The 72089-nt window shown below is 32.9% G+C and overlaps 2 protein-coding genes across 3 annotated transcripts; both read left to right on the top strand.

Moving 5' to 3' along the window:
- Positions 1-17732: 17732 nt before the first annotated feature.
- On the top strand, positions 17733-54107 carry LOC128234418 (hemicentin-2-like). Its single transcript, XM_052948652.1, has 11 exons — positions 17733-17871; positions 24269-24616; positions 32210-32476; positions 39422-39688; positions 40364-40648; positions 44791-45057; positions 47873-48139; positions 50504-50779; positions 51350-51622; positions 52762-53067; positions 53740-54107. Exons 1-11 carry the CDS (start codon positions 17826-17828, stop codon positions 54105-54107), a joined length of 2970 nt encoding a protein of 989 aa, XP_052804612.1. The 5' UTR covers positions 17733-17825.
- A 577-nt stretch (positions 54108-54684) lies between these two features.
- On the top strand, positions 54685-66554 carry LOC128235054 (uncharacterized). Of its 2 annotated transcripts, none has more exons than XM_052949757.1 (7): positions 54685-55002; positions 56953-57072; positions 57287-57317; positions 57805-57848; positions 59306-59479; positions 61274-61356; positions 64143-66554. In XM_052949757.1, the coding sequence occupies exons 1-7, from the start codon at positions 54792-54794 to the stop codon at positions 64143-64145; spliced, it is 666 nt and encodes a 221-aa protein (XP_052805717.1). In that variant the 5' UTR covers positions 54685-54791; the 3' UTR covers positions 64146-66554. The 2 variants fall into 2 exon arrangements, with proteins under 2 accessions (XP_052805717.1, XP_052805718.1); XM_052949758.1 differs by lacking the exon at positions 54685-55002 and adding an exon at positions 55199-55293.
- Positions 66555-72089: the final 5535 nt, after the last annotated feature.

Below are 72089 nucleotides of genomic sequence, written 5' to 3'. Positions count from 1 at the left end.
TGACTCACAATTCGTTAACGTCATGTAGGCTTATTTTAATACTACCACTTTGTTAAATGCATTAATGTTATTTTTATTATTTTTCAATCTACAAAGGTCAAATATTTCAAGAGAATGGGTGATAATTACACCCCATCAAGTGAGTTTTAGTATAGAAATACTTCATTCATCAAATCGAAAAGAATGTCTCACAAATATTCAGCAGCAATTCACAGAGTGGTTCTTTATGTATTGCTGCATACAGGTAAATTAGAAGTGCTGCATAACATTGCTTTATTTCAATATATTTACTAGTGGGCTCCACATTCTGTAATTGTGCCTTCACATGGACATAAAAAGACGAATAAACCACCAGATCAGCAGAATCAACAAAAGATGCATTATAAACAATATTCTAATAAAAACAGCTCGCCCAAATCTACCGTGCATACAGTATTGATATGCCCCAGCATATGTACGGTTGTGTTAGAAAAATATGCACGTGCCTTAATTCTATGTATAATATGTATTATTGTTGTTATCGGTCAATGGCAAATCACACAAGAAACTAGCAACGCCCCGACATTCCAGGCGCGCCAGCCTTGTTTGAATTTTGCCACCGCCGAATGAGCAATCATTCCACAGGGATAAAAGTTATTACAAATGCTACACAAAGCTATCTACATTTATTTTATTCAGATTTCATTGCTCACAAACCTGATAAACTTGGGTAAAGACACAGAAAATCAGACGTGAATATCCTCGTGTTCATGTAGAGAAGATTGTTTATTTACTTTTTCAATAGTTCACGATCTATGACGACGCCATCTTGGATTGGCTGTCAGCCAATATTTTTGGGTCATTTGACCCAAATATATGGGTCGTTTTCGGTCGGGTCATTTTCGGTCGGGTCATATGACCATGATTTTCGGTCATTTGACCATGTGTGTATATAAGGCGGGGTTTTCCAGAATCGGGAGGAGACGTAACTTGGACATAGCTTGAAGCACACTGGAAATAGAAAACGATAACAAATGAAACGATTTTTATTATTTGTCTCCTTGATAAAATCCAAAAAGAATTATATAGGAAATTCGCGGAAAATTAATGTTTAAAGGACTTATAAAATTCAACACGATGATATAGCGTTTTCCTGTGTCTACCCAGCGATTGCATACTGTACCTTTTCTTCTTTTGATGTTTAAATGATGATTTATTCCGCTGGTGTACTGTTTTCCAACGTTTATTAAACTTGTAAACATCGATTTGAGTTGTCTTCCCGGTGAACTAGTTTTTGACACGCAATGGTTAGACTACATACAATTTAACTGCCATTGAGAGGTTTCGCTACCAGTACCTGAGGGGCAGTCACGAGGGGAACACTTCAAATACTTGGTCACCCTAAAAGGGACAGTTGATAGCGTAGACGGACCACGGGGCTAGGTCGTAACAGTATTAAAGAAAAAAAGAAGAAATAGATAATTTGCAGGCTCTATGAGATCATGTCAGGAACCGAAAATTTCAGATATACAGACAGTTCACAAAGTTCGGCTCCTTTATTAGAATTAATGGAGTTATGTAAAACTCAGTCTTTTACGCCCAATTCTGTGTTTGTAAGAGAAGTGACTAGATCGCCTGAATTCCATGTTTTCATGGATTAGCAATTACATGATGTGAAACGATTTTGCACAAATCCAAAAACATGTTGTGTCTTGTAGATGCAACTTTCAACAGTGGCCAATATTACCTAACACTTATAACATACAGGAATTTTATGTAATCAACAAAATCTGGATGTCACCCTGTATTTCTTGGTCAAGCTATATTGCACCAAAAAAGATTGTTTTGAAAGCTATTTCCACTTCCATCTGGAATGATAAAATATTGTCCAAATTTAAGACATTAGATTGTGTATGGAAGCGATGGGGAGAAAAATATAACCGACTCATTCGATACCTGATTTTGCTCTGCAAAACACTAACTCTGTGATGTTCATATGCCAGACTTTATCATATCTAAACTGTCTGATTTGAACAGATATATACAGAATCATCAAAGAGTTATAATGCAGACATATTTGGAAAGCAAATAGGTGAAGTAAAACATACAGGTTTAGTAGACAGTTTGGATGCAGAAAACTTCAGCAACAAGTTGGAAATGTTAAAGCCACAGGTGCAACAGGCATCCAAATGGTGAGGATTTCTATTCATAGTTTATCACCTATAAAATGATCTGATAAAACAATCAAAAACCGCAGAGATAAGGCCAATGGTTGGACTTGGGTTTTCCCCCAAGTATATACAATCAAATTGCGAATGAATGTATGAACTATGTTATCTAAAGGAATTTAAAATGGGAAAGACTGAATCCGATTGAGGTAGTCGCACATTTATACCATACAGTAAATAGTCAACTTGATAAAGCCAGATTGGCGATTTTTGGTAGAGGGTAACTTCAGATCAATGACAAATATAAGGAATATAAGGTGAATGAATTGAATTCTTTTTACAGCTACATCTAATATTGATGACTGTGTTACAAATAAGGAAAGTAATAATGATCAAAGCTAAGTTGTGGGTGCAAGAAAGAAAATTAAGCAAACGGTTATACAGTGCCACCAGCAGATCTAATAGTTGTTACAAAAGGAGCAAAATAATTTCTACAAAATAGAGTTAAACAGTCATAGCCATCAAGTATATATTTTCATTCCCATAAAACGTGTGTTAATGAGTAAGACATATGCTTTCTGTCTTGTCTGGTGAAAATATCAATGATGTTAAATTTCATCTTACTATGTTTACAACAAGTGAAAAATGCACTGTTTATAGTAATTACGTTCTTCTTAAAACCGTTTTACATAATTATTATTTCATTAACTTTGAGAAGTAGACGTAAATTATAAAGTTTGTTATGATCAATTGAACATGTTAGGTTAACTTATGTTGACCCTAGAATTGACCCCTACCACTGCTTACAAGTCCGTGCAATCACTGACTAATAATTACACCCGCTGTCGCAATGCATTATTAAGGACCTCCAAGATGTTTTTGCGGCTGTTTTGATGTAGTTGTTGCATTAAAATGTTGTTGTGTTTTTAATATATTTTTATTATTTGCTTTGTAATTAAATACACTATAATTAAAGAGTAAAAGACTTCTAGCTACCGTTACAGTTACTTTTCCAACCACCACAAATATAATTTAAAGAAATAGATAACATGATAAGCTATTGCAAGTGAAAAATGATATAACAACAAAACAATTACGCCTCAACTGTCATATTTACCAAAAAAGCAATGACTTAATTTTGACAGTGGATTGCAAAAACCCCAAAATTTATATTTTCATCTATATGTCTGCCTGTCTGTCCGCCGAAATCGGTGAGCTATTGGGATCACTGAATATAAATCTACAAATTACTCCTGATTAATACTTTTTAACCTTTATAATTAGACAACAGTCGTTTTTAAAGGAGAATGTCATTGACTAAGCTTGATTGTTATCTCTACCTGCTTCCTTATCAAAGCTACCACCTGCTCACAAGCGAGGTTCTAGCTGTAAGGATAATCAAGGCCATCGAGAGCATTACTTTTATAAATTCAACTGTTTTAATCGTTTGCAGTTGAACATCCATATCAGATCAAGCACACCCGAGTTATGGCCTTTAACTTATTTTGGATCGATAAAAATAGAATTCCGCTTTTACCAGTGCTAGGGGCCATGACAGGTGTTGCACATTTCATTACCTTTCATGAATTCTACTATTTTCAACCTTCCAGCCTGTGTCTAAGGTATCTGTTTTAGCCTTTGTTTAAAAACCTTCATAATGTATAAGTTAACTTATATGAAAATCATGTTTTGAAATGAACTATTCATGAAGTTTTGAATTTCTGGATGTTCAACTAAATGAACCATAACATGGAATTTCTACATCTAAATTAAAGACAAAACATGAAAACCATCACTAATATAATACATACATACATATATATATATATATATATATATATATATATATATATATATATATATATATATATATATATATATATATATATATATATATATATATTACCATCTCAATTGTTAACCATTTTGCTGTTTTTGTCTTTTATTTTTTATTTCAGAAAATCGAAGCAGTTGGTAAGTTTAAAAAAAAATATTATGCACTGAATCTTTAACCAGTTACAACGATACTGTTGATACGTGTGTTGTGCATGACATATTGTCAAAGTAACATATTTTGTCCAACTGTATAAGCCAAAGTAATTATGCATGGTCAAATATCGCGAACTGATTGATTGCTTGGAGAATGTTCAAGTTTGCATTAATGTCCATAATGACACTATATCTGTATCAGATAAATAATAATAAGTATGATAAGTTTTTCAGAAACAAAGAGATAAAGTGTACAGAAAATGTTTAAGCATTTTAAGTATACTCCTAATATGAGAGTATGTCTATATGAATTGTATTACTCATTTACTGCCATTTAGCTTATACATTACCATTCACGAATCTCAAGCACTATATGAGTAAAATATAGAACATGTTAACTTTTCCTTCAGTCCGGAAAATACGCACTTGTACATGCCGTTCGATGAATCAAGTTCAAAGTCCGATGTATACTACCAGAATGTTAAGAAAGGTACAAGCATTGTTAACACATGCGCAAACATTTTTTTCTATCAACATCATTCTATTGAACATGTAAGTTAATGTTACATAGGCTGGCCTTATGGTTTCAGAATGGTGAAAGAGCTTAAATTGATAATACTATGTTTTCATACAAATACACAATGAGTTTGTCACACTCGCTTCTAATGGAAACATAAACGTATCAACTAAACGCCGTTTTCCTTTTGTTTGAAGAAGATCCCGTTTACAACAACACAGTCCTGAAGAACTCAGCGCAGACAGAGCTTTAAGTGAATTATCGAAACGCCATACAGGATAATCTCACATGTGGCGCCATTTGATATAAATAGACTAATTTCACTCTGTTATTATTGCCATTTAAATGCTTAGTCACCATCAAAATGAGATTGCAATTATATACTTACAGCAAGCAACAACATACGCATGAACACTTTTGTAAAAGTTATTTATTTAAGTGAATAAGTGATAAGGGATAATTTCAAGGCTGATGTTTATAAAATGTTAATGGCAATTCCTCCTTTATTAATATCAAGTGATCGATCACATGCTGTTGATTTGCTTTTGTTTCATAGTATTATCCTTGTAACTTTTACACTATATCTCTTTATTTCACAATTATTGTAAATCTGTATTTTAACTCTGTATGTTTTTACGATGCACAATGTAGTTTAAAAAAAATCAGGTTCTGAAAGTACTTAGATCAATACATTCAGTAATTTAACCATGACACACACGCTGTGTCTACAGCTCAATATGGACAATATGGACGATTGATGTGTGTTGGTTTCTATGTAACTGAACTTGACCTAGTGCGAAATTTACTAAGGGTCGGTATAGTCCTAGTCTATGGTTAAAGTACTGTCGTATAAACGACATTTTCATCTTAGGTCACTCCATTGTAGCTTTTCTAGAGCACAGTAATGCGAGTATTTCACTTTCGTACCCATGCTACAAAACTTCCGCAAGCGAAACAACCTTTGGACCGTTTTTGTATTGATATTGCCATAGTGATATATATAAACCGTCATTTGAACTGAAACATAATTAGGTAGTTTGTATATAACGCAAAAAAAAGGTTTTGCCATCGTCAAGTTAGACGATTCGTGCGTGTTTGTATCAACGCTATAAAACATTCGAGTTTGAAATATACTCGTTACCATTTATTTTACTGTCGAGTGTCAAAGTATGTTTGATTTAACACTTGTTTTACCTGGTTCGCTCATGGCGCAGTTCCTACTGTCACTATTAGAATGCCTTTAATTACAAACCTTTTATTTCATGATTTCCGGTGGTTTATTAAAATGTAACGATGTATTACATTCCGTTTAACTCGATTTTCAAAATGCAATTGCAAAATTTATATTATTTTAGCCCGTTTCATTGAACAATACAAACATAAACGCTTATCCTGGTGTGATGACAATATACATGTAATGCATTTTCACATTTTCGATATGACTATATTTAGCTATTTTTTGCACGAATTTTCCAATTAAATATCAATTTATTTATTGAGTTTGCTTAGTGTAAATGTCGCAGTATTTTTCATCTCGTAAACACTAGAAATTAATATTACAATCGTTACAAAGCCAATTCCGTTACAATAGGCCGCAACAAAGAAGGCAATAGCAGGATCAGTTTTGTAAATAAACACAACTACTTAAGACATCAGATGATCATTTTTGATAACCATATTTATATGCGCTGTTGATCGTGTGAACTATTTATAGGAATAACAGGCATATGCACCAATATGTAAATCTTGTTTTATTTATTTTTTTGAAAAAAAACAAACTGCAAAGATGTTAGTATATTAGACTATCTTATACAGAAATATCCATAGTTCACACGTTTTTATAGTTAATGTTAACATGTAATTATGCTATTATTGTATTGGGACCGTATTCGTTTTGAAAATACAATAGACAAAAGCGAACAAGACAAACAGACCATGAGCCAAGTAAGAAAGAACTATGTGCCGGTATGAAATAAAACACATAATGGACAAACGGGACAATGCACGCAAATGTTATTATGAAGTTGTTATGTAGGGGGAATTATGTGTACGTTGGTTTTACGACGTTTCTCGCTAATCGATTGGCGTCGGCCCATGTGAGAGTTCAAGTCTTGTTCAGGTTATAGGGTATAGTGATCATATAATATATTTCTTTTACATTATGATGGGCTGAAGTCTGCAATTAAATTTTATGTATCGATTTCAATTTTGTGTTAAATGATACTAACCTTTCTGTGTTTGTAACACACAAATAAATTGTTTTATTTAATATCTAATTTTGGAATAGGTTTTTTTTTTAAATATTGATTAACAATAGCGATATACCTACAAGTCAACTTAAATTGTAACTGTTGTTTGAAAATGTGAATGTACGATACAAAGTTTGATACAGTTCCGTATTTTAATTTACAAGAGCCTCTAATATGCAGAGGCTACAAACAAGAATAGTCCAACGAATATTTCCAACAGAATCTCTGTTATATAAAATGAAAATGACTCCTTTCATATATAGAATGAACATTGTTGTAAGTGAATTGCGTGCATTTGGTTAATGTTGTAATGAAAGAAACATTTTTTGGTTTAGGGTAGGTGTAATATATTACAACGTATAATACAAATATAAATGTTGATTTCAAATTTGTCAAAAAAAATATGTTTGGTTTATATGGGTCTGTAAACATTATTTTCCTGTTCGATGCACTTTTTCAAGAGTTCTAGAATATATATTATCCTTTGAAACAGTACTTGGTTTCAATACAGCTTTAATCTTGCATGGGGAATTTATTTTAACACAAAACTTTCATATACAATATAATTTATAATTGGACAATTGTAAGACCTTTTTCATTCATTACTACATTTTGATTTTATTGAATTAAAAAAAAGTGTGTATAAAGTACATGTGATATAGATGTATGTTATATTTTTATTTTCATGTTTCATTTCTTTTTTCTGTTTTATTTTTACATTCACAGATATTGTTTCAACATTACTCATATTATTAAACTGAAATATTTTCAGGCGTTTCTTCTGTTGTTTTACCCTTTATCATTCATGTGTTTTAATAAAGAAACAATTTGTTTCAATATGTTCATAGTTATAAGTACTGACCATAGCATGATTATTTTTTTTATGTTTTTGTATAACTTGGAAGTATGTTTTTGAAACGATAAATGAACTTTCTATGAAACAAAAACTGTCTTTGCAATGGAACACAGATCTGCCACAACAGCTTGTGATATCTGCCTTAGGTGTTGTCCCTGGTCGAACAACTTAAATTTTTCGCAGATATGTAATATAAGTCAGACAACTATTCTATAAATATCATCAAGATTATTGTTGTTGACATGATAAAAGGTAAGTTATGTTGTTGTTTTTTCGGAATGGTTTATGTCATATAAACTATTAAAATTAAAAGCCTAGCGGCTTTAAGCGCTTTGTTTGAGCAAGGATCTATTGAGGTATAATGTGAAAGTAGGGAGGGGGGAGCTAAGGGATAAAGATGTGGGTCAAGAAAACGAAGGAACTGAGCAAAAAATGATATGCCAAGATATCAATATGATTTAAAAAAAAATATTTTTCCTATTTGATGATACTCAAAAACACTTCGTTTTGTAGCTGGTACTAATAACAACAGAAGAACATATACATGTATAAATGTATGAAAAATACCGGGAAACAGCTCATTATTGAATAGCTCATTTACAGTAATATTCACAATAATCTTGTTGCGCTCTGATCTCTGCCTTTCTACTTAAACAATAGCAGCATCGAGTAATAAAGCTGCAAATTAGTTTCGGCCTAAAATAATTGAGCTCAGCCCTTCCAAACTTAAGGCTGCATTGGGCTACGTTTAGCTTTTTGACAAATAGTTTGCTGGAGTGCAGGACAAGTCTTAATACACAAGCTGTACACTTTCATCCTTATTATGAAGGTTCAATCATTTATAGTGACGAAGTTGATACTTATACTCGAAAATGATACCAATGTAGAAGGTATGCTCTTGTAAATTCATCATTTATTCGTCAAGCCTGTCTAGCGTAGGCAGGTCCTGTTACCCAATGTAATTGGCCATCCTTATAAATAGCTTGTCATCATCCTCATGTATATGGCCAGCCATTTTTATTTGAAAATAAACCCCCAGGTACATACTATATAACCACGTAAAACTGATGATCAAAAACTCATATTACAATTATTGAAAAATGTAAACAAAAGACTAAACTGTGAGATTCAGTTCTTGACTTGCTCGCTGATGTAAAATAACTTATTAAACCAACATCAGAAAAAACGGAATATTCCTTCTTTCTGACATCATTTTCTGTATAGAATGCCATTCCCTTTGCGTTTAGTTATTAGATCATTTAATATTTAAGTGTAAAACATTCAGAATATCCGACATCGCCAAACAATAAGGCATCCAAACCTGACCATACATTATATGCTTTACACACCTATACAAAGGACAATGAGAGTATTGTCTTCTTCATTTCCCGAGTTGCCTATCCGGAGATCAGAATCTTAAGGAAATGGCGATTGTTTCCCTGTATAATTGTTTACATTTGCATATATTCCTATGCGCTACATTGTAAACAGGACATTTCATGTGTATACTTATTTATAACTATAACACGAGCTCCAGGCTGACCAAACAGGGACCTTTATCCGTCAATTCCTTTGATCTTATTTGAAATGAGGTATTTAGTATTTATCCTTCCTTGAGAACATAACACCATTACCATTAAGAAACGCTGCAATGCGACGAAACCAGGTTTTCAATTATTGACACAAGAACTTCAGCCTGTGTCTGTTTTTTTTTCTGGTTTTAGTAACAGTAACCTTGACCCTAGGGAACCCAAACGCAATCCCATGAAATGTGTTCATAAACTCTTCCTTTATACCAGTTGAGTCAAGATATGTGAACCCAATTAAAGTTATTAAGTTTCAACCTTTTTTTCTATTTTTAGTAACAGTGAACTTGACCTTGACTCTAGGAACCCCAAATTCAATCCCATGAAACGTATCCATAAAATCTTTCAATAGACTAAGTTAAGTCACGATATGTCAACCCTTACTGAAATTATTCAGTTTCATAACAACATAACCAGGTTTCACTATGTAAGGAAAAAACATAACGAAATGAAGACGTATATTTATTTTACTAGATCAAAATATATAGATGAAATATTCTAACTTGAAGGCTACCAGACATTGTTTTTATCTTTTGTTCTAAAAACGGATAACACTTTTGACATAAATGATCGGAACAGTATAAACATTACACACATATAACTATATTTGTTTTACCAGATTTAATTTAGCGGATTCTTGAATATGGGAACTATTTGAGATCTGTGTACGTCAAATGGCAATGTTTCAGGTCTTAAAATGCAAAATTTTGGGAGAACAAGGTTGTATATTAACACATTTAAACTCGTCAAATCATCTCTTATCAGCAGTGTTTAATTCTGTTCAACGCCCGAATGATTTCAATTATCTCACGACGTAATGTTTAGTAAAAACTATGCCGAAAATATAATACTCAAATTTTGCTTACATTATCTCCATGTTGGGCAAAGGATGGACTGGCTATACTGATACTAAATCTATTTAGCCATTTCAAATTTTAAGTCACTTTAATGGGATAACCACTTGATGATGTCAAGGAAAAAACAAGGTTATAGTTTTAAAAGTAATCTTACATGCCCGTTTTAATAACAAAACAAAAACGGAACGTCTGATTTGGTCGTCTGAGTGGGCGGCGGCGGCTGTACGCATTGTAACTCTTGAAAACTAAGACAGAAAGTTTATAGATGTTGTATCACGACCTAGTTCGGTAACCAGCCATGTCGCAATATCCATTCAAAGTTATGGTTACAGATTGGCTTTAATGATACAAACGTTATTTTGTCCGCGTTTTAACACGAAATAATTTTGGCCGATCAACAACAAACTTCACATCTAGGGGATTAAGACAAATTTAGTTGTTGAAACAGCATTTAAGGGATATTGTTCATTCCCTTTGATAGGAGAAGTTCTCTATATCAAAACTCTTCTGATTTCTGTTCATCCGGACGAAACTATTCCCCTGGTGGCGGTCTCTCAAATGATAACATATCGCCTTTCATTAATCAGCCTTTACAGCCATCGCTCTATCCGTGTGGCGAAACATTGATAGGTGCGTCACGTTAACGTTGGACTGACGATTATATAAAAATAAATGTTTTATTTCAGATAATTATTATGTCATTTCGTGATATTGTGCCATTTATCTTGACATAAGTTGACTTCATATTAACATCTTTTGACAAAATGGTTTCTTTGTCAAATATTTACAATCGCTCCAGACTTTCTTAACGATGAACATTAATTCATATTGTATAACACGTACGACCACTGATGACATGTGTAAGGCGGAGTTATCGAAACCTCGTTGTTGACTTGAAAACACAAAAATACGACGCTACGAATTGCATATTTGTCTTAAAATAGTAACACACATGCTGTCGGCTTGTTTACATTTACTCTTTGATGTTTGATGAATATATTTTAATAAATATGCATTTTGATTTCGTTTTTAAATGTTCAGTTATGTATATCATACATTTACATAACATACTTTTAAAATAATAACGGAGAGAAATAATAAATTTCGTCTGCATTTGACAGCCAAAACAGACATGACGGACATCGCTCCAAATTATGTCGAGTTTTTAATAAATTTGGAATTGGATTCCTTGTCAGATTCAAACAATGACTTTTGAGCGGACATAGATTAAGGAACATTTTTCGGCAATACTTTTGTAACAAATGAAACCAACTGCTTGGAACATGCACCTCCTTAAAAGCGATTCGAAGCAGTTGAAGAGGATAAAATACAGCAGATTGAAGGCCAGCATCAGTCTTATTCCACCAAAAGGAATACAAAATGGGGCACAAACATATTTCAAGGTGAATATCTTCCGATTACTTATAACAATACTACAAACATTTAAATTCATTTCTAACCTTTATCTGTAGAATACCCATGCACCACTTTCACAGTTCAATTTTTATACTCCAATCAAAACTATGAGTAGGAACATTTAACCACATATTGATGCATAGGACAAATATTAAATATTCAGAATCCATTCAGAGAAAAATAACATATCAAACATTTAAAAGTTAACGAATTTTTATAAACTAATTAATTTTGTAACAATACAATTCTTGCTACCATACAATTGGCCAAAAAATGTCCTAGGCTTTTAAAAATGAAGAAATTGAAATGAGACATAATTAAATTTTTCAATCAATCCCCATGTTTTCTAGATATTGCATAAGAATCTCATAAAAAAAGTTTGTGTATCAGTTAATTATAAGCAATATGTTATTAAAAAGCGATAATGGTAAGCAGATACCGTTATGAAATGATGCGATGTCATACACAGCTGTCATACAAAATGCATATTTTTTTTAGAATGGCACTCTGAAGTCTATGCTACTGAGTTAGATTTCAAGAACGTCCCGATTGAAGACCTCGATCAAAAGCTCCACAATTGTCATTGCGAACAGACACCGAAGCAGACTAAAAACGTAAACAGTTACTCCCAGTTCACCAATCGAAGAAATATCATCGCAACTTACTCAACATCCGATGCGACATGAATAGACCCATAAAGGATATCGGGCGAAGCATTGAACTTGTTTAGAGATGTTCAATTTATCAAGAGCAATCGAACATTAGATGGAAACTAAAGAAGGAAGATCAAGACCCACTAAACACGAGAACATTCTGACCTCATGAGATCTGAAAAGCATTTCATGGTATCTCAAAGGGAACGAGTCTTCCCCGATTGTCCTTCGAGAATGTGCTTGGTATGTACTGGCCATAGACTTCAAAACCGGTTGGGTGGAATTTCATTACCAGCTCATGAAGTACAGCATCGAGTTTTTACATGACGTTGAATGAGAATATTGTGTCCTAGAAGATAATTTACGCCACAGGCTGGGCACTTTGTTCAGTTAAGGTAATGCAAGCTTAAGGAACGTATGACGGCTTCATGAAAAGCATTTGCAAGGCCGCTCAATTTGATCAGTAATACACAGCACATTGTTTGCGTGTTACAGCCATTTTAACAATGAATGACGCTGGTTTAGAGGCACGACACATTATGTTTATTAGTGGACATCAAAATGAAACCTCCTTTAAGTCTTTTAATTGTGGCTTCAGCACTAACAAAAATAATTGTATGAGCAAAATGCTTTCTGCTTTAACTGAGAGAAATTCAACAGACCACCCGTCAGGCTCATCGACTGCTCTGAAACCATATCACCCAACATAAAGCATTCAAGAGAGCAAAATACTTGCTAATTTCGCACAAATGCTTATATAGACCAATGGACAAAATATAAACCTACCAGACTTATTCAGAGCAGCGATATTTCAAAACTTCAAAATAAACATTTCAAAAATTGATGAGATTATGCGAAAAGTTTCTTTAATGGACTGACAAGTTTTGGTTAAAAAGGTGTACAATTGTTTGTTATTGACATAATTGTGTATAAGTAAGTGTTAAAAAATTCCGATTCCTCAAAATCTGATTTTTTGAGGTATTTTGACATAGCCTGTAAAGTTTATATATCTTTTCATGATGATCAAACATTATTTCATCTGAAAGTTTATGATGTAAGACATTTCCTAAATGATTTTTACTATTATTCATTTAAAATGTTTAATAAAGGCTAAAACAGAGTCACGCACAATTTCTTGGTTTCTGGAAAATGGAAATAATTCAATAATTTGGCCAGCTGAATGATCAAATTTACATTAGTCGTCTGTAAAATTAATTTACCTTACAATCTCCAAATATACTTACAGATATAATAGCACAGTTCACGCAAAATAATCCAAAGAAAAGAAACGAATTCACCATGGCGCAGAGTTATAAAATATGAGGACGATTTACGCATCATGGGCGATAACGGCTATTTAAAAAAGCGAACGCACTGTGAACTTGTAACTTCCCTTCGCTTGATGGTAACTTGAACTGCGTTACATTTTGTAGAAAAAACTACTGCGTTCATACAGCATAAACGGAAGACAACACGTGATTAATCCTTAAATAAAAAATGCCCAAATATGGCTGATAACGTTTAAACCAGCAACTTGTATTATTTAGGACGGCTGTCTGATTGGAAAACCAAAAATTGTGTTAACCATTAAATTGTGAGCGTTTTTAGTTTTGAAAATGATTTGAAATGCATTTTATGTGAAGTTATAAACGTAATTAAGAAAAGTGGTGCTTATCAGGAGACTGTATACAATTTAAAAATTTGTGTTGTGCTTTAAAGACATTCAATTGAAAAATATATTTAAAAAAATATCGCCTTTAACAAACCTTGAGTAAAATAAATCAGAGTTGGTGTATCATAAAATGATATTACCGTGTGTGTGTGTGTGTATCATATTGAGCGTGTGACACTATATCCGACACCAACAAAAACACCAAAAAAAAATCACCAAAGCATGATCAAACTTCCTTTTGTCGTGATCGACATCGCCGTCAGTTGGAACGAAGATTACATTTTGATTGATAATATCATTAGTGACTTTAGAATAAAATTGTCATGGTGTTACAATGGTTTATCGGACATTATTTGACAAATCTATGTGTACCGATTTGAATTCGACCGACGCCAACAAAGAGCAAACCTGATCAGGTGACACGTGTGATAATTGTGTAGATACTACTTTTTAAAGTAAAACTTAGAACTGATCAGATGAAACGCTTATTGTGGTTATGCAACAGTATGGCTGAACTAGAGATTGCAACTGACAAGATGGATGTGGTTGATGCAGGCCATCATCAGAGATTGTGTCTAAAATGTTGGATGGATAACAACACCTGTCAACCAACAGAATGCCTGATTTAAAGATTAAAAGTAAAATAAGTAAAAGTTTTGTGCAGGACTTTCCCTCCTGCAAAGCATCAACCTGTCTGTTTGATATATCGTAGCTTAGATGATCGACGGAGATGGTGCAGAAGGGTCTCCCCTTCTGCTAAATCACTTCTTAGATTGTGAGAGATTGTGACAAAATATGTACAGGCAGGGCGACAAGATGACTGGGTGGGATATTGAAATTAAAATATGAAAGGGGTTTAGCCTTTTGAAGCAACGCCATGGCTGGGTTAGAGATAGTAACTTAAATGATGGATGTGGAGAATGCGGAATGGGTGTCCCCTTCTGACAAACAATACATTAGCAAGTTGAGAGATTGTGACTAAAACGATTGATGTTGAGTATGCGGAAGTGTTGTCCCTTTCTGGAATATTTTGACTAATATGGCATCTCTTACATGTGTTCTATTTTTAATTCAAATTTCACTGCTGAGTGAGAGATTATATTCTGATTCTGAAGGAGATGGTTGAACATTTCAGTGCATAAAATTAAACTAGCACGCAAGCCCCGTATAGGCCTACTCAGTGTCAGTATCTTGCTTAAATTTGTGCCATACAATTTTGGTCGAAAGCCCCTTCTTCCAGTTGCAATCCAATAAATTGAAGTTCCCCATTACAGTAACGTCAACCCCTAACATAGGATCTAAATATATACACTTACGCCAAAGCACTGTTGAATAATAATATCGTTCAAATTATAATTCATAAATTAAAATTGGCTTATTTTGATGTTTAACAGGCAGAAAGGTTCTAGCAATTAAACCATTTGTATAGTTCCGGATCATTGTTTGTTACTTACAAAGAAAATGCAAATATTACACTTACGCTTTAAATGTGTTCTTTATCAAACATAATAAAAATAATGGTTTGTACCAGGGGTCCAGTACGAAATAACTAAGATTGTGTACCTTGTTCATTAACTCAGACAGAAAATAATTGTAAACCTTAAAGTGACACTCTTATTCAAAATCAATACATACATATGTATAACAAACATAAATTTGTACTGATAAACCTTAAACTACTAACTAAATAATGCCTTTAGGGAAAATATTAACTACTGATAACAAGATTGTATCCGTAAATTTAATAGCAGAAAGCGCAAATATATTAAATGATTGTTGAATGCTTAAAGATTTACTGTAGTTTTACTATATTCTCATAGGATAAAAATACTGTATTAAATGCTCATTTTTTAAATTAAACGCGATATCCTTTATAAGAACCATTTATTCATCCTTTTAGGAATATTTAAACAATATTATTAATTGTGGTAAATCTTATTTGGAATAAGAATGCATCTTCAATGAAGAGCTAATAATTAAAAAATAAGTTCGTAATAAATGGTATAACAATAGATTTTTTGATGAAGCTATAAGGTGTATTCGCATTCATAGGCTTGAGCTAAACCTTAGTTACTATAGGAGATAGATTAATTGAGATACTTTATTTTACCAAGTAAAGTTTAGTATATTAACTTCCCGATGTAAAATGCAAAATTTAATGTTGATAGATCATAAACTTGCTTTCAGATATATTAGTAAGTGCATGTTTGAGATCGGTGAAGAGGCTTTTCAGTAAATTTCCTGTTTATAAGAGCATCCTTAATTTTTAATATGCTATCGTTTGTAAAATCCAAATTCAAGGATGCAAATTAATTAAATAATCAAGTACCATATCATTAGCTGATATGTTTCGTCATATAATTATATAGTAGCTAAATGCTTCAGAAAGAGCTTTAGTTTGCAAAATATCAAATATCAATTTTAAATATCTGAAAGGAATACTAAAAGTCTGTAGTATACGTCAAGTATGTTTATTAATTAAAATTATGAATCAAAATCGGCATCCGACATTATGATATGTTAAGATGGTGTTATGGTTATAAACCTTTTTGATGCTTGGTTGCATGCATGTTAAACGTCGGCCTACGTGATAACGAGTAGTAACGTACATACGAGTAATTACGTATGCGATAACATGTCAACTTCAGCCAACGTTCAAACAAGTTATAACGTATGCAAGAATATGACAACGCCAGCCTACGTACACACGAGTATTTACATATGCAAGAAAATGTCAACGGCAGCCGAGTAAAAACGAGTAATAATATATACAAGGACATGTCAACGTAAGCTAACGAGTCATTACTTGAGACCCAAGGGTGAAAATGAGTGTCATGTGTCTAAATCAAGTTCCCACCTCAATAAACAGGTAATTGTCTGTATGTTTCTGAACTTTATTAGGTGTGTCGAAATGTTTACAGTATCGTTGATTTTAAGTGTTCGACGCATTGGCTGTCAACGGATAAAGCTGTAATAAGTACGGTGGAAGTTCTCCATAATTAAATTTATTTACTAGGATGAATATGTGTTTGCATTCTTCTTCTATCAGGACAGCCAACCAAACATATGTAATCAACTTTTCAATCGGTGCAAAACGAGTTAGACCCGTCGCTATTTCTGTTGCCTCATTTTGAAGTTTTTAGAATGTTTCATTTTCATATTCATTATAATTAACCCATACTACTGAATAATATTCAAGGTTTAGCCTTAGCAAAAAAGTTTATTTTGAGCATATCAGTGAAGTTTGATAAAAAAAAAGCTTGCATTGAACCAAGAACTAATTTCTCAGAGTAATAGCCATGGAAGCATGCAGGGCAACGCTCTAGGGTAACAAACAAGGTAATGCTCCTGGGGTAATGCTCCTTTCAACTTGATGGGCAACGAGCAAAACAAACAAACAGCTGTTCGGAGCTGTAAGCTTTCCCACTGATAGTTAAATCATACACGCAAGCGGATTCAGAGAGTTCCCATCCAGCACTTTCCCTTTAAAAGTTCTCTTTGTTATTATTGTCACTATAAAAAAGGAAACTGTATCATTTTCTACCGCTGTATGTACATGTACGTATCATGATTCCCGTGATGTTTTCCGCTTGATGCAAGATTATGCATGTTAAGTTATTTGTCAATGCTTAGTTTTACATATAAATATCATTAATACGGATTTCTAAATCGTTACTCTTGTGGTGGTTCTGTATATACAGGATGCACATGTTAACATTAAGTAATCTTTGTTTAAGGCAGGCACTTAATCTTATGCAATAAGTGCAGGCGACGATCATAATCGCTAGCTTTCTATTGTTGAGGACTAGTTATCGAGAAGTACTTTCGATTTATAAACAAATGTATTACTAAACTTCCTGAGTGTTAGTTTTTCCATATAACTATGTGGCTGTTGGATGTATTAAGTTTCCTTCTGGCAGTATGTTATGGTAAGTAAACTGTTACATGTTTTGTCATCTGCGCATAAATGTAATGACGAATAGTTTATGCATTTAAATGTTAACCTTAAGAAAATGATTGTGCTCTGAATTGTTGAAAGTCAAGGTCAAAATGTATTGTCCTAATAAGACCATTTTTATTGGTTAATATTTCTTTTTTACCCATTTTCTCATGGTCCGGTATGGCATAACTGGGCTACAATTCAATATGTATGCAGACATATTAAACGTCCATGTATATACATTAACTGACAAATGATATGTTTGTACGCCAGATATTTCCTTGGGTAAATTTGCTTACGGAGACGAATTCATGATACCCATGATGACAATTTGCACCCTTGATTAGTTTTTACCTAAGAAAAATATTTTTCTTATAAAAGGCCAATTGTTTCTGGTGAAGAAATACATGAAGCATTATTATAAAGCTTGACAGGATATAGAAGTATCTAAAATGTCAAATGTTAAATGTGCCCAACATTGGTGCAATAGCTCTTTCTTGTTGTATATTACAATTTGAAATTAGTTCGAGTCTCAACAGCAATTTTTACATCCTATACCATTATATAAAATGTTTAAGTATAGGCTAATTGATATAAAAGTGGTGTGTACTCTGCAAAATGGAAGTTTTTGACATGAACGATAACGTTTAGGAAAACGTAAAAACAAAATAGGAATCAGGTAAGTTTTTAAATTAAAACGTTAAATGTTCCAGCTCTTTTGAAATACCTTTTATCTTGTTTTATAATGACATATATATAAGTATGAGTCTCAACAGATATTATATGTTTAAAAGTAAAAGTGAAAATAGGTACTTTTATAGACGTCAAAGTGTTGTTTAAATCAGGTCCTTTGTTTAATTTAGTTTTTCATTTGGATTTTCGACAAGAGCTTGCACCTATTAAATAATTGGCTTTTGCTAAAATCATACCGCAATATCCCTGGCTTAAAAAGAGTTGTTAGTTTTATTTGAAAAGGAACATACATGGGGGAAAACTTTACATAAACGATTAGTCATAAATAATCATATATTAAACATCCTGATAAACTATCTACTTGCTTTTACACTGCCAAGACGCTATTTTACTCGCTGTTTAACCTTTACGCAGATTTTAAATTGTATTTGTTGGTTACGGATGTGTAACATTTAAAGCTTAATAAAAGTAAGGTTATGTTATATAAAAACGACTTTAGTGTTTGAGATTAAAATTTTTATTGACCCAGCTTTTTGTAGTCTACTGATTCATATGAGTAAATCAATAACGGCCAAGTTCTGCATTACCTAAACGATAACAACATATTTGAAAAATACTGCCTTCACATTCGATAAAAATAAAGATTTGAACACTATGAATGAACATATTTCTTAAAGAGGGTACGTCTTGTTTGAACAAATGAGTGATCGAAAAATGGTTTGTTAAAATAAGGACGAAGCATAAATTTCTCACTAACTAATAGATAGACATTTAATCGATTCAGACTTAAGGTTGAACACTCTCCAATTAATTTCCCTATACATTCAAGTCAAACAGACAACAATTCAGATCGAAAAAAAAAAACATTTCTAGAGTTTAACGTATATGACAATCATACATTCTTTAAAATTCAGTTCAAATCAAATTGATTTAAACAAAGAGAAAAGTTTTTCGCGTTGCTTCTACGAACATTCATTCACAGTTTTGCACTGTTTGTTCTCTCAAGGAATTCATGTTGCCTCAGGCCGACAGATAGCAAGTTTAAGTTCTATCAATTTAGTTTTCAATCTCAGATATTTATGAAATGTTAGGTATTGTACTAAATTGAAAGAAAATTAACTACAGATTATTAGACATAAACAAAATATCAATCTGAAGTAGCATTCTGAATATAAAGAGGGCATCCGTTACCGCATCCTGACCGCATCTAGTAATTTGGGATTAAATACCTTTACCCAGATATACCTTGTTTTGAATCACGGTAAGTTTTTGTATAATTTAGTGTTATAAGACAACAACACTCATATATATATACATCCTTGATATAATGTGTTAGTGTATTGAGAGTGTACAGGCAATTCACACATTTGAGAACAAAACAAACCAATGTTTAACGATTGAAGGAAGTTTTAAAATCATCAGCGTCAGATGTCGTTTTTAGGGTTTTGATGTTTCAATGTCGGTAAACCTACTCAAACGACCAACAAACATCACCTTTTCCAACAAAATTCGACGATAGAAGGTAGTGTTATCATCAGCGTCATATTGTGTTGTGCACGTCCTTACCATTTCGTTACGTGCAACACAATGTCTGCATGATTTTCGCAAAAGTCCAGATACGACCTTTCACAATTTTAAACAGTTAAATATGATATTGAAGATGAAATGTGACTCTAATCATTAAGGTGTTTAATTGGTCTTGACATCTCAATTATTTAACATTCGCGGTTATTAAAAAATGTGGCGTTGAATGACAAATTAAAAGGCGGAGTCGGATATGGATGGTATATGTGAGTTTGTATGAACCTACAACTATATTACTATCTTCTACCATTTACGAGATATGGTTCACATAATTTGCGTGGATCGATTAAAAACGTAGTTTAAATTACGTTAACATGTTTAGGCCTAGTGCTTTTGTTTTACTTCAAATTATTTTAACTTGAAAGTCATTCATTGTTATATTGCAACTATTAAATTGTATCAAGTTCATTTCTACTGATTTCAATTAGTTACCTACTTTTTGTTTCAAGATTACCCATATTAAAAACAAACCACGATTTCATTACTTTATTCACCCAGATTTGCGGTAATCGATTGTTAAAAGTGCCTTAATTGCGTAAACAGTTTTTTCAGGTATACCTGTTGACTTATTTTTTGGAACCAAGATGACCAATATTCCACCTTAAATGAAAACTCAGCAGTATAATAATTCGTTTTAGCTTTTGCAAAGATCGAATGGTAAAAGTAGCATCTTTTGTTTTGACAAGTTGTTTTATGATAATGTAACCTAGTGTTTAATCCAGGACATGACATATTTTCGATTTTTTAAATATTGTACCAAGAGTAATATTCTAAAGTTTCATAAGGATCCAAAGTGCACCTTACAGATTTCATCTAACTAAGATGTATGCACAGGAATTTGGGGTGAGAACATATTTTCAAAAACAAAACTATTAACCTATTTTTGTACCCGAGGTGCACTATTTTCGAAACTGATGTGCATTTTATTAAAACACGCACTCTGAATTTCGCTAGGATCTGATTAGAAAAAAAACACATGTTGAATATTTTAAACTGTAATTACACGTACGTAGAATTGATTTATACTTGGCCATGATGCCTATAATTAAGTTTTACATTAGATGAAAATAACATTATTGCTTTAACAAATTTTTCCTCCTAATGTCGTTGTTTTCTACAATTTGATTTAACCCTCATTTAGAAAATAGTTATGTGAAAGCTGTATTTTTTACGTAAACAAGGTGTATTCAATATTTGACATAACGACCTATATATTTATATTAGATTACATATATTGGAACGTAATCGAGAACTTACTATGGGAAGGACTTATGAAAACAATTTTACACATTTCGGCTAAACAAGAAGCATCTTATGTGTAAACATTTTTTTCTGTCTAAGATTGCACTGAGTGATTTCTTTTTGCCGAAATGTGAATATAAAGCTTATTTAAGACAATTTGGTTGATGAAGTGTTCGAAGTCAAACATATTAAGGTTAATTAAACACTGTAAATCAAATATCTAATTTGCCATTAGCGAGCACTGTATACACTCGGTATATAGTATGTTTTTACAAATTAGCACGTATGCTGTCATCAATATGACGGTTTCTGGGTTATCAAAACAAACTACAAATACTTGCGGCCTTAATATGAGTCTTTCCAGGTTTTTTAGCGCCTGAAAATAACAAATATATCAATGCCTATTGAGAACGATTGCCAAGGTAATGTGTTAACCAATATAGGCCTAAATAAATAGCTTGCGATTTCAATGCAAAACATAATGGGTGGATTTGTCGAAATATTATTATTTTATTATTTGTTTGGTCTGAATCCTGGCAATCCTCGGTTAACGACCCAAGTAATACCACAAACTACCAGTGGATTGCCCTTTATCAATTGCCTAACAAATCTGATGGTTTATATCTATCATCGGTCAATGAAGGAGTGACTAAGTCAAGACAAAAGCCGTGCAGCTCTGAGAATATGAGGGAGTTGCTACGTTCATGATTATGTGTTTTCAAATTAACATTTTCTGGGCATGACCTTGATTTACACAGACAATTTATCAAAGTAATTGGTCTTTATTGCGTTTCCTATCTTAATTACGAGAATAACATAGGCAAGTTTCCAAATACATGCATCAGTGTGTCCATACCAAATGATTTGTGACGTCACATTTTGGATATCGCGTAGAGTAAAAAGGTCATCCGAATCGTACAGGAAAAAATCCAAGCTGATCCGACACCCATTGACTAGCACATTGCATCAATTAGCATGATGGAATCATATGTGAGTATTTCGTAGAATACAGAGGGTCATTTGATGTCATATATCGAACACTAATGACATATCACCGTTTGTACTAATTAGTTGTGCAAAGGTAACACTTGCTTCTCACTGTGCGTGTGCCATGGGAGTTTTAATTGCCATATACAATATATAGGTTCGTCTATTAATGGTATTTCATTTTGATATAAGTCACAAGGTCCCATAAGTTTTCGCGTCAACTTATAAGTCAATGTCTGGTGCTACGAACGAACGGTGAAAGTCTGTTTATTAATAAATTACATATTGATGTTCGACATTGATTTTCCAGTAAAAATATTTACTTTACGTTATAGCCCAACACGTTTTGCTTTTCGCGAAAGCAAGGAACAACAATTACATATTTCTGTATTCACTGACCTACACTGCTAACTATTTTAACACCGTTAATAAAAAAGATATCTGGAACGTCCAAGTGGTGTGTAAACACTATTAAATGTAATTGTATTTTTTTGTAATTGTTTTTTAACTGAAATGTGGTATGCCTTGTTCAACTTTAATACAATAAATCTGAATATTTGGCCACTTATTTGTAAAAACAAAACACTCTATGCAATCAACAAACTAAAAAACAAGACCCCAGTGTAATGAATACCTCCCCACCCAAGCACCACGACTGACACCTAACCCCTCCCCCAGCGCTATGTTTTGTTATTTTTTTTACAAATGCCACATTAATAGCGATTTATTTTTACTCGACGCTTAATTATATATAAGACCTGTTACCTTACTCTTAAGTGAAACACGGATTGCTTTTTGAAGTATAATTATCAAAATGATACTTGTACCATTTGTGCCAGTTGCTTCGTTTTCCTGTGTTAAAAAGCATACAGTTCTCGTCTTGTTAATTTTTAATAACATTTCGTTATACCATTTTTCGGATTCGAAATGATGTTTTGTAGAAAATGATAAGAGTAGAACAATTATGAACTTGACACACAAATTCATGTAAAAGATTCGCTTTCTCATTATCAGTGAGCCCTTCAGTATCATAATGCATTATAAAAAGAAGGTATTTGATTAAGTTTATCAAAAATGTATTTAACAAGCTTTTGAAAAAATCCAGTTCCATTTTGAATGGGATGTGTTATTATCATAAACAGAAAAGTCGACGTTACTATTAAATAGCACATTGTTTTCATGTTGTTACCACTGCCCAACATGCATTTGTCTCTTTGTCGCAAAGTAAGTCTGATTTTGGAATAATACCACAGTTTATAGTAGGGTCTTACTGGTACATAATTACAAGACGCAATTGGGGACACCATATAATTAGTTCATATTTGGTCACATGATCTTATAACATAAGGATGCTTCGGATTCGGATGGCCATTCAAAGGCAAATGTTCACTTAAATAAAACAAAAACATATTCTAGATCTGTGTATGTTTGCACAGTACTGATATATATCTTAAACATGACCAACTCAAATACAAGTTGCCATTGTATGCTCAGGACCGGAAAATGTTAGAGAGTCAGAAAGAGCGGTTCCACGTCATAATTGATTGTGCAAACAACCTGTATTTGCATCCGGTTGCTAACACTATATATACTGATGAATACAGTGTACCATTAGAAAGAACGCAAGTTTCACAAAGCTTGAGTCCATTTTTGATAAGGTTACACGCTACCATATACATCATCATTTTAATCATCATTATCATCATCATCATCATCCTCTTCATTATATCGATTGACATATTCTTCGTAGTTATATTGGATTTAAGCCTGCTTATTACAATCATATTGTCAAACCAACTGATAACCAGAACGACCATTGTAATACAACCTTTTAAACCAGATGATGAACTCTTGATTGATAATAAGTCCTTACATTTCAGCGTCGGCGCATACCAAGCCTGTTATTACACCGTCCGGTGTGGTTTCAGTTGTACAAGGGAGTAACCTGACTCTTACATGTTCCTATGAAAGCAACGTGACAACTATTAATTACCAGTGGTGTAAGAGTCAAGCAACTGAATACTCTTGTTATAGTGCGATTGGCCAGGACGGGTGTGTCAACTTTTATGCATCAACAATAATTTATGGAATTCAATGTCAGGGTAACAATGTGTTAAATCTGACTATATACAACGTTCAGAATGCTGATGACCGGGTATATTGGAAGTGTAATCAGATATTGGGCAATGAATCAACGAAGAGCGAGCCTATACAGCTAGAAGTACAAGGTACAATATTTTATTTCACTCAATAGTTGATGCTTTTAGTAATTTACACCAACACAAAACATTGTTTCTTATATATTAAATGAATTCGGACTGTAGGATCCGTCCTTTGAACACATATTTGAAAGCATTGAATTACATATTGCATGCACAAATAAAACATGTAACAATTTACATACATCCACTATTTTCGTCTCTGTATCCATGATCATCGTGCCTGCTCATAAGAAAATGTAACCATTTTATTGTTCGGTTTCCAGAAACTATGTCAAGTTGAGGCAAGAAAAATAAAACAATGAATATTGTATTATATATGTGGATATGCTATAAATTTCAATCCAGTTTTTAGGCCAATCAAATCCAATGTAACAGCATCATTTACGACGACTGTCAAACGATTTGTTTACTTTCCCGAACATATTTTGTTTTGAATAGTACGTTTAAGTCTGTCTTTGGAAGGTTCCAGGTTTTCTTTTGCTTATCAACTGTAAGTCATATTTTTCAACAGCGAAGTGTTCTTGTAGGTTCCTTCCATCTGTCCGAAAATACTAACCTGATCCTGACCTTTTGCATCAATCCATTCTATGAATGCATTGTTTACACGGTGATGACGGCGATGATATCACTTTTTGTGCGATTTGTGCACTTTGGCGACCAGTAAGACGATGGTTGAATTTATCGAATTATATTCACCTGTAGTTAAGTCGTAAGAGTATGAGGTTTCTTATGTTTTGAGCAGATATATATAGACTCGAATCCCGGTCACATCTGATATGATTGACGCACAACATCTACAGAAATAATTAAAATGTTGTGTAGACTTTTACATAGTACTTGATGTTCAGTTGAAGTATGTTTATTATAAAACTTATGAAAATATCAATCATGCACGGCAGACATCGCAGACTTTTATTTCTGATAGAAATCTTACTGATTGTTTTAGAGCACTGAATGGAGATATAAAACAGTTTACATTGAGACGACCTAGTCCTTTACAGGAAGCTAGACTGGATTATGTTATTATCTCTGATACACTATTGCCAAATATTAGAAATTGTAATATAAATGTTAGATATAGATCTGATCATTATATTGTTAGCATTGATTTAACACTGGAAGATGTTAAGCACGATAAAGGCCTCTGAACATTTAATAATTCTCTTTTATGTGATATGGAATACTTGAATTGTATAAATCAAAAGATTAATGAAAAAAGCAACAATACTTTTTACCTGTATTGTGTATGAATAAATTGTCAGAAATAAGAAACAATGAAATTCAATTTACGATCAATGATCAGCAATGTTAAGAAACATTGTTAATGGAAATTAGGGGTAAAACTATTTCTTAATCGAGTTATAAGGCTAAGTTATAAAGGTCTGGAGAAACAAATATTTTAAAAGAAAAATATATTTTAGAAATAAATTTTAGTGATGAAAGAAAGACAGATTAGAAAACTTGCATAATGAATTAAATGCTTTAAGAGCAGAGAAAATACGAGGTCATGTTATAAGATCAAGAGCTCAATTTATTGATGATGGTGAAAGCCAACAAATTTTCTGTGGGCTTCAAAAAAATTGCTCCATCAGTAAATGCATTCCATTTATTTATTCTTCCTTATATGGATGTTATGTAATATGATCAAACTGATATTTTAAAATAGGCATCTTTATTTTATGCAAAATAGTACACTAAGTGAACATTAGAAGTTGACTATAATATTGAAAATGATTTGAAGGATTTTTCTGTACCAAAACTTACAGTTGAACGGGCCCATACCTTAGAAGGCCCTATAACGTTGAAGGAAGCCTCATTTATATTAAAAAATATGAAAAATGACAAAAGTCCTGACTCGGATGGCTTAACCGCAATTTTTTTTTAAACTTTTTGGCCTCAAATTGGATATTTTTGTGGTTAGAGCTATAGACTTTGCTTTTAAAAATAGCTCCTTGTCTGTGACACAGAAGCTGGGTATTAAAAAATTGCGTCTGGTTCTATTGCTAACAGGTTTTTTAGTTGCAAAGGATCAAACAGATTTTATAAAAGGAAGAAATATTGGTGAAAATACTAGATTACTGTACGAATTATACTAAAGATATAACATACCTGGCTTGTTTATGATGATATATTTTAAAAAGGCGTGTGACACATTGGATTCTAGTTTTATTAAACTGTGCAGTAGACAAGGCGACCCGATAAACCCATATATTTTTATTTTGTAGGTGACACTTATTTGATGCTAGATGGATCAGATTTATCATTAAATGCCTTAGACCTGTAACATATATTTTCTATATATTCAGGTCTGAACAATAACTTTGATAAGACTCATTTAATATGGATAGGTTCCCTAAAATATAGCACAAGGTCGATTAAGACAAAGTATAAATTAGCATCGAGAACTACACAATTTTAATTATTAGGTTTGATGTTTGATGTAGATCTAAGTAAAATAATAGAATTGAATTTTATTGGCAAAATTGAAAATGCGACGAAATGTATAAGTTACTAGAAAAGATGAAAGTTAGCTCCAGTTGGAAAGATTACTGTGGTCAAGTCATTGTTACTTCCCCTTTTTACACAACTATTTATGTCATTACCAAACCATAGATCATGTGTGGTCAATAAAATATTAAAATCTTTTTCTACGATTTTGTTTTGGTAGGACCCCATAATATTAAAAGTTCGGTGTTAATAAAAGACTATAAAGCTGGGGTGTCTAAAATGATAGATTTTATAGCATATTGTAATGGTTTGAAACACTCTTGGATAAGAAATGTTTTTAATATTCAAGGAAAATGCTATATATTGGTAACCGCCTTGTTTGATGTGTGTAAAGTGCTTAATTTTGCCAAACTGTTTGCTGAATGTTTAATCCAGAAATTAAAACAAAACAATTTTTTGGATTGATGTAATAAGAGTATTTTGTAGTGATGTTGATAAGTTATCAACTGATACAGTTGAAGATATACTTGATACACCATTGTTTTATAACCATAATATGAAGATTGGCAATAAAGGTTTCTTTGACAGAAGTCTTTTTTTTCATAGAGGAATACGTTATATTAGAGACATTGCTTATGAAACAGTTAGATTTATGGCAAAGAGAACCATGGATAATTGTACAGGGACTAATATAAATTTTCTATTTTATGAAGGTGTAATAAGTGTTGTTAGGAACTACATTAAAAGTGTAATGTTACTCTAAATGAAAATGATAGAACTCAAAACTCAACCATGTCATGTTAAGAATATTTTGCTTGAAAGCAATGGAAGTAAAAAGGTCTACAATTTACTTAAAGAAAATAATGAGATTCCAACTTGTCAAGCTAAATGGAACAATTTATTCCAGCATGTTGACTGGAAAAAGATTTATGGAATGTGTTTTGGGATAACTAGGGATACTTATATCCAATGGTACCAAACAAGAATTATGCATAGTATTTATGCTATTAACTCATTACTGTTTAAAATGAATATTGTGAATGACAGATTATGTATATTATGTTTGACAGAGGAGGAAACTTTGGTGCATTTATTTTAAAATTGTAATGTTGTTCAAACCTTATTAAACTGTGTAAAACATGTTTTATTTACTGGAAATGAACCTTTCACAATGGACTGTCTGACTTTTATGTTGGGATCCACTGGTGAAAGTTCTACTATATACAATATATTTAAATACGAAATCAAGAAATATATATATCTTTGTAAAAGGAAAAAAAAATAAGCCCATCTTTTGTTGGACTTAAAGGTAGCTTAAAATTTGGTTGGAATATTCACAAAAACTCATGTATTAAAGAAAATGAAAATATTAACTGGTCATGTATAATATGTTAATTATAAATACAAAATGTAGTATTTAGCTTTTAACTGTGTACAAGAACATTTTATAAATATGCTAGGTTTTTAATTCTATTTTCTATATTTGCTGTGTGTAACCTTTTTATCTCTTATTTGTTATAAAGCTCCATTAAACATCGTAAAAAAACATAACAGAATGCATAGAGGTAATGTTTTGGGAACTTCTATTTCTAATGTTAAATTTTACTTGACTCATTTACCAAAGTAAGTTAACTCTTTTTATTAATATCTACAGACATATGGGATGGCTTTTGGTTAAAATGGAATGCATATTTACAAATGATCCTGTGGTGTGCCCCGAACCACGCATACCGTATGTTTCAAACTAAAGGAACAACACATATTCATATCCTCGTAACAAAAAATAACCATATAAAATTCATGCGATATCTCAGTATTGGATAAATGTGATGCTCGAACTCAGAAAGTCAACTAAATTAGATAGTGCCTATAGACTCTATGTAGGTCCTGGTGCGGTTCTAGCACAGTTATTGAATTGGTGCATAATAAATTTGCCAGTGAGAAAACTATAAATTAATATCCAAGTTTTTATTTTACCATGTTTATCCAAAGATAATTCAGCTTTGAAACTGTGCCAACTAGGTCAATTTTGTTGGGTAATACCTTCAGCTTGACAAATTACAATTTGCCTAATAGTTACAACCCGTCTGCAATGCCAACAGGTAAATACACCAGAGGACGTGGGTCGCTTGGAAACCATTTTCCTTTCTTTACATTTCTTTTATTTTAATATCTTTAAATTATATAAATATATATTATATATATATATATAAATAAATTATTCGAAAATGTTTTTTTTCATTTTTAAAATGAATTTCAAAATTTGAGTACATAATAGATTTTTAAAAATACCTTATGGGCTTATGTACATTCGCATATTTTTCTCTTATGATAATAGTTCGTGTCCGCCAACCATTTACGTTTACCGACTTGAAATGTTATTGTGGACACATTAAAATAACGTACTTTATTGTCTTCTTGGGCGAAAACCAAACGTTAATTGACTCATCTGTACGACAGGCAATTTGTTTTTTTTTAAAAATCATGATTTTGGAAACGTTAAAATCGTTAATTAGACACAAACCTCAGGTTAATCGAGTTAATTAACCTTGCCATATCGATGTACGTATACTTTGCATCCCTTACATTATGAACATGTTTGTCGAAATAGTCTATTTTATCAAGCTCTGTTTGATATCTTTACTTAAAACAGTATTCCTGAAAAGTATGGTTTAAAGTAGTTTGTTGTACTAATTTATATAAAAATTGGCGCTGCCTCTACGGGATTAAAGCATTCTTTACGTATAAATTATAGGTTATTTTTTACTAACTTCGTCAGGTGAGATAATGGCAAACACAGATAGATATAACTGGGGGAATAGATAATTTGAGCACGTCCTATTTTGTCCAGACCCTCAACGTTCCGTCACATTTCATGTACCGTATTTAGCTCAACAATATATACTAACATTAGAAACTTTAAAAATAGGGTGGTTTACACGTGATAGCATCTGCCATTTTATATAACACTTTGTCTTACAATAGTTACGGACCTTATATAAGTAAAAATGTACTGAAAAATCAAAACGACGGTGTTGCAATAAAATATATATGGCTTCATAGCAATGTTGGCCGGCATGGAACACTTGTCACCTTTAATTTATGTGACATTTGACTCTGTCGTTCAAGAGTTATGATCCTTGACTTTGCATAAAATGACATGTTCTGAAAAATATTGTGTCGCATGTTTCTCCGAAAGAAATTCACAAACGAAACGTCAGGAATGTTGGTTAGAATGGGAAATTGTCTGTATTAGTGGACAAGTTGTAAACGTCACTGTCAGATGTAAGAATGTTATATGATGTTGTTATATGTTTACTGTTTAGCCAATATTCTGTCTAGGCGTTGAAAACGTTTAAGGATTTCATGCAGTTGTTCTGTTAAAACTCTACATTTGTATATATAGAGAGATCTGTAAAATATGTTACTTCTTTGATTTCTTATAAACTTGCGAAAAGCTACCAGATATGCTAAAAAAAATGTTATAATAATCGGAAGATTTATAAATTGTCAATACATTAAGTAGTACGCGAAAACGCTGGCTTCAATATGACGTCATCATGTTGTTTTCGTCATGTTGTTCATTCGATATTGCCCCGTTTAAGCATAAATCTGCCCAGAAGATAGGAAACTTACTATTCTTCAAATACAACGCCTTGTGAAATAAATTCATCAGACTGGGTTAGTTGAGGACTGCCGTCACAACAACAATGGAACACCAAAAACACGCCGGAGTGAAGAGAACTTTGCTGAGGTTCAGCAAATGATTAAGGAAACTCCGCTTAAGTCAGAGAGGGAAATTCGTGGGGACATTAAAAAATCCTCTAGTTATGGAAATGCTTAAAGAACATAACGTTACGACTTAAAATTGTTATCATATTCATTGTCTATAATACTTTTTTGGAAGAAACAAACTTCAGATCAGAATTTGTTAATTGGACTATTTTTCATTATTTCGCAGTTGAAAAGATATGAGTTTCAGATGAAGAATAATTGTCGAGTATAAGGGAAAGAGAAACATGCCCTTTATCTGTGAACCGCACTTCATGACAAAAAAATGACGGTATTGGCACAAAGCTCAACAGAAGTGATCGGACCATTTGTCTTCAAACGATGAGGCACAAACAGTAAATAGTGGTCGGTATTTGACATTATTTTTAAAACAAGTTCCTTCCTGCGCTGCGTAGAAAAGGCATTGGCATTAATGAAATTTGGTTTCAGCAAGACGGGGCTTCACCAGATACCGCATGCTGCGAAACACATTCGGTGAAAAGTTCATCTCATTTAGCTCAGACATAATTTGGCCACCGCTACCTTAAATCGTTGGATATTTTTGTATTGTTATATTTGAAAGATAGAGTTTACACTACCAAGCCGGATACATTTAAGATGTTAAAACTAGTCATTTGCCCTGAAATAAGAAACAATACACCAAGAATGTGCATGAATGTGATATAACTTTTTGAACTCTAGTTATAGATATGCTCTTATTTCTCAAAAATTGCGACTTTTGCTCAAGCTACAAGTTACATCACCCTGTATGAAATGCAATTTAGACGTTTTCTTGATACTTATGTTTTGGTAACTAGATGAAATTGCCACAATTGTGATATTTTTCTCTGTTTTACTTATGTTTAATTTGGCTTATTTCAGACAGTATATGTTTTGCATTTTGCATTACTGGTTATAGATGTGCTGCTTCAAAACGTTAATGGCTAAAAGTAATCAGATATTAACAGATGAAATTAGACCAATATTTTATTAGTAAGAAATAAAACATTAATCAGTACTTATATTCCAATTACCAAATGATCGCTGATCTATTAACCATGTGCTCACTTAGTGTTTTATTCAAATTGAATCAACACAATTTATCTCACTCGAATGATTATTTTCTGAAATTACAGCGAACTAGCTACAATACATTACAATATAGAACGCCTTATACATACACAATAGCAATGATCAGTACTAATAATTTCTACCAATTTGCAAGATGGAACAGACGATATGTCTCTCTCATCCTACACCTAGATGTCACCCGTCACAGAAGGAGGCAAATTGGAGCTGTAACCTATTCTTCCTAATTTTATAAGTTCTGACATAATCCAACGCATTGTTCTTTAATAGTCACAATCATGAATATTCCAGACGGTCCAGACAACGTGTATTTGCACCCATCAACCTCATCCTACACGGTGACAGAAGGAGATACCCTGGGAACTATAACATGTTCTGCCACATGTAACCCGCCCTGTGCGTACACGTGGTCCAGATCAGGATCGACGGTTAGTTATGCAGCAACACTGGACCTCGGTGAGGTGGAGAGAATGGAGGCCGGTTCGTACGTCTGTATGGCAAGGAACCCAGGGTCAAATGTCTCTAAGAGTGGACAAATTGTGAACGTCACTGTCAGATGTAAAAATGTTATATTATTTATTGTATAAGTACTGTTTAGCAAAGATTTGAGCTAATCGTAGTAAAAACGTGTATGATTTTATGCAGTTGTAGGTTTTTTTTCAAACTCAAGCTTTGTCTTTGTGAAATGCTATGAAATCATTTTTTTATTCCTTCTGCGTAGTTGAATAGGTTTAAATGCCCATTGGGACGTTTTTCTCATTTACATTAATTTAGAAATTAAGCGGCTTTGAGATATATTACTGTGTTGTTGTTTCAGATGAATAGTTACTTATTGTTTTAAACGGCTTACGCATTTAAACCACATAAATATCAATCATATTGTACAAGAAGCGTTATAAAAAGAGGTATATATTAAAGAACTGTTGACATTTTATTTAAAATCTTTATTTATTATTTAAATTTACATATTCAAATATAACTATTTTTTTTGCAATATGATATTGACATGATTGACCATTGTCTGACAAAACGATTCACATAGCATTAATGATTTTTCGCATAAATGCAAAATAAAATATTTGTAGATATTTAAAAAAGATCCAATAGAATTCAAAAGATATTTGAAATCTAAATTCAATATTTGAAACATCACCATGCCATCATATATGATCAGTTTCATTTAAAACATCACCATGCCATGATATATGATTAGTTTCGATAGATAAATACACACTAAGTTTAGCAGTTTACTGTCATATCAATAAGATATAGCTTACTTAAATATCACTGACGGGTGACAATAGATGCTTTGACTCAAAAATGTTTAAACATTAATATAATATATATGTTACCATGGCAACAAGAATTTAAATTTAAGTGAATAATGTCTAATTTATAAAGATCAGCTATATTATAAAATTAATTAATAAGTAAAACTTTGTATTTGTGTAGAATTCATTTAATAATCTTTATATTGTTATACTATAGGTTTATAAAAGTAAAGTACACATAAAAACGAACATGCAATTAAAATAAACATGTTATCCGATTTGCAATAATGCATTCATATCATGTTTTGTGAACTCTGCTTTACATCCTCATTGAGTAACCCTTTTTGGCAAAACTTGCTATGTTGTTAATAAATGTCTACTAATATTAACCATATCGTAAAATTAACGGTACAAATGCAAAGTGTATAACAAGAGTGCCTTAATCGAACTCCTGGCCCACAATGGTCCTTCATCAAAAGTAGGCGAAGACAAAGCGATTCTTTTTTCGACCTAATGATTATTTGACTTTATTAAAACAACCAGTTAATCAATAACATTTTTAACGGATATGTCATTTGATTTATAACCTAAAAAATCGTCAATAGATTTATACCCATATTCAAATAAGGTTTGTAAAATATAAAAAAAATAACATTGAATATCAAGTAATTCAAAATCGCTTGTGGTGTTAACTAATATGTCATTGCAGTTAACTTTCACAAAGCATACGCTTTGTTTTCGTTAAGTTATATACATAAACCGAGTTACCACAAATATTTGAGTGAAGTGTACTGGATCGTTCCCCGTGTCTTAACTCTGGCAGTGCGTGGTCCACCAGCGCTTAAATAGCGTCTGGTGCATGGATGCTGCCTCCACCCTGTTTCATCGTCTCAGCGTCATCAACTAGGAAGTATTAGCAGGCCGTTATCCCGGAATCCGAACAGATGGATTTATTCTGTTGAAAACATATTGCTTTTAAATATGTAAAAACCGAATGAACACATATTTAAATGTGACATTTGAGCTTGGAATAACGAAATACAAAGGTCCTGTCTGACAACTAAGGTATTGCAGACATGAGTTTTGCGCAAAGTAACACGTGTTATGGTCCATAGAGCACGGTGTTACTGGCTCCGAAAGACGGTCCGTGCCCTTTAATTTGCACATAGTTGCTGTCCATAATCCTGTCTAACAAACGTGATTTTTGTGCAAATACGTTGTTCATATTATTAACAGCAAAGCCTTTAAGAAATATTTTATTATTTTACTAGGGATGCAAACGAATGGCAAAATTGATATTCGAATATTCTTTCGATCGAATACTCAAATATTCGATTACCAAAATATGTCTTTTATAAGTTGTAGTAAACTATTAGTATTCGCTAAAGTAATAGCCAGGGTATTTAAACCCTACTTTGACGTAGCCAGTACGCTCATGGGACCCTGATTTTCCCCAAATGAGCCTCTGGAAATCACTATTTTGAGAAAGAAAAAAAATACATTTTGAACATCAAAAAACCCGAATATTTTCAATTCCGCAGCTTTCATATTTGTAAACAATGTGAAATTAGATATATTCCTGTAAAATAGCGTTATGCGCCAATGAAGGGTCTTTCCGTAGGAGGAGTAATCTCGTTTTGAGTTTGACCTCTACTAACTATAACTATGGAAAGACCCAACCATCTCAGGAACTAGTAAACTAATAAAATCAAAGCATATGTGGATTTTGACTCTTCTGTTGTACATTAATAGAGAAAATATATCCTAAAACGCTATACTATGCTGTTACATTTCAAAGCACGACCATTGTATCGAAACATGGAAAACAGTTTAAAGCACATACATGCAACTACATCATTGTAGCACATGTCACATGTAATCATTGTAGCACATCTCATTCATATCATCACGGCGATTTGAACAAAATTGCACAGCTAAATTTACACCGAAGGTAACATTTTGGTGTTAAGGCTGATTCCTTAAATCCTTAATTGGCAAAGCAATTTTTTTCACCCGTCTAATAGCCAGTTACTGTCAAAATACGCGGACTTTTTATAGTATCCTATAATATGTTCCTAAATGACATATGACGCATGTATATTGTATTGTCATCACATTCACACCTCTGGCAATATAAGCCAATCGTTGTAAAACAAGATAAACGAACTTTATACACCACAACAGAGCTGTAGGAAAAAGGCCTAAATTCTATTTATTCAACATTTTTTCGAATATTTGAATACCGATTTTGACATTCGAATAACAAATGTTTGATCGAATATTCGAATATTTGTTTGCATCCCTATAATAATATTACCAATTGCGTTTTATGACTTACAAGCATAACGGAGTTTACCGAGCATTATAAATTTAAATGGTTTTAATTGCATTCTTAAGAATATCGCATAATGATCAATTTTACATATACACACATTCAAAATTAAACAGTAATATAATGCAAGAATAGCGGTAATTTATGTATTTTACTTATAAATACGATGTTTGTTTCACTTGCAAACGATTTAAAACAAAAGGAGTAACCACGAATTTCAATGTATATCTCAAGAATGAAAAATTCTTATGAAGTTTTTTCGTCGAAATATTTCAATTATCAAGCCGATACTTTTCGTTTATTTATTTCTTCACTTCCGCATTTGTGTGTAAGTTAGGGCCCGTTTTCGTCAATATCACAGAAATGTGATAAACTTTGTTTGTCAGGCAGGCGGTTATGTATCATAATTTGTTCACATATAAAATGGCATTGCTAAGCAATAGTAGGAACGATACCACCATTTAAATAGCATATACGTTTTATGTAAACCACACGTTTTATGCATGTGTACAAAGAGATACACTAAGGGGGCCATGGCGTGTTCGGCCCATTAAGTGCCTATAAATAATAATTTACTCTTTTATATAAACTTTTACCAGGTGGTAAAAAAGGAAAGACAATAATATAGGGTGTGCATTATGTTCAGCTACAAGCAAATAGCAATGAACAAACAATATTTACTTATATCAATATTCCTTAAGTAACTGATATATAGATATATAGTCATTATGTATATAAACGGTATGTGACTATAACCTAGGCTATGAAAAAGAGTGGTGGATGCTGTGATTTTGCCACTAGGCTACGTATTATGATATATAATGTTGTTAAGAAACAAAGCTACGTATGAATTATTATTATTATGCTTAATGCAGTTTAGAAACTAGGTAATTTCTTGACAGAGCTGACAGTTGTATACGTTCTGCCAATTTCATTTAGTTTAAACATTAATCCTTTGTGCTAGACTCTATCAAAAGCTTCAGAAATATCGCAAAATACAAAACATTTACAATCTTTTTGTCAAATGTTGTATGAGTTGATAAACGTTTGAGTGACTTGGTAAAAACCCGGACTGTATGGAGTAAAGAAGACTTTTAAAATGCAAATAATTATAAACCTTTTGAAAAAAAATATTCGTTCCATTATTTTTCGAAACAACTAATACGTAAAAGATGTCTATAATTAACAGGCAATTCCTTATTGCTCTTTTTGAATAACGGCATTACATGAGGAAGTTGATAAATTTCTAGATAAACGCCAGTATTTATTCAACGGTTGAAACGCATACAGAGAACAATTTTTTGGCTTATTTGGATCGGACCTGTTGATTTGATTATATCTAGATTGTCCAAACGGTCAATGATTTCCTGGTGGTTAATGATAAATTCATTTTAACAATAGCCTTTTTTAGTAGTAATGAACTACTTGAGTCATTAACATATATGGATGTAACATAAGTTATATAGTGCGATTGTTACATTACTGTTTTAAAATGATGATATATCAACTTTAGTTGTTACAGATATCCTTTATCAACAGTTTACGGTTTTCTAATACCGTGTCGAATTTATTGACCATGTTTCGCTTAAGAAAGTTTCAATATTGTTATAACATATTTCTTTAGAATGCTTGTTCATGGTATTGAATTTATGACTCAATCAATCTCAATTTGTTTGAAATTAATGCTCTTTCTGATGTCTATCTGTGTCGCGTGATTTTCCTATTTGTGAGTTTTACCACGGTTTATCGTTCGATCAGATTGTTATAAGATCGGTAAGTAAACAATATCAAGCCAAAATGAGAATTGTTGAGGTAAACAATTTACCTGCTTCATGGACACTTTTTCATTTATAAATGATCAATCGGTATTTGTTATTAATAGATTGTTAAGTTTAATAAAATCACCTATTTTGTATCTCCATATGCGTATTTTGTATGACACGGGACTCTCATACTGTTATATTGTCTGTTATAGCATTATGGTCAAGTGTTGAGTGCGAGTGTTGTTGGTTATTTTCGTTGCTATACTTTCTTATATCTAAACGATAAAATGTCACGAACTTTATGGTTGTGATTATTTAATTGATCTACATTTGCATCTCCGACTATTATAATATTACTCACGTGTTCTGATACTTTGTCCAAATATACATTAGTTTATCTCAAAAGTCAACGGTATAATGGGGCGGTCTATACATCGTGCATCATAAGTAAGAACGCCACTTGAATGTCATGTTACATTTTTTTTTATCTTTTACTGGAACCTCTCCAAATCTAAGATATTATATGTTGTATTATTATCTGGTTTAGATTTGGTAAAAAAAAATAATGCCTAAATTAAGGTATTTGTTCTTTTTATACTCTATTTTTGCGAATACCTCTTATATGTGTATGCAGAATAGATAAACATTGTTCATTGTGTACGATTAATCTTGGATTAAGTTCGACATCGTTACTCGGTATAACAGTAAAATGTTAAGAAAATGGGCCAAAAATATATTGTAGAAACTATATCATAGTTATGGCATTTGCACCAACAACAATTATTTAATGCTTTTGACAAATTAGTGTGATTATAATAATATTATGTTGTCTAGAAGGGCATGTATTTGATATCTACAACGATTCACTTGATTTGCGCATCTTAGTAGCAAACACAACATTTGGAATAGAATGAATACTAAGCTTAAATTTCAACATTTAAACAAAGGGGAAATGGCCACAAATACCTAAGGAAACATAATTAGTGGAAGGAATAAGAAAGAAACAGTGAATAAATAAAGTATCCCTTCATAGAAACATGGGTTCTATTTACCAGATAAACCTTTTAATGCATACAAAGATACCATTCAGTCAAAAAATAGAAAAGTTAATTGCATTGAGTGACAGTTCATTATTAATATAGTCTTATTAATCGCCATAAACTGACTTAATAATATCAGAACATTGGGAAAAGAGAAAACAGATACATTTCTTCAAACTTTAAGGAGATCAGCTAGCAAACCATGTCAACATTTGCAATTCATGTTGTAAGCTTTATCTATTTAGATTTACAGGAAATGCAAAATACAATTTATTATTTTAAAACTGCACTCTCACAGATTAAACGTTTTGTCAACTTTTTTTTTAAATTTTTGTTGTGGAACGAGTCAATTTTTGCGAAAATGCATGGAAACCAGTTATATAAGACTGCTGACAAAAACTTAGATTGCAGATTATTATATTTAAGTTCAAAAATTGATGTTTTATGCATTTTTCTTAAACCGTTAGTAACGTTTTAATCCATAAAACATAAATTTTCGAATGGAAATATGAAAATGTGCGATCTGATCTTTGCCAGCATTCTTTTATCATTGGTTTGCAAATATTTACTCAAAAAATTGCTTTTTGCCAAGACAAAAAAAAGTTGTAAAAACGGTATATCTGTGAGATTGCAGCTTTAATGTAAGAGATATGATTTATAATTAAAATGGTATATTGATAAACATTTCGCTTATCAGATTAGGTCTTTGATTGAGATGTACTTTTACGAAATGCTGCATTTTAGTAAAACAAGTGATTCGCCAACATGCATTAAATAAACACAAACCGCTGTACAGGACTAAACATGGCATGTAAAATGATTGCCAATTAACAGAAAAAATAAAGAAAGAGATTGCTTATAAACAATGACGTTAACTTTTAGTAATATAACGTTGTGCAGCTCTCACGAAAAATATATATAATAAAGGAAATGACTACTTTCGCTTTCAAACCATTTTGGGTTAACAACACAAATAAAAGATTTACTTTAAAAAAATCCATATTCCCTGTGTATTGAACGAATTTAATCGATATCCGGTTAAACCCTGGACGAGAGTATAAACAAATATCTATTAAAAGGTTTTAATCATGTTTCAGACGGTCCCGACAGCGTATCTCTGTCACCTTCTACAGCGAACTACACAGTGACAGAGAGAGACAACCTAGCGGCTATAACGTGTTCTACCACTTGTTACCCAGCATGTACGTACACGTGGTCGAGGTCAGAGGTTAACATCAGCTCTACAGCTAAACTGATACTCAGTGAGATAGAGAGAAGTGAGGCGGGATCTTATATCTGTACGGCACGAAACCCAGATTCAAGTGTTTCAAAGATTGGGCCAGTCGTAAGCGTCTATGTAACATGTAAGTTGATTGACAGCGATACTGTGTGAAGTACTTTTCATTCTTGACAAGGTTTCACATATCATCTCTGTACAGGAATGGAAGTTTTCTATATATATTTTAACGTTACTAAGTAAAATTGGCACATTAACCATAGACCATCTTGGAAGATAGTATCATTGTAAAACTTGTATTGATAATCATGAACAAGTTGTCCCAATTGCGTACACGATACTATAAATCATCTACTTCGGTCAGAAGAGTCTTGTTATTGAGATAAACTTTTGAAAACATGAAGCATGTAGCATAAACTATTGTAAATTATAGTTTTTGTTCGAATCGTATAAACATATGCTTAAATATTGTTGACCATACTCCTAAAATATTTATATTTTATCAAAAAAATCATCTTCTTTCTAATTCGACCAATTTAAGACTTTGGCCTATACTTAATTCCATGTGCTTGCTTTATCCGGTGTAACCCGCCATGAGAGTATAAACAATAATTGCTATTTAAAAACTAACTTTGACCAATATTTAAGACGGACCTGACAACCAATCTCTATCAGACCACGTCCTACACGGTGACAGAGGAAGACATCTTTATTGTCTCTTGATTTAGCGATTTTATCAGGTATAGCCCTGCATTCAATTTAATAAAAGTATTGATATTGGTGTTTTATTTCAATGTTTCAGACGGTCCCGAAATGGTATTAATGTCACCTGCTACCAGGTCATACACATTGACAGAGGGAGATAACCTGGTTATAAAGTGTTCTGCCATGTGTAGTCCGGCCTGCACATATACATGGTCAGTATCAAGGGACCCACTGTCCATACCATGGGTTACGCTAAGCTTTAAAGCCACACTTGACATCGGTCAGATAAAGAGATTGGAGGCCGGATCCTATATCTGTACGGCACGGAACTCGATATCAAATGCTCCAAAGCATGGTGAAATAGTGAGCGTCGTGGTCAGATGTAAGTTGAATGTATGCTTTTCAGTGCTACCGTTTAAGCAATTATAACGTTGTGTTTGAATCAATTGCAAGTTACTTTGTATTTATTTACATGTAATATTAATCATTTAATGATTTAAAAAAAAATAGAGATACTAACATAAACGTTTAAATAGCTTACATACTGAATGACTTAATACTACTACGAATATTGTGTAACACCATAGTAATATGTGGCAGTAGGAGTTAGAAAGCGCTTCCTTGTCTTTGTTTCATTACATAGTCAATGAGCACAATAGTAATAAGGGTGTTATTTAAAAACAAGTTGTGATATCTTTAACATATGATTTTGATTAAAAGGCTTCATTAAGTGATATTTATTATTGTACAACTGTATATCTTAATTTTCAAATTCCATATTACTTGTACATTTAATGTTGATCTAAATCTGTACATGTAATATCTGGCAAACATTGACTCATACTATAGTTGCTACGTCAACTGTCGTTAGCGCCAATATTTAACGAAACTCATTAAACTGTATTTCTAGGTCGTTTTTCAAAAATGACCGTTGCGTATTTCTTGGAGTTTCTCCATCGTCCAAGTGTATTTATTGTCTGTCTTTTGTTATTGCATAAACATATCAATCCCGGTCATATAATAAAGTATTTATGTCGCCTCAAAATGCGTCGGTAATAATTTATACTATGATCGTGATGATACTTGGTGACGGTCTTTGTGTGCATAAACCCTTAAGTACCTTGTTTTTTTATTATTATTACATAAAATGTGTGTTTTCGGTCCGTTATCGTGGTGTGTTAAAACTCAAAAACCCTTGCGTTATCGGTAGAAAACGTGCATTATTCAGTAAATTCACGTGCCGTTAATGACCGGCTTTTTGATTTACATATACGCCTTTAGGGCTCGCATGATAACAATGGCAGCTGAGCGACCTGGTTTCTGGCCAAAAGAGGGTCAACGATGCCAACGTTTGCACAAAAACAAATTTCGACATATATAGATGTATACAAATATCACCAAATTAAATAACCGCATTTAACTTACATTTTTTTCCGAGTTGTCTTTTCCTGGCAAGCTGATGTGTTTACTACATAGTACTTTCTGCAGTTGTTTTGACTATTTGTTTGCTTTAAAAGCACAAAATTAAGTCTAAAACTTTCAACTCCTCCGAACTTTAGTTATTTCTGTCGATTTTATTCAGAACAAACGACTTATATGGACATGATTCCATTACGTCGAATGCAATGAACAAAGACAATTCAAATATGTTTTCTCTGATGCTGAAGATGCTGTACATTTTATCAAGAACATAAAACAACTTTTCCAGGCCTAATTTAGCTGTCAAAACAAATAAAGGTTTAAGTAGGACTATACCGGTAAGGTTTTGTGTGAAAAAAGTCTCAGTAATCCAGTCAATTTAAAAAAATAAAAATTCCAAACGAATGCACAGGAAAAAATGGCGACGAAACAAAAATGCAACTGCCGAGTTCTGTTGCGGCCCTAATCGAGCTTAATGAAAAACTTTTTCAATGACATCACTCATGACGTCACACTAGCACCTGTTATGGAGGATATTTGGAACTAACTGTTTTTGCATTTTCGTGACATTTAACAGTTTTCTTAAACACAAACGTTTCATAGGGTGTGTATTTATGCAATTATAGCGATAATACACCTTTTTTTCGGTCGTTTCCATCTGCAAAGGCCCTTATTTTTTTAATCATTTTGCGGGCCTTTGCAAATGGTAACGACCCCAAGAAGGTGTATTAACCCTATATTAAAACATAATTTCTTTTAGTCACAGTGTTTGTGGGAATACTTTTCTCGGTCAAGTTTGATCGATGGATAATAACCTCAAATATTCCAAAATACGTCCCCGGTGACATTGATACCTATCTTGTTAATTACTTGTCGTGCATACAAAAGCTTTCCTATTTTTAATCCTTCATGACTTAACTAAGTGACAGTGTTTGAAGGAAAAGATATTGACCGAGTTACTAGAGATAAATCACTAGAGATAAATCATTCAAGTAACATCAGCGTTTTGGCCCTTTAACATTTAACTACGTTCAGCTTACTTATTGTTTCGGTATAGTAAGGTATTGTCATTCTAATACACTTCGGGTGAAATCGACATATATATATCCATTCGTACTTGAAATTTAACATTCCACGATTTTTTTATCTCTTAAAAGTAGTTACTATAAAGCATCATTAATTATCCACGTTGACGCATAACATTCTTTTCATTATTTTGAGAAAAAAATGCGTGCGCAAAGAAGACCTGAAATAGAAATATCCACCTCGAAGTGTAAAAACGTAGCAACATTAGTGTAGATCGTAAAACATTGCTTATTTGCCAAATGGTTTAGACAGCTTATCATACACATTTAAATCATTATGTACTTTAAGGGTTATAAAAGATTTCAGCAATGGTATTCCCGTCCTATTATGTGACGTCACGTCTCGTCCCTTAACAACAAATTATGTCTTAGGTAGGTTCACAAGTATTGCACATACAAACATGCAACTGGGCATAACGTATTCATCAGTATGAGCAATTATGGGCTGAGTTAAACCCCTTTAAATAGTACAAAAGTCTGAAATGCCTTATGTGGGAGGCAGCTCAAAACTTATTGCACCTATAAGCATGAAACTTAGTGTGCATGATAAGCCAATAACATGTCTAAAAAACGTAATGGCCCTTCATTTAGTAAACACGTATCTGAATATTCTTGTGTCGCAAATAGCATTAACAGAATGACACCATAATTCATTCATGAAACTTCATATATGTTGGTCAGCGTGGCCTGTTGAGCAGGTCTATCAATAGATATGACAATTTAAATAGTAAAGGATGGCGTTGAAACTCTTGTTATGCATTTAACCATTTGATACGCATTTAATCTAATCAGGCGTCCTCTGGGGATATTCATCAACACTGTAACAACACTGTAACAGTTCTGTTTCGATATTGGGCTTATTAAATGACGTTCCCTTTTTGTGTTTAATTTATAGAAATGAATTGAGCTGCAGCCCGAAATCAATGGGTGGAAATAAACAATCTTTATCAATAAATGAACTGAGTTGTGATAAATTTAATAATGATGACCGTTTCCGGCCGCTTAAATCACTATTCATAATATATCATCACGTTGATATTGCTGCTGCTGTGGTGTTGTTGTTATGGAGTTCTTTTTTGTTGCTGCTGATGTTGTTGTTGTTGCTGCTGCTGCTGTTGCTGCTGCTGCCGATGATTATGATGATGGTGATGATGATGATGATGATGATGATGATGATGATGATGATGATGATGATGATGATGATGATGCTTTAACTAAAACCAGGGTATTTCGGAGAATGACTCTCACACAATTTTGATTATTTCTTGACACATGTTCGTGAAATATTAAAAAAAACTGTTTTAATACTATGATATATTTTCATTAGTGCTTTGCTATATTAATGTTTTCCAAAATCAGTACATAATAGTATATAGTGTTACCTGTGTCATGTCAACCAATTATTAGAAGAATGTATAATCTCAAGCTTTGATAAAGCAATTGGTCACCATAAAGTTGACAGGTCTTACTCGGTTAAGGTAGTTGACTACTATTAGACATACTGATAATTTTTGAAATTATTTATTTTCTGTTTTTGAATATCACTTTATTTATATCTGTGACCAAGATTGATATGTCACCTTTTATCTGAAAGACAGCTTTTTTAAAAAAAAAGTGCTGACACTACTTTGTTGTAAAAAATAATATAACGATTTTTTATCAATATTTTTATTTTATCATTATTTTCGGTTAACATTATGTTAAAACATGTAATAGACGGTGTTGCTTAAAAGTCTAAATCATTGATTAATTATTACGAATTTAAACAGCCACATTACGGTGATCTATAAAGTGTTTTGCCACGTTTAACTCACTAAGAGTGTTTACGCAATATCTTTGCTTTTAAATTCTCCTGTTATTTTAGACGGTCCCGGTAACTTTTTTTTGTCCCCATCCAAACGTGCTTCGCAGGGAAAAACGAATAAAGTCCCGTGGAAATAATATATTCCGCTATGTGCAACCCGCCCTGTACATACACACATTTTTTGATGCTAAATGATCACTAATATCCTTGCTCCAGACGGCCCAGACAACGTGTTTATTAATCCATCCCAGACGTCTTACACGATGACAGAAGGGCACATGGTGGGGGCTATTAGGTGTTTTACCTCGTGTTACCCGTCATGTGCTTACATGTGGTCCAAGTCAAGAAGGAGGGTCGGTTCAAATGATACGCTTAACCTCGATGAGGTTGAGAGAGGAGAGGCTGGAGCATACGTTTGTACGGCAAGGAACCCAGGTTCGGGCTTCTCAAGACGTGGACCAGTAGTTACAGTCACTGTGACATGTAAGAATGTTATATATGTTTAATATATTCATGTAATGACAGACAATCATGTTAGCTCTAGAAAACCTCTCCCCAGATTATAGCTTTTTTGAATTATTACATTTTTTCTCCACTCACTAACAGAAACAAGAGTATGCTTTAATGCTAATATGACATGATCAACACAGACAACAATATATTTTGTTCATATTATGTTCTAAGTGTATTTTCCTTTATTCTGTAACTTTATATCAAGAGGGGTATACTGAAAAGTTATGTCTGAAACTGAGGACGGTGTAGAATATTTGCCCTAAATTTTAAACATAATGTATGTGAAGGATCGTCTCTATTTGATTATTTAATTGGTATGTCTACTTTTTAAATAGCCTTGATTTACATACGTATAAATGATTATATAAAAAACACAAAGACCGAAAATGTTTATGATCGATTAGCAATTTGTTTTTAATTGATGACTCATATTTGCATATTCACCCCACTTCATTTTTATATGACTTCGTTGTTTGTAAGATCTTGGTATATATTTCAACATAAATTGATAGATATCGATTTATATTATGAAACCGACGTTTGAACTCTGGTCAATAACAACTTGCGTTTTATCAACGTTTAAACTATTGCAATGTTTTCAATACATTTAGTTTGGAATGGCGTATAGTGATGATTTGTGCATGTTAAATTTATTGTTGATATACTTGGATAGCTTAGTAATTTCAATGTACTGTCCGGTTCTTTTTTAAACTTACACGCTGCATACACGGTCAGTGCTTTAGCTATATTTTCACGTCGTCAATCCTCGATACCATCCGTACGTTTTACTAGTATTACACATCGAGTTGAGGTCAAAATAATTCAAATTTATGATTTATATACTTGGATAAGTCAGTAAATTTGTCTGAGAGCTGACTTACTGGAGGTTTAGAGTTAAAGCCCCTAAATATATTCTCTCTCGTACTTTTTTGTTGCATCTTCTTTTTCGTTATCCATGTATATTAATGTATTACCTGTGCTATTTAGCCATCCTCTGATATAATAAGTTACATTTTACTAACGAGAAAACATTTTTTAATCTATACTTCCGGAATTGAATTTGTTGCTGTTGTCATGACTTGCATTAAATTCAAAAATAAAATGGCGTAATGCAGGTTCGTCCCAATAAAATTATATTACCACCATTCATGTCTAAACTAAAATTACGTAAGTTTCGGATAATGTACCAAAAATAAATAACGTTAGTGCACTGAACATGCTATATTATACCTTTGACTTTGGAAGATACACGATATACAAAAGTGACATTCACATTAAACATGTTAATGGTAGAGTTTTTTGAAGTCCTATCGGTTTCCTTTCTTTCCAAATGATACCTTAACGTTCCTTATGTTAGACACAATAGGTTGACATTTAGTTGTTAATGATTTTAGAAAACGCTGAGGTCAAAATGACGTTGTTGTGTCATTTTCGTCATGTTGTTTATCAATATTGCGACGTCGATGAAAAAAGCTGCACAGAAGATAAGAAATTTACTACACTTTAAATACACCGCCTAGTGAAATGAATTCAACAAACTGGGTCAGTTTAGGACCGCCGAAAAACAATGGTGCAAGACCATGATGAAGCCGAAGTGCAGAGAACATTGCCGAGGTCCAGCAAATGATAGAGGAAACACCGAGCAGATCAGAGAGGGAAGTTCTTAGAGACATTGAAAACCTTCCAATGACGGACGGAAGAGTTTATAGGGCATAACGTAACGACTTAATTTTTTTTCCATATTTGTCTGTTATGGTTCATTTGAAATAAACAGACAAAAGATTGGAATTCGGTCTTTGGACTATTGAACATAACGTCGCAGTTGAAAAAACAAATCAGATTTAGCATAATTGTCGAGTATGGGGAAAAGAGGCACATGCATTTTATCTGTTAACCGCACTCCACGATATAAACGTTTCAGTATGAACATTTAACTCAACCGCTGTGATCAGGCCTTTTGCGAAGAATTGAGAAAGATTACACCAGACATGTGCATAAATGTGATAAAGCTTTGTGATCTCTAGATAATAGATGTGTTCTTATTTCTATTAGAGTGCAACATTTGCTAAAGTTACAAGTTACATCACCCTGTATTAAATGCAATATAGAAAATATTTTTATTACATATGCTTATTTGACTAGGTGTAATTGCCCATTGCGATATTCATTTTTTTCTGTTTTACTTTTTAAGACCTTTAGCAGTTTCAGTGATATATTTTAGAACTATGGCTATTATCGGTTTTACTTGTGCCCATCTGGTTATAGATATGCTGCATAATAACGTATAAGACTATAATATTAGTTGTTAACAAATGATTAGACCAATATTTGGAAGTAGCCAGTACTTATATACCAATCGCCGAATTACCGCAGTTCTATTACCTATGTAGGCAATAACCGAATCGAGGATCATTTTGAATTAGCATTAAACACTAGACCATTGCTTTCTCACAACACACTACAATCCAGCTCGCTCACTAAGGTGTCTATTCAAATTGTATCAAACCACTTTTTTACCCGAATGATTATTTTCTGAAAAAAAAACAGCTAAGTAGCTACAATATATTGCAATGTAGAATGCCTTATACATACACAACAATGATCTGTACTAATAATTTCTACCAATATTCAAGATGGTACAGACGATATGTCTGTCATCCTTCACCTGGATTTCCTCCGTCACAGAGGCAGCATGTTGGAGCTAACACGTGTTCTGCCTCATTTAACCAAGTGTGATGTATACACACGCATTGATCTTCAATAATCACAATCATCAATATTCCAGACGGTCCAGACAACGTGTATCTGTACCCATCAACCTCGTCCTACACGGTGACAGAAGGAGATACCCTGGGACCTATAACATGCTTTGCAACGTGTAACCCGGCCTGTGCGTACACGTGGTCCAGATCAGGATCGACGTTTAGTAATGCAGCAACACTGAATTTCGGTGAGGTGGATAGAGTGGCTGCTGGTTCGTACGCCTGTATGGCAAGGAACCCAGGGTCGAATGTCTTCAGGAGTGGACAAGCTGTGAACATCGTTGTCAGATGTAAGAATGTTATATTATTTTATCATATGTATTGTTTAATCAAGATTCTGGCTAATCGGAGTAAAACCGTGTATGGTTTCATTCAGTTGTACGATGAAGACGGTTGTTTTTTGAACTCAAGCTTTGTCTGTGTGAAATAAAATGAAGCACTATTTTGCCTTATTTTGTTTACTTGACTAGGTTGAAATGCCCATTTGGACGTTTTTCTCTTTTTTTCATTAATTTAGAAATTAAGCAGTCTGAGATACTATAGCTACTGTTGTTATTTCAGATGAAACTGTAACTAATTGTTGTAAACGGCTTACACATTTAAACCACATACATGTAAATCAAGTTGTACAAGAAGCTTGAAGAAAAAGAAAGGGTACAACTTAAAGAACATATTATTTTATTACTTATCTTTAGTTAAAGCAATTTGAATTTGTCATTATTGAACGCTTGTTTAACAAAACGATTCGTAAAGCTTATTAAAACGATTATTTTCATAGTTACAAAATAAAAATACACTAATTTTAAAAGTTTACTGTAATATCATTAAAGCATAGCTAACGGACGGTTGACAATACATGCTATGGCTCTAAAATGTTAAACCTAACAATAATATATGCTACCATGGCAACAAATATGGTAAATTAAAGTGAATTATATCCGGATATTAATAATGATATATAAAGGTTATCTATTTTCAAATGAATTATCAACTTTGATTTTTAAGTAAAATGAGGATTGTTTGTGTATAATTTATTGAATAATCTTTACTGGAACAGCACGGCCAACATTAGCTTAGTTGAGTTTTGAGATGCCTTTGTATTGCTCGCACTGTCTAGGATTCTTTCAATCGGGGTTTAATTGCATTTTGTAAAGGTCTTCGTTAGTTTTGTTTTCGAGTAATTAGAATGGGACTAGGCGAATATCAGGCTGGTTTTTCTCATTAAACACATGGTTTCCGTCAATAATTTCAATACGAGTAGACGCATCGTCTTACGAGTTCTGCTTAATCACTTTTGTTAGAAACAAAAAAAAACATAGTAGTTACATATGTATACTCCTTTCTGAGCTACATATATGCTATATTGGTCAATGTCAAGGTCAATATTCCATCAACAGAGAAACACGTTTTCCCTCACCTCAAAACGTGAGGAAAAAGTTATAGTGACGAGACTTGTTATATAACAATATGGAGACATACATTAAGATTGAATGTGGTGTCAGTTGAGTAAATGTTAAGGAAACTATAACTAAAATTACCGATGAGACAGTTTCTGTTTAATAAATTTAGCAAGGAATATCTGAACGTTAAGCACATTGGTTTAAAGCTGCACATGTCACAAAGCATGTAAGTATAGCTTTTAAGTTGTAAAGTCCAGCTAAATGTCACTTTTTTATAAAAGTAAATGATCGGTGTTCGATTAATCATAACCTTTGATTTACATTAAAAGAAAATCTGTCAATTTACATGCTTTAGGAATAGCATGTAGTGATACATTTGTGTGTATCCGAAGGTTTACAGTTTAATTGCATTCGGTGTTCGTATGGATAAGGTAGCTGTAAAAATATAATCGAGTTTATCCCAAATAATTACCATTTTGTTGTGAATATTGATATTTAGTCGTATCAAATGTCGAATACCTTGTGATTTGGGTTTGGGTTTGGGTTGTTGTGAACAATGTCGTTATAACATTTATTACTAAAACTGCTCAAGTTAATCGAATTTTGGACAAAATTGAAAGTGAAACTATCTGCATTTGCGTAAATACCCAACAACTCGATTCGCTAAACTTTCATTACTGCATAATCTTAATTCTGGCTTTGTTGCATCGCGGCCTTTCAAGTTTATATTTTAGAACGGCTTTACTTTTAGTACATGACATGCTAGACACCAAGAGAAAATAATTTCGCGAATAAATTGTTTGATTAACAAAGATTACTTTATTATGTTTTACTTTTCATATGCATGGTATACTTGGTTCTAGAAAACAGAATAGTGTTTATTAAACATTTGTCACCTAAAATTGAGTTTATTGACAAGATAGAAATCTGCATTTGAAATATCCCTAAATCATCAAAATATCACCATGATTTATGTAATGAGTGAAGTGTAGAATGTTGCTTACAGTAGATGTAGACGTTCAGTTAAAACATGTACTAGTTTAGATACTTTGCAATTCTTTAAATTATTGTTTGTTAATGAAAAATGAGATAAATCATTATTTTCGTAATCACCTTATTAATTGTAAACTCTTATAAATTTTCGAAACAGTCTCTTAAAATACATTCTAAAACACAATCACAAATTATATTGACAGAAGTATACACCACTTTGCATTTTTTAAATAGTAAAAAATGTTATTTTGTTTCATTTAGACGGACCCTCTTCCCTCAAGCTGATTCCAAGCACACTACGCTACATTAAGAATGAAGGTAACATGCTTCGTGAAATAACTTGTTCTGCTTATTGCTTCCCTGAATGCAATATTCTCTGGTGGAGAACTAGCGGGGGATCATCAGATGTCGTCAGTAATAACGCCTTCTTGTCCATTGGACAACTCGACAGAACGAAGAGTGGTACATACAGATGCGAGGCCATCAATCCTTACACACGATCAAAGATTACAAACACGGTTACTGTCGACGTCAGATGTAAGTGTTTGTAACGCTTGTAACAGTTAATAGTAGAGTTGCAAAGTACATTGATATACTTTTATAAAAATACATATTTAACATATTTAACAATTTATCATCCATTCGTTATCAACAATTAAAAGAAAACGTTTCGTTCAATCACCAAGACAATATTTTTAGTAGTTTTAAGTTTAAACACACTACAACTAATGATGTTCGCAGCAATTGTATTTTCCAACTTGATAATTTAACGACAAATATCGATATATTCTGTTCTATTTTGTTTTTAACATGAAACGAATGCTGCCTGTATATAGTATCCACACAATGTCGAATAGCAAAACTGTCAACGACATAGGTGCAAATTAAACGGTACAACCGCCGCAATACTATAAATGTTGTGTGATCCATTATTGTGCTGTGTTGCTTTTACAGTTCTTTTAAAATTCCATCATTTAATTTTGATATAATGAGGAAACGTATTTTCATCTTGTTGCTGACAAATACAGACCTTATTGTTTTCATTTTTTATGCTTGACTACATTGACAGAAATCATTATCACATATTTATTACATGTTCCACTGTAGATGGCCCAGACGATGTGACACTAAACGTACCCAAAATCCATACAGTAACGGAAGGAGACACCGTCAATAATATTTATTGTTCAGCGGATTGCTGGCCGGAATGTGTATTTACCTGGTCTAACATGACAACAAGAAGGCAAGTGAGCTCTACCACGGTTCTTAAGTTTCGGACAGCGCATCGCTACGACGCCGGTGATTACAAGTGCTTGGCCAGAAACTCTGCACATCAGTTCTCTAGAGAGGCAGAAAAACACTTCACCCTTATTGTTCAGTGTAGGTTAATTGATCAAAAATGTGTGTCTGAATATGATTGAATTAATGTTCCATACAATTTCGAAAACACCAGACTCCTTCCTGCTAGTATATATATATATATATATATATATATATATATATATATATATATATATATATATATATATATATATATATATATATATATATATATATATATATATATATATATATATATATATATATATATGACTCCTTGGTTTGTATTTGAATAAAAACATAGTTAAAGCACATGTAAAGATGTTCATTTGGGATGTATTTGGGGCTTATGTAGTCAATGTCATTGATACTGAAGTTAAACGATAACAGTATCTGCTCTATAGCTTGAGTCTATAGCTTGAATAAGGATTGTTGCTTGGTGATAGCACTTAATGAAAGGAGAGCTGATGTAGATGTTAAACTTTGCATTGCATATGGGGCTGGTGGATTCAGGGTCAAGGTGATTGAAAAGGAAAACAGGAAAAGAATGGTTAACAAACAATATCTTGGACTGATAATGTGAAGTTATGTCTATCTTATTTGGTTTTTGCACCTTCATCAAGGTCATTTCTGAATGCACGTTTTATTATGATTAATTTCTCTTAAGAATGGTATATGTTTTTAAACTATATTTAAGTAGAAGGCTCAGGCAGATATGTACGTCGGGCTTGGATTTTGAGTTAGTATAAAGTAACAGCCAAGGTTAGTTTTGTAGTTGTAAAACACTTAACGCTTTAATTTGTCGTAATGTTATGAATTCCAAAAAGGAAACTTGTTCGTAGCATTGCGGCATCTCTGTTTTAAGATCAAATGCGTACGTAAAAGTGTAGTAAGTATTATCAGTTTGAAAGATGCTTTTGTCCATTACATGCCGCCATAAACATCGAAATAGGGACTTGAATGATTTATACGCGCTCCTTTGATATGCAATTTTCCGATGAAAGTGTAAAATTCAAAGTACACCGATAATATGAATGCGGCATTTTCGACATTTTTTTATTTAATTGCAGAGAATCTTATTAGTTTATGAAGCAAATCGAGTTTAGATATAACTCCAATTTGGTAAAAAAATACCCAAAAGCTCCTACTCTTTTTGCTATACGTTAAGATCAATATTTCATCTCTGCGTTATCTTACAGATTCACCTGACGTTTTAATAAGCGAGTCATCAGCTTCATTACACGAAAACACCCCTCTTGATCTTCTGTGCAAGGCGGCAGGTATACCAGCTGTGTACAAGTTCACAGGCTTTCTGCAGCGAGTTAATGATATCGTGGTCCCCAACAGTCACGTGGGTAGTCTCGGTGAGAGAGATAGCATATCTGTGAACATTCCTTCCCTCCAGCTTCAAGATACAGGGGTTTACACCTGCTACGTTCATAATGGGATTATTGGCCACAACAAACAACTCATTCAGACTGCTTCACGAAAGGTCGAGGTCCAAGGTATATTAAGGTTTTGTTTTATGAGCTATACAATCGAGCAATGTTAAAAAACGTTTTATTACATGACAGGCATTGATAAGCAAACATTTAATCGTATGCAAACATTGTGTTGGTAAATGTTAACACAATTGTGAGGAAACTCGTAAATCATGATTACCCCCCCCCCCCCTCCCCAACGGACTTCTATTTACTTTAAAGTGCGGTCACCCCAAAGACGTTTAATGTCGATTTTCAGTGCTAAAATAGGGTTGGAATATTTTAATGCAGGAACGGAGTATTATTAAACATAAAGTTAATTGTATTTCCGAACCTGTCTTGCTCTCCTACAGGCCAAATCAAAGGTGCACAGTATAACGAACTTCTAAAATGATACAAGAGTTAGGTAAACACGTTTTACAAATAGCTTTTTTTCAACAATGTGACTTACAAAATGTCACCCCATTTTTGGGCGAGTCAGCGCAACGTACTTATTTCGTTTATGGCGATACCGGAAGAAGTAATGGTAGAATAAATATGAACCAGAATAAAAATAATCATACAAATATTACAACATTGCATAACCCGTTAGTGAATACCGTTTTACTGGTATAATACAGTAAATAACTGTGTGTCATACTCAGCAAAATCATACAATTTAAAGATAATTACACATTTATTTTCATATATTTGCAGCATCCCCACGATTCCTCCTGGAGGAAACCAGTTTTGCCGGAGAAACGTCAGGAAACATCACTATTGCCATTCCGTTTGTTAGCATTCCTGAGTACACATCATACAGTGTGATAAGACACGATGGACAACTCGTGTCGACGAATGGAAAATATACTTTGTATATAAGAAATGAATCTGTGTATCCTTTGTTCTATGGACAGCAAGTCACACTTTCTGGAAACGTTCTAGAAATATTTATCAGAGGCTTGTCAGAAAAGGATTTTGGGATATACAAGATGCAAATTACCAATGACATAAACACGGCAAATTTCAGCATTGATGTCAAGGCGACAAGTATGAATATAATTGTTTATATTATGATCATGTAAACATAGTTGGAAAAACTTAATATCAGAATTGGACAGAGGAAAACCATGTGCTCCACTTTATTCAATATCAGCATAAGATTAATTTATAAGAAGTCTAAAAAAGGCTTGAATTGAAAACCAATTAAAGACACCTAATGCATATTTTTACTTCGTTATAAATCTCTTCAATATCATCTTATCACATATTTAACATTTGGTCCGAATAGGATATAATATGACTACAAATTTCTTCAAAATCGAACACTTTCTTAAAACCCACAAAAGTGACATACAACTGTTTACCATTTTTTATATAGTAATCGCTTTCAACATAATGTTAAACAACAGCCTTATCAATTGAAAATGACCACATCTAAATACTGCATATGACTGATTTATCAGCAGAATTAAGAATCAAACGTAAGTCTTCTATAAGCAATATCTAACACATATTTTGCTGAACCCATGTACTAAGGCTGTGCCTAAAAAGTTACCGGGTATATTTTAACTCACCTTTGTATGAACTGGAAAATAAATTATGTAACCGAATATAGGACTAGAAATAATATGTTTTATGTCAACCTTAAACTTTCAGGCAAGCCGTCGCAACCATCAGAACTGAAACTGACCACTTTGGACAATATCGCTACCCTTAATTGGAAAAAAGGGTTCAATGGAGGACATGAACAAACTTTTGTTTTGCAGATGTCGCTTAATTCAGATGAAGCATGGATGAACAAATCCGTGATAGATGAATTAGATTCAAAGTATATAAAGGAAAATGAAAGGTTTCAAGTACATTTAACTAACCTAGTTCCAGGAATATATTCCGCTAGACTGTTGGCTTTTAACTTTATTGGAGCTGCTGATCCTGTCGGGTTCAAAGAGCAATTTGAGATCAAGGAGTTAAACGAAGGTATGCTGAAGCACTGTGCCAATTTGTGTTAAATATATTATTTCAGTGTAGAGAGGATTTTTTTTAAAATAATTTGATTAACTTGTCTTGTATCCCCTATGCACCCACATAAATCTCACAGTAAGAGTGCCATGGAACGATTTTCAGGAATATTTAGGGTATTTTGTAGTGTGTTAGAGAAATCTTATCTCTTTTTAGAAAATACGCTTGGGTAGAGAAACTTATTACTACATCTGAACACACAATCATCCTTAGCCATCGACCTTTTTATTCCTTTACAAGAATGAAAACGTAAGCATCTATTTTTTGTAATCTAAAAAAAAACGCAATTATATAGTCTGTATCATGTGTGAGATGACGGCCGCTGCCTCTGCCTACCTACATTTGCGCCGCAATTGTTCGACTAAATGATACAGGGCATAGTCCATTGAATGACTTTGCCCTTAATATTTGAACCAAGCCACATGATCGCTACATGATCTTGCCTTTGAGGTAGCGGTGTTGATCCGGCATGATTCATTCGTTTGCAGGTTATCTTTTTTGGTCGTTAAGTACTTAATGTTAATTTATCAGTGTCTATGTTATTCTTTACTTTATTCTTCATGGTTTTCAAGTTGATGCTGGCTCGGATAATACTTTAATGTTTGGACACGTGTGAGGTTATGGTCATACAAACAAGGACCCGAGTAGTAGTTACGTGTTCCAGTAAGCTTATATTTCACTGACCGTTCCAAGGCGGTTATTCATCATTGATCGATTAAGCTATTTTAATGCGTGTGTGGTTTTATTATGGTGTTTGTGTTTGTATATGTGGTGTTTATACGCCTGTGTCTATATTTTTTGTCGTCTGGGCCATTATTTTGTGACTCGTAACAGAGTTTATTTTGAAATTTTAAAATACTTGGTTTGTCCATGTTGGTTTCATTTTATTATTGGTCCTCAGCTCCGGCGCTCCACCTTTGGAGAGGTGCTACACAGACAGCAGCCAGGACAAACTTTATTTACCAATTTTACTAGGCATAATTGACTTGTATTTTCGATGTTTATATTCTGCCTTTTCGTATGGTTTTTAATTTAAAAAAGGGATGATCATACATTTAATCTGGCAAAATATCCTTCGAATACAACGTGAAAAAATGTGGTACTTGTTACAGATGTTTTTAGTCTAAATGACATGTATATGACGGTATGCAATGACAACAGTATTTTCCTGAAGAGAATTCTACTAAAGAATCGTTGTTTTCGCGTTGCATTTTTCGTTTCAAAATATAAATTAATAACAATCACGAACTATCGCTGTAAAAGTTGTTTATCATTCTTATCTTCGCTAATAAAAGTATTCAGATCCAAAATGCGCTCCTTCTAATAACGTTTGCTGATACAAGGCACAATATATTAAATGTTTTAGGAGTTAATTAACAGGTGTACATTTCAACTTTTTAAAAAAAAATCATCGAATTAATAATTTAAACTCATGTATATATTTTAAATTGTTTCATGCTAAATGTGTAAATGAAGCTTGACAAAATAAATATATCCGTAAGCGGAAAACACCCCAGAAACTCCGAGACCCCGACTGTATCAGTCGCCTCAAATAGCTTGTGTTTTCAAATAAAATAATCAATTGAAACCACGATCACTTTGATTTGTTTGTCAAGGGTAATTATGTGTCTAACACGATCGGTATTTAAAAGTTATGACTATTTAAACCAGAGTTGCTCAATGTCGTGTCAATCAAGATGTGCATCTTATACCAAACCAATATATAATGTCGTACAATTCCATCAGAAGAGATGAGACTCGACAGTCTAATACAATAACTTATGACGGATTCAACGCTGTACATTTCAAAACCGATCATTACATCAAATAGACAGAGCTTTTCCCTTAATCAATCAATCCAGTATGGACCTTATTTTCACATTCATCTGAATATTATCAATATTGCAGAGAAGCAAACATCAACACCTTGGGCTATGATAGGAGGAACAGCAGGAGGAGGCATATGTGTAATTGTGCTGGTTATTGTTGTGGTTTTCGTCTTTCTAAGGAAAAGAATTACGCAGAAAGGTATATTGAGGCAATTTTGAAACACTTTTCACTGTTTTAAAGGTGTTTTCCTTTGTAAATGTTACTTTTAAAAATCTTTTAAGATTAAGATACAAGTTATTCTTATGATACATACTGTATTGATCCATGGTAGTTAAGAATGGATTACATGCAAAGTAATTGTCATTTTCAAATTAAGCATTTTTTTTATATTGATTACTTTTTTATGTTCTAGGACACGATAATAGCGAGTTGACGAACGAACAGTAAGTTTATTGGTGTTAGCAATGTCCCTTGGTCCTGAGTTATAATGTTCGACATAAAACTTAAATACATGCAATCATGACTTATTATATCGTGACAATTTTAAAACGAAACATGATAAGAACCACCAAAACGAGAAACAAAAGCATGTAATAATATAATGGAGGTAACAGGGACAATCCCAGTAGCTTTAAATTCACGAAAATCCCGTTTAAAGGCACACGACTAAGTCCTACAACACACTGAACGGCAAACAACCTAAGCTATGTTAGTATAATCGTCAGTGTCATTTGCAGCACCACTATCATTGTTTGATGTTTCATCTAATTTGATTGAACACTTTTCACGTTCCACGTTTGTTTTTAAAAATACATTGAAAATGATTGTGTTAATCGATGCACACATGGAAAGATCAGATTATGATTGGATTGACGGTAGTCTCTATAGTTTTACTTTAACTTTTTACAAGCCGTGAAAATTCAATTTCAGGAAACTGGCGAATCTATCTCACCGTACACAACCGGACGATGACAGTAAGTTATGCAGGCTGTAATGTTTATTTTTAATACGGTACGATATGTGACTACGACTGGTGCTTTTTATTTATTTTAGTTAACATATTTTGTGTCTGTAAATATTTCTCATTTTTAGGAATATGGAGACGGAACTATATTAAATGATTATATTATATATTACATTATTGATTCTTGATTATAGAGATGCATCCGACCTGATTTTCAAAATATTTACTCTGCAAATTTAACATTCAATTTGTTTACGTAACAGGGTTTAATTAAGCATAAGAATAGCTATATGAAATGCAATCGATCCTTAAAATGGATTGCATACAATGTAAAATTGTAAGATGACAACTATATAAGTTGAAATGACAAAATGATATGATAAGGATGAAGCCGCTGGCATTAATTCCGTTTTACTTTTTCTAATGCTGTTTCGCTGAACATATTTTAGAAAAATAGGTAAAATTATCAAATTTAGCTTACTTGGTCAAATCTTAATAAACAGCATCTCAAACAAAGCTTGTTAAAGGTACTTAAGATGTTATATCTTAAAATTGCACTCTCACAGATTAAAACGTTTTGACAACTTTTTTTTTATTTTTGTCTTGGAACGAGCCACTTATTGCGAAAACCATAGAAACCAGTAATATAAGACTGCTGACAAAAAAAAAGATCTGAGATATTTATAATTAAGCTCAGAAATTGTTTTATGCATTTTCCTTAAACCGTTAGTAAAGGTTTAATCCATAAAACATTAATTTTCGAACTGAAATATGAAAATCTGCGATCTGATCTTTTGTCAGCAATCTTTTATCATTAGTTTGCAGGAATTTACGCAAAAGTTTGCTCTTTCCAAGACAAAAAATATCTGCACACGGTAGACACGGTATATCTGTGAGAGTGCAGCTTTTAACGGAGACATATCAGATACAATATTGCTTATATGCTTCACTATGAATTAAGCGAAACAATTTAAGCAATTGTGCAGCTTTTGTTAATACATCAACACTTAAAAGTATTAAATTGGAATAACATCCATTAAATGCTGACATGTCGTCATATCGCTAACACTAAAATACTTAAGAAGTCATGTCCCTCTATAAAAGTAGAAAGCATTTTCAGTACTTGAACTAAATAGAGAAGCTGACGTATCAAATATTGAACACTTACATAGACGTGTTTACATAGATAGGGACAAAACATACAATTAAAGGCAAGCTCATGGGATTTATTACAAAAAGGGTCAACTATCAGTGAAGATGTTGGGAGGTTTCTCATTCATATATGTATGCATTGTTTTCATAGTTGTCACCTTTCCTTTTGTAAGAACATTGCTTTATCGAGGAACATTGTTTTCTTCAAATACCGAACTGATTTCACGTACAATATTACAATAAGGTATCGAAGATATAGTTCAATTGACCTCAAAGGCATTTCTTAATTTTGTATTCAGTCTCTTTTCCCTTTAGACATTCCAGATGAGGTGGAAAATCCGATGTATGTAAGTGGAGATGATGTGGACATTCCAAAGGTTATATCTGCTGATATCTATGCAACACCTGACAAGAAAAAGCCGAAACAAAATGAAGATGCCGGTGATATATATGCAGTTGTGGACAAGAAAAAGAAAACGAAAAACAAAGGTAACTTATTTATAAATTATCTAATTAATAAGTTTACTTCCGGATTCTTGATATAATATTGAATTATTTAATAATAAGTAATTATTTGTTCAGGAGTGATATAATGATAACGATCAGATGGATGGAGGATGGCTTGCTGCAAAGGTCAGGCCAATAGGGCAGTAGGTAAATGTCTAAAGGCACAATGGTCAAAGGACAAATATTGGAGGCAATATGGACAGCCTTCCTTTAGACTGATACATAATATATAAAATTGAAAAAACACACGATAGATCGTCAGTAGACAAGGTTATGTTCGTCTTATATGTCAAGGACTCTTAACCTATCAGTGGCTGGCTGTTTTTCGACCATTTCGTATGCAGTAAGCGGTTAGAATTTAGTAAATATTTGGTCTGCAAAATCAATTAAGAGCATTTTGACCGTTAGGTTGCTTAGCACATAATGCGCTTTCGTCAGTATGCCAAAGTTGAAGGTCACAGCCTACATTTTTTTTGAAGAAGATCATGTTCGCACTATTATTCAAAACGGTTATGCCTACGGCTTAACAACTCAACAAGTACAGTCATCGGCAAAAAACATTTTTTCGAATAGTTTTCATTCTGCAAGTAGTTTTCCCGAGAGAAGCTGATTTCTATATGCCGCAATTTATATTAAATGTCAGCAAATATTTCGCTAGTCAATCGTTCTCTATATACTGTCTTCTTGCCCGGAAAATATGGTTTTGTTTAACTAAAATCAATGAAAATGAGACCTTTCGAAGTAAAGTCGCCTTTTAGTAAAAAAAACCCCTAAAAATACAACATTTTATTCCGACAGGCTGAAATTGGATTCTTTACAATAATATTTGAAAAAATATCATGCAACTGTATGAAAAAATATTAATAAATTCCTCAACGATATATTAAAACTTAAACGAGTATAACAAGCTTCCTTTGAACGTTTCGTTTTTTTATTGTATTTTTAATTGCATTGTCTAACAACAAACCGATTTCAATTTCCATAACAATAAACACAACGAAAACGTTATCAGTGTTATTGATCCGAGTGTATAACAATATAATGCAAATCACAATAGTGTTTTGTGTCGGAGTGTAGGTTGCTTCTAAGAGTAGATGACCCCTTATGTTTCAAGATCAATAGCTTAAAGGTAATAATCATAGTCAACAGTCTTATAAAGCCTTCTAAATGAACATTTGCCAGTAAATGGCTCTATAGTGTTTGGTGTCAGAAGTCCAAAGTCAAGGTAACAGTCATCGTCTTTTCAGTTTGTTTTTTTCGTAATTTGCTATTACCAAGTGCATCCATACTGTTGTTGTTTGTTCAAGGTCAAGGTGTGCTTGTTGTTTTAAAATATTTCTTCGCACAATAACTCGAAAATAAGTTGACATAGTCGTAGACAAACCTCACTTATTTATCGACCCGACCTACATATCACAATATTGATTTAGGAGTCAATGTTTCAATGATCAAGATCATAGTAAATGTTTATCTATTTCCTAGCACCAACATTTAAGTAGTTTAGCAACTTTGTCTTACTGGTTGGGACATGAATCGATTTCAGTAAAACTTCTAGTGTTATCAATAAATACCAACTCAATAAAACTTTCCACAACTAAATGTCCTTTAAAATTTTGGAAAGCCAAGAATTGCATTGCAGGACACGAGGATCAGTAAAAATCCCAACAGATGAACTATTTTATTGATTTCTTACAAATGACATTGTATTAACCTGGCATGGTGCTAGGAATTAAATTTAATTATCATTTGCAGATATATTTTAAATATGCTTTGCAGGTAAAATTACAGGCATTTACGGAAACATTGACAACATACAGATGACAAAACAGAATAATTGTGCAGGAGATAAGTCACAGAAAGTAAGTTTAGATTAGTAAATTGTTATAAATAGAGAATGATAAGTTAGTGTCGTTATAGAAAAAAATGAATCTAGCGACTAAGCCAGTAAAACATTCTCATCTATAACGCTACCTTGTTATTCTTTTAACTTGTCACATTCATATTAATATCATATATATATATATATATATTGCATGTATTACTTGAGTCACACCCGAGTTATGGCCTTTAACTTATTTTGGATCGATAAAAATAGAATTCCGCTTTTACCAGTGCTAGGGGCCATGACAGGTGTTGCACATTTCATTACCTTTCATGAATTCTACTATTTTCAACCTTCCAGCCTGTGTCTAAGGTATCTCTTTTAGCGTTTGTTTAAAAACCTTCATAATGTATAAGTTAACTTATATGAAAATCATGTTTTGAAATGAACTATTCATGAAGTTTTGAATTTCTGGATGTTCAACTAAATGAACCCTAACATGGAATTTCTACATCTAAATTAAAGACAAAACATGAAAACCATCACAAATATAATACATATATATATATATATATATATATATATATATATATATATATATATATATATATATATATATATATATATATATATATATATATATTGTATGTATTACTTGAGTCTAATCACATTGATTTAAAGAATTTATCGACTTTTAAACCCATATCTATGCACTATGCAATATGCACACAAATTTTAAACTAGTGTAAAAAAATGCCCCATGCATTCAATTAAAATACTCATTTTCTATCCAAATACAACTCTGATTATTTATATCAAATATGAAGTTTAATCTTGCAATAAAGTTCTACCTTTGTGTTCCAGTTAATAATCAATGCTTTTACTCTCAATACGTATTACGTCTGGCCTGGCCCCACACACAATGCTGAGTCAGCAGGCCTGTCGGCCTCTGAACAACAGTTCAGATTTCATCCCCTCTACCTCGGGAAAACAGTCTCGACTGATCGACCAAACTCCAGTTATGCTTTATATCATTGCAAGGAAAACTTTCGTTAAAAACTTTTAGTTTGAACTGTATTATTCTGTTGTCGTTGTCTGGCAGCATATATATGTTTATGAAATCAAATCCAAGTTATTTGTTTACCAAAGTAATGTTTCCAAAAGCGATGAACGTGATGTTTAATTTTTTCTATTTTACTGACCGTTTCAAGGCTGTACCTAACAATCCTTGATAAACATACCTAGTTTATATGTATTGTATGTATGCAATGTGCTATTCGTGGAGTTTTGTGCTGTTCTTCCATGTTTCTTGTTTGTGATTTTTTGTTTTTATGTTCTATGTCTTTGGCGTTTACCCCGGTGCCATTAAACCGGGTTTATGTTTAAACTGTTTGCTTCTGAGCTTGTAGTTTTTTCCATAAATATCAATAACATTGTCTTCAACCAAATACAAATATATTTCCTTATTTGTCAGAGTAGAATTGGTTTTTCATTGTATATTGTATATTTTGCTAGTGGTTATTTGTAGCCAATGTTTGGGAAAAGTATGTTTGGAAATATTTATTTTTTTATATCCAATTTAGCCTAAAGCGTAATTGGTTAAATATTTAGCGTCGCGACAAAACATGTCTTAGTGATATGGATGACGATGTAGGAAAAAACAGGATTTAAAATGACGTCACGTATTTTATCCAGGAAGTCAGAAGCTGGTTTTGTAAACACTGATGAAAAAATGGATATTTGTACATGCTATTTCAAAGTTGAAACAACGTCAACTTGAACTCATTTCTCGACGTTGTAATTCGACTTTGTTTTAAGGCTTTAAATTAATTTCGGAGCATTCATGAGATCTTAAATGTCCCGCTCACAAATGGTAGTTCACGTGAAGCGCAATGTGGTTAAATTGTTTTTTTTAGCGAGCATTCAAGATCGTATGAATGCCCTAAAATTATTTTTTACCCTAATAGTTATAAGTGTTCTGCAAACTTGTTGTAATTCAGCCATTTAAAAAGAACATTTTTTCTACATCCGAAGGGGAAGTAAACGTCAATGCATCCAATGAATGGTACAGCGAAGTAACGTCCCTTTTAAAACACACTCACACCAATGCAATTTATGCCTATATGTACCATCTGCAATAATGATAACACAACAATTGATGATACACTGTTGTATGCCAAATCTGAATACCTTTTCACAAAATGGTAATAATATTTCAATGTGAAATTAAGTATTTGAAAGAGGAGTAACTTTACAGTTCTTGAACATTGTAAATCAAATTGTGAAAAACATATTCAGACTAGCTTAGATTATCAAAATTACCAGTGTTAAGACCCGGATCAGTGTTTTAACTTACCTTATTTACTCCTATCCGAGAACCTGCTTCGTTGTCCTCTACAGTAACAGCCCTGTTGGGGCTGAAGCCGATGGTCACATATATCACTTATCTATAAATGAATTTTTAGCTTTTAGCAGTAACTGTTTATCTAGTTATGATTTGCGAATTCCACTTAGTAAGTAACATATTAACTGGTTAGCTTCATAAGATTCGTGTAACCACTTATTAAGTAGAATCTTATATAGTTAACCAGTTACAATGTCACTTATTAAGTGGAATTCGCTAATCATAACTAGTTAGCAATTTAGTTTTGTATAGCTTAAAAGGGTAAAAGGTGGCAGTTATTGGCACTTTCAAGCCTGATTTTAGTCTTATGATATTTATCACTAGTATTAACGAGATAGCTAGATAATTATCGTTAAAATTAAGTGGTTAACTCGAAACAATTCGTTAACGTTATCAGTTTATCTTACGAACTTTTTCAGTGATACGACGGGTTGAAGACATAACTCTGGGCGTCCGTCAGTTCTTGGCCTGATGAACGTGTACAGGGAATGGGAGACCAGTGCCGAGCGCGTTGTTTCTGAGAAAACAGAAGATTTTGCTTTGATTCTATATTTCATATTTAATGAATATAAATATATATGTCGTACATTTATCGGGAGGTAGCCCTTATCAATACACTTAAGACATGTCTCTTTATCTTAGTCAGGTCCCGTTGCTCAAAATGCGTCTGTAAATATGGTTTATTTAAACTGATTTGTTAAAAATTGTCCGATTTCAGTTTCTGTTGACCGGAGCTCATGCTTCCATTGTATAATTGTATGTTGAATTATAATGATTTTGAAGGAAATATGGGGTTTTTGACTCACAATTCGTTCACGTCATGTAGGCTTATTTTAATACTACCACTTTGTTAAATGCATTAATGTTATTTTTATTATTTTTCAATCTACAAATGTCAAATATTTCAAGAGAATGGGTGATAATTACACCCCATCAAGTGAGTTTGAGTATAGAAATACTTCATTCATTAAATCGAGAAGAATGTCTCACAAGCATTCAGCAGCAATTCACAGAGTTGTTCTTTATGTATTGCTGCATACAGGTAAATTAGAAGTGCTGCATAACATTGCTTTATTTCAATATATTTACTAGTGGGCTCCACATTCTGTAATTGTGTCTTCACATGGACATAAAAAGACGAATAAACCACCAGAGCAGCAGAATCAACAAAAGATGCATTATAAACAACATATACATTCTAATAAAAACAGCTCGCCCAAATCTACCGTGCATACAGTATTGAAGAAAAACGAAGAAATAGATAATTTGTAGGCTCTATGAGATCATGTCAGGAACCGAAAATTTCAGATATACAGACAGTTCACAAAGTTCTGACCCTTTAATAGAATTAATAGAGTTATGTAAAACACAGTCTTTTACGCCCAATTCTGTGTTTGTAAGAGAAGTGACTAGATCGCCTGTATTCCATGTTTTCATGGATTAGCAATTACATGATGTGAAACGATTTTGCACAAATCCAAAAAACTGTTGTGTCTTGTAGATGCCACTTTCAACAGTGGCCAATATTACCTAACACTTATAACATACAGGAATTTTATGTAATCAACAAAATGTGGATGTCACCCTGTATTTCTTGGTCAAGCTATATTGCACCAAAAAAGATTGTTTTGAAAGCTATTTCCACTTCCATCTGGAATGATAAATTATTGTCCAAATTTAGGACATTAGATTGTGTATGGAAGCGATGGGGAGAAAAATATAACAGACTCATTCGATACCTGTTTTTGCTCTGCAAAACACTAACTCTGCGATGTTCATATGCCAGACATTATCATATCTAAACTGTCTGATTTGAACAGATATATACAGAATCATCAAAGAGTTATATTGCAGACATATTTGGAAAGCATATAGGTGAAGTAAAACATCCAGGTTTAGTAGACAGTTTGGATGCAGAAAACTTCAGCAACAAGTTGGAAATGTTTAAAGCCACAGGGTGCAACAGGCATCCAAATGGTGAGGATTTCTATTCATATTTTATCACCTATAAAAATGATCTGATAAAACAATCAATAACCGCAGAGATAAGGTCAATGGTTGGACTTGGGACTTTTCCCCCAAGTATGTACAATCAAAATGCGAATGAATGTATGAACTATGTTATCTAAAGGAATTTAAAATGGGAAAGACTGAATCCGATTGAGGCAGTCGCACATTTATACCATACAGTAAATAGTCAACTTGATGAAGCCAGATTGGCGATTTTTGGTAGAGCGTTACTTCAGATCAATGACAAATATAAGGAATATAAGGTGAATGAATTGAATCCTTTTTACAGCTACATCTAATATTGATGACTGTGTTACAAATAAGGAAAGTAATAATTATCAAAGCTAAGTTATGGGTGCAATTACACATTTTAAGCAAACGGTTATACAGTGCCACCAGCAGATCTAATACTTGTTACAAAAGGAGCAAAAGAATTTCTACAAAATAGAGTTAAACAATCATAGCCATCAAGTATATATTTTCATTCCCATAAAACGTGTGTTAATGAGTAAGACATATGCTTTCTGTCTTGTCTGGTGAAAATATCAATGATGTTAAATTTCATCTTACTATGTTTACAACAAGTGAAAAAATACACTGTTTATAGTAATTACGTTCTTCTTAAAACCGTTTTACATAATTATTATTTCATTAACTTTGAGAAGTAGACGTAAATTATAAAGTTTGTTTTGATCAATTGAACATGTTAGGTTAACTTATGTTGACCCTAGAATTGACCCCTACCACTGCTTACAAGTCCGTGCAATCACTGACTAATAATTACACCCGCTGTCGCAATGCATTATTAAGGACCTCCAAGATGTTTTTGCGGCTGTTTTGATGTAGTTGTTGCATTAAAATGTTGTTGTGTTTTTAATATATTTTTATTATTTGCTTTGTAATTAAATACACTATAATTAAAGAGTAAAAGACTTCTAGCTACCGTTACAGTTATTTTTCCAACCACCACAAATATAATTTAAAGAAATAGATAACATGATAAGCTATTGCAAGTGAAAAGTGATATAACAACAAAACAATTACGCCTCAACTGTCATATTTACCAAAAAAGCAATGACTTAATTTTGACAGTGGATTGCAAAAACCCCAAAATTTATATTTTCATCTATATGTCTGCCTGTCTGTCCGCCTAAATCAGTGAGCTATTGGGATCACTGAATATAAATCTACAAATTACTCCTGATTAATACTTTTTAACCTTTATAATTAGACAACAGTCGTTTTTAAAGGAGAATGTCATTGACTAAGCTTGATTGTTATATCTACCTGCTTCCTTATCAAAGCTACCACCTGCTCACAAGCGAGGTTCTAGCTGTAAGGATAATCAAGGCCATCGAGAGCATTACTTTTATAAATTCAGCTGTTTTGATCGTTTGCAGTTGAACATCCATATCAGATCAAGCACACCCGAGTTATGGCCTTTAACTTATTTTGGATCGATAAAAATAGAATTCCGCTTTTACCAGTGCTAGGGGCCATGACAGGTGTTGCACATTTCATTACCTTTCATGAATTCTACTATTTTCAACCTTCCAGCCTGTGTCTAAGGTATCTCTTTTAGCGTTTGTTTAAAAACCTTCATAATGTATAAGTTAACTTATATGAAAATCATGTTTTGAAATGAACTATTCATGAAGTTTTGAATTTCTGGATGTTCAACTAAATGAACCATAACATGGAATTTCTACATCTAAATTAAAGACAAAACATGAAAACCATCACAAATATAATACATATATATATATATATATATATATATATATATATATATATATATATATATATATATATATATATATATATATATATTGTATGTATTACTTGAGTCTAATCACATTGATTTAAAGAATTTATCGACTTTTAAACCCATATCTATGCACTATGCAATATGCACACAAATTTTAAACTAGTGTAAAAAAAATGCCTCATGCATTCAATTAAAATACTCATTTTCTATCCAAATACAACTCTGATTATTTATATCAAATATGAAGTTTAATCTTGCAATAAAGTTCTACCTTTGTGTTCCAGTTAATAATCAATGCTTTTACTCTCAATACGTATTACGTCTGGCCTGGCCCCACACACAATGCTGAGTCAGCAGGCCAGGCCTGTCGGCCTCTGAACAACAGTTCAGATTTCATCCCCTCTACCTCGGGAAAACAGTCTCGACTGATCGACCAAACTCCAGTTATGCTTTATATCATTGCAAGGAAAACTTTCGTTAAAAACTTTTAGTTTGAACTGTATTATTCTGTTGTCGTTGTCTGGCAGCATATATATGTTTATGAAATCAAATCCAAGTTATTTGTTTACCAAAGTAATGTTTCCAAAAGCGATGAACGTGATGTTTAATTTTTCTATTTTACTGACCGTTTCAAGGCTGTACCTAACAGTCCTTGATAAACATACCTAGTTTATATGTATTGTATGTATGCAATGTGCTATTCGTGGAGTTTTGTGCTGTTCTTCCATGTTTCTTGTTTGTGATTTTTTGTTTTTATGTTCTATGTCTTTGGCGTTTACCCCGGTGCCATTAAACCGGGTTTATGTTTAAACTGTTTGCTTCTGAGCTTGTAGTTTTTTCCATAAATATCAATAACATTGTCTTCAACCAAATACAAATATATTTCCTTATTTGTCAGAGTAGAATTGGTTTGTCATTGTATATTGTATATTTTGCTAGTGGTTATTTGTAGCCAATGTTTGGGAAAAGTATGTTTGGAAATATTTATTTTTTATATCCAATTTAGCCTAAAGCGTAATTGGTTAAATATTTAGCGTCGCGACAAAACATGTCTTAGTGATATGGATGACGATGTAGGAAAAAACAGGATTTAAAATGACGTCACGTATTTTATCCAGGAAGTCAGAAGCTGGTTTTGTAAACACTGATGAAAAAATGGATATTTGTACATGCTATTGACTAAGATGTGTTAAAATGGATGCGGAGTTGGAGGTAAGTTATCTTTGCATGTATTTCATAATTTTGTTCTCTCCAAAGGGGGACATAAAGTCTGGTTTTAGCATAAATGAATCGATTTTATGTCCAAGAGTGGAAATGATATATAACGTTAATTGAGTTTAAACCTATAGAGATTGTGGTGCAGTGGAAAGATATTTGTGCAGCACCCGGGAGACTCAAGTTCATTTCCTGTTTTAATCTATATTTTTTCAATTTTGGCTTGATACACATTCCCATTAGGTTGTGTTGTTATGTATTGTTTTATAGTTGATTAATTCTGAAAGAAAAAGGTTCAAATAATACAACATTATCTGGTTCATATGACAGATATAATGAGTTTGTTTCTATAATATATTTTTAGGAGTTAGAGAGTGAGTACGCCGTACGGGAAGACCAAGAATGCCTACCGATATAATGTTCGTTGCATACAAGAGCGCCAAACGTAAATTCCTTCTTGCACAGAAACGGTGTATCGAAGAATATCTAGCCACCATAGACAACATCCTAAAACATATAGCAAAGACTGATACAGACAGATTTTGGAAAACGGTCAATTCTAGGAAAATGTTATCAATTTCTAATAGCGGGGCAGGAATTAACTTTAATGAAACAATGTACCGGGACAGAAGCGATCTAGTCAAGGATTGGGGCTTATACTCCCAAGACCTTTATTCGCCATCGCAATCTCAAGATTTTGACGATGATTGGAAGAAGCACGTATCACGAACATTCCAAAATGCATTTGATAATATAAAGCCTGACCCAGATTCTTCTGCGTCAGAAAAAGTAGTTAACGGTGCAATTCAAACGTTACCTAAGTGCAAGGCAGGCGGAAGTGACGGGATTTTAAATGAACACCTTATCTAAGGAAGGTCAATCATCGCTTTAGTATTGGCTGATATGTTTACTTCTATGTTAAGGTTGTCCCATATCCCGGTGTTAATGAAGATAGGTACGATCACTACTATGCATAAGGGAGGTAAACAACTATCGAGCCATCACTCTGTCGTTGGTTATTTTAAAGGTTTTTGAAATTATTATTTTGCAACGATGCAAGGACCAACTACTTACAAACATTGACAACCAACAAGGTGGTTTTCAAGAACAGTTAGGATGTTTGATGTCATCTTTTTCGCTACGTGAAAGCTTATTATTCACCCGGCAACGTTCCTCAACTGTATATCTTTGTTTTCTGGATGGAAGGCAAGCTTTTGACCACGTCTTGCACGATGGGCTTTTCTACAAACTTCTGCAAACCGCCATAGATCATACAACATTCCTTGCAGTAAAAGAGATGTATTATACGGTTTATCGTCTGAAAACTTCGACGTTCTACAATAAAATCCTCAAGGCCGAACGACGTCACCGATAATGTACCTGGTCTTTATCAATGGACTTATGTAAACACGGAATGGTCACTATGATGAGCATTTGTTGTAATTATTCCCGAAAATGGCGATTTTTTTACAATGCAAATAAATTTGCCGTCTTAACATTCAACAACCGTTTACATCAATGTTATATATTCCATCTGGGTAATGAACTTATCAGTGAATGTGATGTGTATACACATTTAGGAATAATTTGCAACTCCAATTTGTCATCGACAAGCTCCATAAAGGTTGCGTGTATCAAGCTTTGCGGCACGTTCCTCAAAATCTGCAACAGTGGAATCCATCCGAAGTCGATGTCTCGACTTTGGCGCTAATTGAAGACAGTTTATGAGAGTGTCGTACTGCCTAAATCTCTGTATGGTTGCGAGACAAGTTACTTTTACTCAAAATCAGACATACAAAAGCTCAAAACAGCTCACAGGTATTGCATTAAACATATGTAGAAAATAAAGCTGAACACGAGTAACAATTTTGAATTTATTGCACTAATGACTCACCCTATTGAAGTGTTTATAGACTATAGAAAACTAATATTTTTGGGCCAATTATGTCGACTACCAGCATAATATTTGACTAAGGAAATATTTATAGACTTATCAAGTAACTCCATTGTGACAAACAGATGGTCGGCTTTGTCCAGGACGTATTTCGTTTATTGATGAAATACTCATTATATAAATACATAGTGTCTTACGTGGATTACGGTACGTTCCCCTCTTCCTACGATTGGAAAAGTTTTCTCCAATATAAGATGCTGAAAATGGAATTCCAACTAAAGTCATGGTGGCTCACCCCAAACATAATCACACCGGGGAAATATTCAAATTCATATTTAGCGGTAAAGGCATCTCCAAGACTATTGCCAATGTGCTCATTTCTAATGAACTTAAGTGCCTTACTAATGACGAGACAATACTCTCGCAACTGTGAAATGTATCATCTTATGTGTGAAAGCCTGCCAGAACATATCATGTGTTACTGTTATAAGATCGGCCATGTGAGGCAAACACTTTGGGAATATGTCTTTGACCTTAAGGTGCGGTTTATTTTAGAAAGGTCATGACTCTAAGTGGAAGAGAACAGTGCCTCAATATATTGATTATTTCGGCAGAAATATCAGATTGGAAATTGACTAGTTGGGATTTAGCAAAGGTGCTTAAAACATGTTTGAATTTGCGTAATATACCTGGACTTACACATAGAGGCAGTGCATATATTGCCTCTAATGAAAGCCTGTTTGCTAAGAATGAAATACTCATCACTATATTGCATTTCGTGTCGTTGTTGTTGTTGTTGTTGTTATTTTAATGCTCAATAACTTTGAAAACTATTATTTTCTCTATTGACTACAATTATCAATGACTGTTTAAAATGCTTTTTTTTTATTTACTACTTATCTGAAGATTTAGTTTTAGTCTGCTATTGATTCAACATACAGAAATCTACGAAATAACCCGAAATAAGTAAGGTAATACAAAAAACTTCAAATTGCTTTTACTCATTTATATTTCCAGATTATTTAAATCGCTTACATTTCTCCTGATGCAGTTTGGAATTTAGATTATCGCTTTCGTCTCTAGGTTCAAAAACCCTGCAATTATAAACAAATAAACCAAATACCTTGAGCAATTACTCATTTATATCTTAGTTTTGATAATTGTGTTGTTATCTTCGCTTATATTGCAAGTAAAGGTGTATTTATCCCTCAAATTAAAAAACACCAGTTCATTTACTTTGTATGTTTATATTTTGTCCGTTGTTATGTATATATGATCATGCATTTTTAACATTTATATTGTACTTTGGTACCAACTAAACCTGTTGTATATATGTTATGCTCTCAATATATGGAGGAAATAAAATATCTATCTATTTTCCAATTTTGCAGAATACAGCACGCTGGCAAGAAAAGCTCCGGATCTCCTGTGTTTATCCCAAATATTACATAAAAAAGCATGAAATTAAATAACACTTAA

Source organism: Mya arenaria, chromosome 5 (assembly GCF_026914265.1).
Source record: "Mya arenaria isolate MELC-2E11 chromosome 5, ASM2691426v1".
Lineage (NCBI taxonomy): Eukaryota > Metazoa > Mollusca > Bivalvia > Myida > Myidae > Mya > Mya arenaria.
Note: the sequence above shows the minus strand (reverse complement) of the source record. Positions and strands in the feature narration are given on the sequence as shown.

Bases quoted from the DNA above. Each gene is read 5' to 3' on its own strand.
- LOC128234418 (XM_052948652.1), top strand. From the start codon at position 17,826: ATGTGGCTGTTGGATGTATTAAGTTTCCTTCTGGCAGTATGTTATG. The intron at 45,058-47,872 runs GTAAGAATGTTA...TCAATATTCCAG, and splicing joins AGTTACAGTCACTGTGACAT to ACGGTCCAGACAACGTGTAT. The intron at 51,623-52,761 runs GTAGGTTAATTG...GTTATCTTACAG, and splicing joins CTTCACCCTTATTGTTCAGT to ATTCACCTGACGTTTTAATA.
- LOC128235054 (XM_052949757.1), top strand. From the start codon at position 54,792: ATGTCGCTTAATTCAGATGAAGCATGGATGAACAAATCCGTGATAGAT. The intron at 55,003-56,952 runs GTATGCTGAAGC...TCAATATTGCAG, and splicing joins GATCAAGGAGTTAAACGAAG to AGAAGCAAACATCAACACCT. The intron at 57,073-57,286 runs GTATATTGAGGC...TTTATGTTCTAG, and splicing joins GAAAAGAATTACGCAGAAAG to GACACGATAATAGCGAGTTG.